Source organism: Cynocephalus volans, chromosome 8, assembly GCF_027409185.1.
Source record: "Cynocephalus volans isolate mCynVol1 chromosome 8, mCynVol1.pri, whole genome shotgun sequence".
NCBI lineage: Eukaryota > Metazoa > Chordata > Mammalia > Dermoptera > Cynocephalidae > Cynocephalus > Cynocephalus volans.
Genome location: NC_084467.1, coordinates 20,858,515 through 20,929,509, shown reverse-complemented (window position 1 = coordinate 20,929,509; position 70,995 = coordinate 20,858,515). Strand labels below are relative to the sequence as shown.

Genomic DNA, 70,995 nt, shown 5'->3' with positions numbered 1-70,995 from the left:
GGACTTCATAGGAGTATGATTTGGGAGGGACCCCACCATCCCATTCAGAGTTGTTTCCTCCAGGCTTGCCAACCCCAAAATATTGTCAACTTAATTTTTTAAGTCGAGACCATATGTCTCCAGGAGTCCTAGATCAGAGTAACTATACAACATATTGAATGCAGTTCAGCCACTGACTCTTCTATCATTTGATATCCTTTGTCTAGTTAGTGGAAGTACATAGTTGTGTAGTATACGTACATTTATAAAGCAAGTATGTTTCACAGAGTCTAGTTCTCTGTAGCCTAACTTCTTAAAAGTACATATAGAATGTTAACCTTGCAAAAGACAGGAAACTTTCCCCAGGCTAAAAGTCTCTGTTGTAGGATAAAGAATTGTAACACAGGGAAGTTGCTGGCTCAAGGACAGACAAGTTACTGACTGATATGTAAAGATACTGGAAAATTGCTGTAGGGAAAAACAGTGTTTGCTAAGATCAAGCTTTTGTTGGTGGATCGACTTAACCTTTTGCAAATTGCATTGTGGAATGTCACTTTGCTTGTTACCAGCTTCTATTGTTAAACTATTACCCCACCTATGTTCTTTTTCTGTAACTTCCTGGTCTGGAAAATAAATGTGGGAAGAGAACCCCAATTCATGGTTAATTTCCCAAGGAAGGAAAGCCTTGCTCTTGAGGGTTCTGGGAGATTAACCCCTTTGGGGTCTCTCACTGCTCAGAAGAAATGGGCTTTGAGTAATCCTTTGCAACTCCATCACTCAGGGGAAGAGAGGTGATAAATCTATGTGAGGCAAAGCAACACATAGTAAGAAGAGATCTGGAGCAAGGGGACCCTGGCTGGGCCCTCTGTGTGGACTTCTCAGGTCCACAAAAACAGGTCCTGGGAGGCTGGGAGGCTGGGAGGCTGTGGATTGCTAAAAATGAGAACAGAGCCTTCATTTATCTCTTAGGATAGTACTTGCTGCTATAACAAACCCACAAAACAATTTTATTTCTTGCTAATTGTAGTCCAGAACAGGTGTCCCTGATTGACAAGTGGCCTTCTTCTAAGTAGTGATTTAATAACCCAGAGTCCTTCGACTTCATGGCTCTGCCTACATGACCTCCAAAGTGGCCATACTTGTCAAAAGAGAAAGGAGAAAGAGCATGAGCAAGTCTGCTTGGGAGGATTTTGTGGACAAATCATGTCTGCTCATATGCTGTTGGCTAGTGCTTACTCATATGGCCACACTTAACAGCAAGGGAAGATGGGAATGTAATCCAGCTGTGTGCCCAGGAAGACGAGGAGACAGACTCAGAGGAGACACAGGCAGAAGGGATCTTGCTCATAGCACTTGATAAAATAATTACCACTGATCGAACACCTGCTTTGTGCCAAAAATGGTGCTAGGCACTTTATTGACTCAATTTTCCACAACATCTCTTTATTTTATTTTTTGGTTTTATTTTTGGCGGCTGACTGGTATGGGGATTCGACCCTGCGACCTTGGCGTTACAACACAACACCTCTTTAAAATCGGTATATTAGGGCCGGCCTGTGGTCACTTGGGAGAGTGTGGTGCTGATAACACCAAGGCCACAGGTTCGGATCCTATATAGGGATGGCCGGTTAGCTCACTTGGGAGAGCGTGGTGCTGACAACACCAAGTCAAGGGCTAAGATCTTCTTACTGGTTATCATTTAAAAAAATAAATAAAGTAGGTATATTATATGGAGATTGAAAGAGAGAAAAACACTAAAGTTCAGAAAGTAATTTCTCAAAGTCACACAGCTAGTCGATGATGGAGCCAAGGTTTCAAACCTGGATCTGTCTGATTCCAGAGCCCTATCTAGTTGTGAGAATTGGATTCTTTCTTACTTGTGGTCCTTATTTATATTTGTATCTAAATGTGTCTCTATAAGCCACTTAAGAACAGCAAATTATTCTTTTATGCACCCTCCCAGTACCTAGTATATACTTTGTGTGTGATTGGTGATCAACAATGTTTGTTTGATTGAATAATACATGTGCCTAGTGCTTTAAAGGCATATAAATTCCTTTCATGCCTTTAAAACAATCTTTTGAGATGATAATTGTCCCCATTTTACTCATTAAAAAACTTAAAGCTAAATAACAAACAAAACTAAAGGTCAGAGCTGTTCAGTAGATTGCCCAAGATCACATTGTAAAAACAAGATCTGAACACAGGTTTTAAATGCCAAGTTCAGTGCTGGTATCAACTCTATTGCTTTCTAACTGGGTGACCTTGGGTAGGTAATTTAACCTCATACTCATAAGTAAAATGAGTATAACCAAACCTTCACTCCACAGGTGAGTAAGTAAAGGCGGTAATACTTATAAAGCATGTATTACAGTGCTTGGCACCTGATAAGCACTCGATAAATATAAACTATTAAGGGATTTAAGTTCTTTGGTATTCCATCTGATTTAAGTCGTTTGATATTACATTTCTTCATGTGTAGATGGTAATAATAATATCTAATAGCTGGATTGTTTTGATAATTAAATGAGCTAAAGCATTTAAAGCCCCTGGTAAAGTGCTGAGCCTGTGGTGAACGGGAGAAAGGAACATACGTTGGCTTTTGACAAACACCAAACAACAGTGATAACTTTTTTCTCCAAAAAATTACATGCTGGATGAGAGCCCAGGAAATGTTTGTTGACTGACAACTGAGCAGCTGCTCACATCACCGCAATATATAGTGTAATAAATAAATTTCATCTTTCTAAAACACGTTGCTTTTCAGGCAAACAGAACACTTAGCTGTTCCTACTCAGGCTTCCTAGCTTCCTGGATTGAGGATCAGTAAATCATTTCCTTTCTGCCATAGTGTCCCTGCAAAAGGCCCTGGAGATTAGTTAAGGCTCTCTCTTGAGACCCTGAGGGCAGGAAGGCTATTGTCAAGGGTACAGCTAGCTACTTCTGAATTGCTAGGACACGTGCTTGGGGCAGGTCTGTGCCCTGAAAACACATACACAGGCACACATGTTTTTAATGTATGGGTTTGTTGCTTTTTTCACCTGAATTTATAGCTTCATTTTAGAAAATTTGTCAAATATAAAAAAAGCACAAAGAAGAATCATTGTTAATATTTTGTTGTCTATCATCTTGGGGTTTTTTCTATACATATAAAAATTAAAAAATAAATTGATCTTATACTATACTTGTGCTTATTTTTTAAAAAGCATTATATCATGAATATTTCCCCATATTCTCAGTAATTTTTCAAAACAAGATTTTATTCGTGTCTATATATCATCATATGGCTATTCCACAATGTATTTGTTACATCATTGGTGTATATTTAAAGTTTGGCCAGTTTCCCACCATAACATAACACTGTGGGGGACACTCGTACATAATTTTTTATATTCATTCCTAATTCTCTCTTTAACATAAATACAGTGGTATGCTGGATCCTGTTTGTCCTGGCTTATAACAGCTAATTGTGTGCATCCCTTCCCAACCACAAGCTCTTGCTGGTAGCTTGAAATTGGCTGTTGTGGGAGCATTTACATCACAAAATCAGCAAAGCCTACAAATCGGGGTCTCTTTCCCCTGCCCTGCCAATTGTTAAACATTAAACAGCATACATACCACTGCACGAATTCCTCAAAGTGGTATTTCAGAATTAAAGAGTATGTGCATTTTATAAACATTTTAAAGATTTTGAAACAAAAAAAAAATTAAAAAAAATAAATAAATAAAGATTTTGTTATCGCCACATTGCCTTCCAGAAAGGTCAGGCATTTCTACCAGTAACTTGTGAGAATGAGGCATGGCAGAATTAATATTTAATCAGCTTCCAATGGAGGAGTCAGGATAAACCCTGTAGATTTTAAGAGCAGAAATCAGGGGCCGGCCCGTGGCTCACTTGGGAGAGTGTGGTGCTGATAACACCAAGGCCACGGGTTCAGATCCCTATACAGGAATGGCCGGTTAGCTCACTTGGGAGAGCGTGGTGCTGACAACACCAAGTCAAGGGTTAAGATCCCCTTACTGGTCATCTTTAAACAAACAAACAAAAAAGAGCAGAAATCAATGAAATAGACAACAGAAAAATAATACATTTATTAAACCAAAAGCTGGTTCTTTGAGAAGATCAACAGAATTGATAAACCTCTAGTCAGACTGATCAGGAAAAAAAAAAAAAAAAGGTACAAATTACCAATATCTGAAATGAGAGAGGAGACATTACTACAGATTAATTAACAGAGACATTAACAAGAATAACAAGGAAATGTTATGAACAATTTTATGCCAGTAAATTAGAAGCCAACATCTTAGATGAAATGAAAAAATTGCTTGAAAGACACAGGCTACCAAAGTTCATTCAAGAAAAAATAAGCAACCTTAACAGCTGTATATCTTACAAATGAAACATTGGTTTAACACCTAAAGTCTGTCTATGTAATTCACCACAAAAACCAAAAAGCAAAACAAAACAAAAACTTGATCTGGCTGGTTAGCTCAGTTGATTATAGATAGAGTGTGGTACTGATAACAACAAAGTCCAGGATTCAATCCCTGCACTGGCCAGCCATGAAAACAGAAAACAAACAAATAAACAAAAACTTATGGCTATCTTAACAGGTACAGAAAAAGTATTTGACAAAATCCAACATCCATTCATTATAAAAATTTTCAGCAAACTAGGAAGACAAGGGAATTTCTTCAGCCTGATAGAAAAAACCCACAGATAACATACTTAATGATAAATGACTAGATATTTCCCTCCTGTAGTGGATTGAATTATGTCCCTCCAAAACTCACTGAAGCTTGAATTGTGTCCCCCAAATTTTATGTATTAGAAACTTGGCTCCTACTGTGACTGTTAAGAGAGTGGGAGATCCTGTTATGGTTATCCTGAAAGGTGGAGCCTTGAAGAGGTGATTGGATTGTAGGACCATGCAGTAGTGAATGGATTAAAAATGGTGGTCAGGGGCGTGGTTCTGAGGGCTTTAAAAGGAGAGGAGAATCTGTCTGTCTCTCTCTTGCTTTCTCTGCTCTGCTCTCTCTACTTCCACCATCTTGCAATGTGAGACCCCTAGGTCACTGTGGCCACCACTGAAGCTCTCACCAGCTGTGTTCCCTGGACTTTGGACTTCCCAGCCTCAGAAACTGTAAGCAATAAATTTCATTTTCTTATAAATCACTCATTTCCACATATTTTGTTATAAGCAACAGAAATAGACTAATAAACTTCCTAAGATCAAGAAGAAAGCAAGGATGTTTTTTATTTAATATTGTACTGGAGATTTTAGGCAATGCAATAAGGTAAGAAAAAGGTGAGAAAAAGAAACAAAAGGCATATAGATTTGAAAGGAGTAGGCAAAACTATATTTGCAGAGGACAGATCATGTAGAAAATTCTAAGGAATCTCTAAAAATAGCTAAACTAATAAGTTTAGGGCTGGCCAGTTAGCTCAGTTGGTTAGAGCATGGTGCTCATAACACCAAAGTCCAGGGGTTGATCCCTGTACTGACCAGCACCAAAACAAACAAACAAAAAACCCCGAAACTAGTAAGTTTAGCAAAATACAAGAGTACAATATACAAAAATAAAGTATATTCCTATATATTAGCAATACACAATTGGACACTGAAATTTAAAAAACAATGCCACTGGCAATATTACATAAAAAATCAAATACTTCAGGATAAATTCAACAAAATATATATAAGACCTGAACACTGAAGTCTACAAAACATTGCTGAGAGAAATTTTAAACAACCTAAATAGATGAAGTTATACCGCCTCATGAATTGGACGACTCTGATATTGTTAAGGTGTTAATTTCCCTTATATTAAACTATAGATTCAGTGCAATCCCAATTTAAAAACCTTGCATATTTAAAAAATTCCTGGGCATCACCTGGGTTTAAAATTATAGCGGCAGTAAATCAGTAAAGGTTAGGAGCAGAGACTTCCAGGTGAGACAGACCTGGATTTAATCCCAGCTCTGTCTCTTACTGTGTGACCTTAATAAGTTATTTAACTATCACTGTTTAGGTTTCTCATCTTTTAAGTGGAAATGATAATAATGTGCCTCATGAGTCACTCTGATAATTAAGTTAATGTAACACAAGGCTCGGTGGTTGTTAGTATAATTTTATTATGATTATTATGGGTTTTACTCAGAAAAAAATCTTTGGGACTGTTCAATGGGCAAAGAACTTTTTAGATAGAAAAATAAAAAATGAAACAAAATTAAAATTTGATAAATAAATTGTACTTCATCAAAATTAAAAGCTTGGACTCTTCAAATGAAGTGGCAAGTCACAGATTGGGAGAAAATATATATTTTAAAAATATTTTTAAAAATTGAAACGTAATTGATTATACATATCTGTGGAGTACCACATTGAATAGGGAGAAAATATTTACAATACATATATATGTGACAAAGGTATTGCATCCAAAACACACAGAATTCTTTAAAATCTACACCACAATTTTTTTTTTTTTCAGGTCAATTTTTTAAAAGGGTCAGTAGGTTTAAACAGATGAAAGACTATATGGGAACAGTCAATAAGTACATGAAAAGATGCTCAATGTCATTAGTCATTAGAGAAATGCAAATTAAACCCACAAAGAGAAACCACTTTATACCCACTAGAATGACTAAAGTTAAAACGACTAATAATATCAAAGGTTGGCAGGGGTATGAAGCAACTGAAATTTTCATACGTTCCTGGTGGGAGTGTAAAATGGTACGACCACTTTGGAAAACAGTTTAGTAATTTTTTCTGTAATTAAACATACATATATCATGTGACACAGCAATGCCACTTCTAAATATTTACCCAAGAGAAATATAAACATATGTCCATACAAAGACTCCTACATGGATATTCATATTAGCCAAAAACTGTGGAAAAAAGAATGTCCATTAACAGACGGATGGATTAAACGAATTGTGGTATGTTCACTCTGTGGACTACTACTCAGCAACAAAAGGAGATGAGGTCATGATAATGATACACACAACAAAATGGATGGCTCTTCACAGATATTATGTCAAATGAAAGACATCAGACACAAAAGAGTACACCCTGGATGATTCCATTTATATCAAGTTGTAGAACAGGCAAAACAAATCTATGGTGACAAAAATCAGAATAGTGGCTGCATCTGACATTGGAGGAGATCGAGAAGCAACACAAGACTTCTCTGGGTAACGAAAATGTTCTCTATCTTGAGAGTGGTATGGGTTTCACAGGTATACACATTTGTCAAAACCCATCCAACTGCACATTTAAAAATCTGTACATTTTAGATATGATATGGGGATGTGGGGTGGAGAGGAACAGGTAAAGGGGCATGAAAATCAAGTACATTGTATTTTGAGAAGTAAAATAAAAAAAATAAATAAATAAATCTGTGCATTTTATTGTACGTAAATTAAACTTTACTATAGTTGATATAAATATACATGTGGAATCCCCTCATGGTCTGCAGCCCATATTGGAGTTTAGGAAGGGAACTCGCTCTCCCTGAGTCAGCTCAGGACAGTAGTCACAGTTAACCTGCAGGCAGCTCCTCAGCCTCCCCAGAAGATGAGCTAAGAGCTCAGACCTGTCTCTCTGGCAGAGGCCCTTGCTCTGGTCCCAGCCAGTGACCAGTCCAGGGCCTTCTTATGAATGCTGATCCTGCTGGTCTTATCAACCAGAGGAAACTTGGGAAAGCCACAGACCTGGGAGGGCCCCTCTATTGAGACACAAAGTGGCCAGCTTTGTCATCAAAGATTTGTAATCCTCAGCAGGATTCCTTCAGAACTGTGTGACCTTGACTAAATCACTTAAATCTCTGAGGTTCAGTTATCCAGAAAGGCAATGATATGGCTTGTGTCCCCCAAGTTTTATGTATTAGTAGCTTGATCCTCACTGTGACTGTTAAGAGGGTGGGAAATCCTATTATGGAAATTGCATGGTGGGGCCTTGAAGAGATGGTTAGATTGTAAGACTGCACCCTAGGGAATGGATTAAAAATGGTGGTCATGGGCATGGATCTGAGGGCTTTAAAAGAAGAGTGCATGAGGGACTCTCTCTCTGCTCTGTCATTTTTTGCCATGTGAGACCCCTTGTCACAGTTGCCACCATCAAGACCCTCACCAGATGTGTTCTCTGGACTTTGGACTTCCCATCCTCCCAAACTGTCAACAATAAATTTCATTTTCTTACAAAGTACACAGTTCCAGGTATTTTATTTTAAGCAACAGAAATGGACTAATACAGAAAATTGGGACCGAGAGTGGGGTGTTACTTATAACAAATACTTGAAAATGTGGAAGTGACTTTGGAACTGGGTGTTAGGCAAAGGTTGGAGGAGTTTGGGGAACTCAGAAGAAGACAAAAAGATGAGGGAAAGTTTGGAATGTCCTAGAGACTGGTTATGTTGTGGGGAGCAGAATGCTGATAGACATATGGACAATAAAGGCCTTTTTTTTTTTTTTTTTTTTGTCTTTTTCGTGACCGACACTCAGCCAGTGAGTGCACTGGCCATTCCTATATAGGATCCAAACCCGCGGCGGGAGCGTCATCGCGCTCCCAGCGCCGCACTCTCCCGAGTGCGCCACGGGCCTCGGCCCATTTTTTTTTTTCTTTTTTTTAAGATGACCGGAAAGGGGATCTTAACCCTTGGTTTGGTGTTGTCAGCACCATGCTCTCCCACTGAGCTAACTGGCCATCCCTATATATAGGGATCCAAACCTGTGGCCTTGGTGTTATCAGCACCACACTCTCCCAAGTGAGCCTCAGGCCGGCCCCAGTAAAGGCCATTCTGAGATGATCTCACATGTAAATGAGAAGGGACTTATTGGAAACTGGGACAAAGATCACCCTTGCTATGAATTGGCAAGGAACTTGGCTGCATTCTGTTCATGCCCAAAAGTTCTTTGGAATGTGGAACTTATAGGTGTTGACCCAGGATATTCGGCAGAAGAAATTTCTAAGCAACAAAGCATTAAGGAAGCTGCATGGCTACTTGCAACGGCCTATGCTTAATCATGGCAGAAAAGGCATGAGGTAAAGTCAGAATTTATAATTCAAAAGAAAGCAGAGGGCAAAAAATTGGAAAAATTTCAGCCTGACCACAAAAGCAAGGGTACAGCCCAGAGGCCCTTTGATAAGGAGATGAGTACAGAAGAAAGGGATTATCAAGAGAAGGGAAAAAAGACTGTTTAGGCATTTCAGGGATCTTGGAGGCTGCATCTTACATTACAGGCCCAGAGGCCTAGGGAGACAGAATGGTCTCAGGGAACGGGCCTGAGGCACCCTCCATGGGCTTGCTGTCAAGGGATACCTTGGGATGCTTGCTCCCCACACCAGCATCCTGGCTGCTTTAGCTGCTCCTGCTTTGGCTAAATTGGCCCCAGGTGTGGCTGGACCAGCAGCTTTTGGAAAATGCAAGCTGGAAGCATCCATGTTGTGTTAAGTTTGCAGGCACAGAATGCCAGAGCTGTGGAGGTTTGGGAGCCTCCACCCTGATTTCAAAGGATGTATGGAAAAGCCTGGGGGCCCAGGAAGAGATCTGTTGCAGGGGCAGAGTCACCACAGACAGCCTTCTCTAGAGCAATGCCAAGTGAAAATGTGGGGTCAGAGTTGCAGGAGAAAAACCCCAACAGTGCCATGTCTAGTGGAGCCATGCAATCAGGACCGCCACAGAGACCCCAGACCTGTGGAGCTAGCAGAGTGGCACACCAGCCTGGGAGAGGTGAAATATGGCCTAAGACTAGGAAAGCCGTAGGAGAGGAGCTGCCTGAGGACTTGGGGACCCAATCCCTGCACCAGTGTGCAGAGGACATCGAACATGGAGTCAAAATACATGATTCGCCAGCTTTGAGATTTAATGCCTGCTGTGCTGGATTTTGGACTTGCTTACGACCTATTACCCCTTTCTTTTGGCCCATTTTTCCATTTTTGAAAGGAAATATGTACCCTTTGCTTGTCACACCATTGTACCTTGGAAGTAGGTAACTTGTTTTGATTTCATAGATGGGACTTTGAGACTTTGGACTTTTGAGTTGAAACAAGGTAAGACTTTGGGGATGAAGTGAATGTATTCACCTGTGAGAAGGATATAAAATTTGGGGGCTGGGGTGAAATGATATGATGTGTCCCCCAAGTTTTATGTATTAGTAGCTTGATCCCCACTGTGACTATTAAGAGGGTGGAAAATCCTATTATGATAATTGCAAGGTGGGGCCTTGAAGACATGATTAGATTGTAGGATCCTGCCTAGTGAATGGATTAAAAATGGTGGTCATGGGCGTGGTTCTGAGGGCTTTAAAAGGAGAGTGCATGAGGAACTCTCTCTGCTCTGCCATTTTCTGCCATGTGAGACACCTGGGTCATGGTTGCCACCACCAAGACCCTCACCAGATATGTTCCCTAGACTTTGGACTTCCCAGTCTTGGAAACTGTAAATTTTGTTTTTGTATAAATTACCCAGTTCCAAGTATTTTGTTATAAGCAACAGAAATGGATTAATACAGGCAAGGAGCCAGTCAATTTCATCTTTGTATCTCCAGGGCCTGGAACATATATCTATTGAATGAATTATTGCAGAGTGCTGGGACTGGACAGCTATTCTATATGCTTGTAAAGTAAAAGTGTTAGTTATTTGCTCCCTTGGAGACAATGTTTCTTAATATTTTAGGGGATCGCAAACCCCTTTGAGAATCTGATGAAAACCCTGTATACTCTCCTCCCAGAAAAATACACATATACAGGCCATTTTATATATCAATTCCACATGCTTGGGAAGCTCATGGCTCTGAGTTAAGAACCCCTGGTTCTGGAGGGTCTCACCTTGCTCTGAAGGTTCCATCAAGCATCCTTGCAACTCAGCTACCATTTGTTCTGCACCTGATCTCTGCCAGAACCTTTACTCTCATTTTTTCTTTTTATCCCCTCCACAACCCTCTGAGGATATTTTGCAGATGAGGGAAATGAGGCTTAAAGAGGCCAAGTGACTTGCCGAAGACCATACAGCTTCTGATGGCTGGTGTTGAGATTTTACTTTATTCATGCCTTCTGATTCCAGCCACCTATTCATTCCTGGAGGTGACACTCTAGCCCCTTTAGAAGCTCTCTGAAACCCATGCAAAGAACCCAGTAACTGTAAAGCTCCATAATGACAGTAGGAATGACATTGCCCAAATCCAGCCCTGGTAAGAAGATTCCGCAATGGATGAGTGACCCCAGGCCCATCCTAGGTACGTGCCTCATACTCAGCTCAGACATGTGTCATCCACCCCTCAATTAGTTTCTAGACTCAGCCCACAGCCGGGGGGTGGGTGTGGAGCAGAAGAAGGGAAGAGAAACAGAGGAAATTACTTATAAAAAGAAGTCTCAGACTGAGTCACAAAGATGAGTTATAACTCAGAGAGAGGTTCTGGGGCAGGAGGGGAAAAGAGAGAAGTCTTTATGAGAGGGCTCCCTCTTCTCCTCATGGAGCAAGGATGCTCAGATGAGCCAATTTCTCTCCAGGCTCTGATGTGGTTCCTTCTACTTAAAACAGGGTGGGGCAGAGAGAGAGTGAGAAAGAGAGAACGGGGAAGTCGGAGTCTGCTCTGGGAGGCAGGGGGGTAGAGCCAAAACGTGTTAAGCATGTATGTCAGCCCCCGTGCTGTGCTTCTCAGGCATCACCTTGCTTCACCTCCAACAAAAAGTAGACACTACTAGGGCTGGCCTGGGCTCACTCGGGAGAGTGTGGTGCTGATAACACCAAGACCATGGGTTCGGATCCTATATAGGGATGGCCGGTTCACTCACTGGCTGAGCGCGGTGCTGACAACACCAAGTCAAGGGTTAAGATCCCCTCACCAGTCATCTTTAAAAAAAAAAAAAAAAAGTAGAGAGTACTATTAACTCTTTAAAGATGGGGAAATCGAGACAGAGAGGTTAAACAGCTTGCCCAAGGTCCACAGGAAACTGGCCAAAGTTGAATTGTAAGCCAGGACTGCTTATACTTCAAGAAAAAAGTCAAACTACAAAACCAGGACAGCCTACCCCCAAGTCTGCAGCTAACCACTACTCTAACCTGCTTCCTTTGTCCTAGTTGCTGTTTGTTTATAACTGAGCAGCTCTGTACATGCTTCACACACCCTCTCCTTTAATGTTCACTGTAGCTTTGACAGGTGAGGAAACACCAGAGCAGTGAAGCGACTTGCCCAAGGTCACACGGCAGGTCAGCGTTGGGGCTGGGGTGTGATCGCAGGCCCGTCTGATCCCATGTCCAACACTGTTACTGCTACCCACTTCTGCCTTCACAGGAGAGCTGGGCAGGAATCGAGGCAGGAGGGGACAGGTGGGGGCCACTGCAAAGGCCCTGGGGGATGATGGCCCACAAGGCCCTCCCACTCATCTCGGGGTCTTTCTCTCTTCTCGGAACAGCCTTACCACCACCCCTTTGCCTGCCACCTGCAGCTACCTTCACTGGGGGTGGGGTGCTCATTTCGATTTCCCTCCTACTGTTGAGTCATTTCTCCCTCGAGTCCCCTGGAGTTAATGGGAACCCCCGCACCCCCCCAAAAAAAGAAAGGAAGCTACACAGAAGACCTCAGTTCAAAGTGGAGGAACTTTCCAGCAGTGTGGGGGACTGCCTTGTGATGTGGTGGATTCTCCGTTGCTGGTGGTATTTGAGAAAAAACTGGATAAGCATCTATGGGGGATTCCTGTAGTGGGTGGAGGTTGGGTCTAGGCCTTTAGAGCCCTTCTGACTGTGAGATTTTATGAGTCATTGTGGGATGACATTTAGCCTGTGCATCAGGACACTTATGAGCTTTGGAGCCAGATAGACCTGAGTTTGAAACCTGGCCCAGCCACTTCTTTGGGGACTGTGGGCAAGTTTCCTCCCTTAGCCTCAGTTTCCTTCTTTAAAAATGTAAATTGTAATACCTACCTCATGAGATGGCTTTGAGTAGGAGGGATGATGTATATACTATGCCGGGTATAAAGCAGGAACTCAATAAATCGTGCCTACTACAGCCATTAAATAAATGACCAAATGAGGGATTGGCAGGTTCTTTGTTAGCTTTTCATTACAGAGTTGAGTGAGAGAATTGAATCCATGTGTCAACCAGGGTACTAAATGCTTGGATACCTAATATATATAGAAAACCAACTTTTTCTGTGAGGGTGCCTGTCTTTGAAATAACCGTGGAAAACATGATACATGAGTGGGTAAAATGCAAGTAATGCACAGATCTGTGCCAACAATTGAGATTCTGTCTCTGGCCCAAAGAGGACGTGTGAGATCATCTAAGAAGTCCCTTATGGGAACAGGAATCTCCTCGAAGACCTTGATAAGTTGTCATTAGTCTCTGCATGTGCAGCCCAGGTGATGGGCAGCTCACTACTTTCTGAGACCATCTGTAGGAAATTCCCCAAATTTCCCAGCTTGTTTTCTACTGTTTGCCAGAGAGATAGAACTTTCTAACAGCTATGTCCTCTAATTGAGAACAGACCCCAATATTATAGGAATTTTATGACCACATGGCTGGCTGAGGGGAAGGGTGATAACCAGAGAGATCTGTGCAATGGGTAAGAAGGTCTTGGGCATTCTCGGAAGCAGAGGTAGGACGGCACACCCACGAGTGATGAGTGAGTTTCAGAATCACAGAGACCTCAATTTGAATACTACTTACTCTGCCACTTAGCTGTCAAGTCAATTAACCTCTGAACCTCATTTCCTTGTGTTTGAAATGGGATTGATCATATCTCCCTCACATGAGGATCAAATAGAATAAAGCTTGGGACCCAGCACCCCACATAGTGAGCACTTGCTCACTAGATGGGAGCCACTATTTCATGGGAGGGGACTGTATTCAAGGCAGGAGCAGGGATGGTTATTTGGGCATTAAAGGGAAGAGTGACTCTGGATCTTGAGGATATCTGGATTGACGATTTGTTTCCCCAAGCTGTGTAATTGCTATTAGTGAGTTTTGCCCAGGGAGTTAGTACTCAGAGAGGGAAGTTCCTGCTGGAGATGCTGGTGGCTACGAGCTGTGTCTCAGGAGTCATGAGATCTTGGATGGCTGTGCTGACCCTGTGAGAGCTAGAACAAGCTTAATTGTTCAAGCTTTTTCCCTTCCTACACATATTCATATTCACTCACTCATTTGATCTTCAGGTGATGCCATGAAAAGGGCAGGAATTAGCCCCATTTAGCAAGTGAGGAAACTGCAGCTCAGGTGAAGCATAGGGGTTTTGTGGTTTAGCCACTGTGAAAAGCACTAACCCATCCACCACCATTTCCTTGTTCTCGAATCTTTCCTCTGGTGCTGGGGGCAAGACACTAACCACTCTGTGCCTCAGAGCAGCAGCTCTTCCCTTCCTCTTCCCCAGATGCCTTTCCAGGCTCCAGCTTTATGTTTCCCTTAGCTCCATCAAGTCTGCTGTCTCTGCATTCTCTAATACTAACTGAGGCAAAAATACTCTATGCCAAGTTCATGGGATACAGAAATGAACGAAGCACAGCCCACACCCTCGGGTTCACAGACTGGCAGGGAGAAAACCCATCATCAGCTGTTTCCAAAAGTGTGGTATGTAAAGAGATGGAACATGGGAGTGTCTGGGATCCCAAAGGAGGGTCACCAAACAGAGTCTGGGGTGCCTAGTTGGCTTCCTGGAGGTGTTGCTTGAATTTTCCTAAAGGATGAGTACAGTTAGCCAGGCACATGTGGCAGCAGAATCCAGCAGAGGCAGGAGCATGGCAAGTTCAGGACTTGTGAGCAGTTTGGGGACAAGTAACCAGGGCTGATGCTGGGGGCTCAGCAGGGGTCAGATCACACAGGACACTGACTGCAGGCTAGGATGCCTTGGCTCTGTCTTATGGAAAGTCAACCGAGGGCAGATGCTGGTCAGGTTTGTGATTCTAAATGGAGGATGATGGGGACACAAAGGACTGGAGAGAATCAGTAGACTATAGGAAAGAACAAACATATGAAGAGGGCAGGGAGGAAGGAGAGGAGGGGATGAATCCCCCACATAATCAGGAAACAGGATTGACAGGGCTGGGATGCAGACTGGAAATGGGAAATGAGGGGGATGAGTCAGAATAATGCTCAGGATACCAGCTAGGGTGATGGGATCCAGGTTGGACAACCCCGAGTGGTGGCTGGGACAGGAAATGCTGTTTTCACTGCACAGATGGGGAAACCAAGTCTTAGAGAAGTGAAACAACATGACACGGGTCAGGGGCTCAGTACCATGTGTCACTGGGTCCTCAGCCCGTGGGGCTCCAACGCAGCCCTCTCTGCTCCTGTGGAGAGGCTGCTGGGCTTAAGCCCTGCAGGTGCAGGCCAGCCCTGAAGCTGAGCTGGTTATCAGCGTCTCCTTCCATCGTAACAGGACTAATTCACCTCTGAGGCCCTTGCTCTCTCATCTGTAAAGTGGGGAGGTGGAAAAGTAAATGAAGCAAAGGCCCTGGCTCATAAGGCTTCAAATTGTGCCAGACTGGCAGGTCTTCCCTCATGGGCAGTCACTTCTGTCTCCCTCACTCGCTATCATGTGTCTCCCTTGCTGGTGCTCTCTGCTCCACTCCATCTTTAAATGCTGTGTGCCCCAGGACGCAGCACAGGCACCCCTTTCTTATCTGCTCAGACCCTAGAACAGCACTTCGCAAACTTTAATGTGCGCACAAATCATGTGCAGATCTTGTTAAAATGTTGATTCCCATTCATCAGATCTGGGGATGGGCCTGAGACTCTGCATTTCTGTCGAGCTCCCAGATGATGCTGACACTGCTGGTCCAAGGACCACACTTTGAAAATCCCAGTCTCTTCACTTTACAAACTTTCTCCAAGGTAATGACTCCCAAATCCAGTCCAGTCCTCTCCCCAGAACTTCAACTTCTAATTACAACTCTTATTTGAAATATCCATTTGGACATTTGAAAGGTTATCTCCCACAGAGTTCTAAAAATTTCCCTCAAACCTGCTCCTTCCCACCTCTTCCCCCCAAAATCTAGAAAACATCCTTAAATCTTTTTTCTCTTATCCTCTACATCCAAACTGCCAGCAAGAGTTGTCTACTTCACCTCCAAAGCACATCCTGTCCCTGTCTGCTCCTTCTCCATCTCCACTCCACCACCTTAGTCCTGATCTCGCCTCTCACCTGGGGTACTTTGGTAGTCACCAACCTGGTCACCCTGCTAACCTCCTGCCTCATCTCCCTACCATCAAGTCTCTACATAGCAGTCACAGTGATCTTTTAAAAATGTAAATCAAATCATCTCACTCTCCTGCTTAATTCAATTCTTAAGCTTGCATCTCACTTAGAATTAAACCCTAACACTTGACCCTGGCCTATAAAGCCTAGTACGACTGGTCCCTGCCTCCTTTCCAGCCTCATCTTGCACAAACCCCTGGCTCTGAGGTCACAGCTACATCAGCCTCCTCTTTGGTCCCTGAGCACGCCTAGCCTGTCCCTCCCTTGGGGCCCTTGTCCTGACTCTGCCTCCCAGTCTTAGCTGGCCCCTTCCTACCATTCAGATCTCAGCTTCTGGGTCACCTCCCCAGAGTGGCCTTCCCTGTCCGCCCAATCTCTCACCCCAATTCATTTCTCTGCATCTGTCTTATCAGTAGCTAACCTTGGTTTGTTAATGGTTCATTTCCCCTACTAGGAGGTAAGACCCATGAAAACAATGACCTTGTTCTCCACCTGGTTCACCAGCTTCTGGAGCAGGTCCAGAATAGGTGCTAAGAAAATATTTATTACATGAGAAAATGTCATTCCCCTCTCTAAGCCTCAGTTTCCCCATCTATAAAACAGGGATAATAACATAATAGCATCTACCTCACAGGGTTGTTAAGATTAAATGAGATACACATGTGAGGCCCAGGCATCATATCTGGCACTGGGTCACTAGTGGTAAATAATACCATTACTGTTATCAATTCTATAATGCAATCCCCTGGCAGTAATGGGTGGGCAAAGCCAGCAGAATTCCACATGCTCCCCAAATGACCTGAGCTCCCAGCAACTGGCCTAATTGGCCCTGGCCCATTTCTTGTTGCCGCCAAAGTCCTCAACAGCTGATAGCAGAGATGGCAAATTCAGGGATGAAAAGTGGAGCAGAGCGTGCTTCAACTCAATTGTAAGTTTATTAGAAAGGCCATGGACAGATGAACCCTGAGTTACCAGCTGAGAAAGAAATGAAAAAGCCCCTGCTCCTCATGGCCTGCCCCCTGGTCTCCTGTGAACTCTGTCCTGTGGCAGACCCCAACAGAAGGCGGCCAAAAAGTGCTCTCCATAGCCTCTCCCTGGGGCTGCCCAGCCTGACTGCAGAGGACCCACTGGCGGGGCCGATGAGGATGCTGGTGCCTGGAGCTGGGAGCCGGCAGGGCGTTGGTCCTCTCCTCTAGCAGGAAGTGGTTCTAGACACCCCCAGCAGAACAGAACGGAAAAGGAGCTGGCTGGGGATAGAGTGAGTTCTGCTGAATGGCCAATGGCTCTGAGAGGTGACACTGGACTGCTTTAGAGGCGTGTGCAGATGGCTACAGATGGCCAACCATGGAGGTTCCCAGGGTAAGACCCCAAAGCTGCTCTAAGGAGTCCCAGCCTCAGAGAGCCTGTGTGACTCAGTGTCCCTGCTGGGGCAGCACAGGCTATGTCTGCTCCCAGAAAGGCAAATGGATCTTGTAAAAATCCATGGTGGTTGATGCCATTTTCTTCTTTACAAAAAGTTAAGAGTTTGTACAGTGAATTGAATTCAACCAGCAGAGCCTGAGCCGAGAAGAGTCCATCGTGGGGAAGGAGAAGGCACTTCTCACACCCTCACTGGGGGTGGTCAGGGCTGGCTGCTTCCCAGGCCCCTCAGGGCTCCAGCTCTCCCTGGCCCTGTGACTCAGGCCTGCTCCCTCTGGGAAGACTGCTGTCTCTATCCAGCTAGCACCGCCCTGCGGCCTGGATGCCCTGCCTCTCACAGGGTGGTGGACGGCAGCTTCCTCACCCGCCGCTGGGCCAGGATAGATGACTCGATGGGCTTCAGCTGGGGGGCGGGCTTGGAGCTGTTGAGTGCAGAGTACGTGGCTGCCATGGCTCCCTGAGAGAGAAGGGAGGAGGTCAGTTCACGACGGTGGGGAGGAGACATGTGCCCCAAGCCAGGCTAGCCGCTCCCAGTATTCCACAGCCCACTGAGCCCACTGTTAATCCAGTCTTGGTGATCCTTCATGGTCACTGGTCCTGCCTCTCCCAACAGACTGGAGGCTTCAGAAGTCAGCAGCTGTGTACCCCATCAGACTGGGGGCTGTGAGTGCACTGTGACATAGCTATATTTAGACTGGGGCTCTCTGAGGGCATGGCTGTCTTTCTCCTTTATCCCACCTCATGGTGCCTGGGACAGACATAGCATCTTCTGGCTCTGCCACCCCAAATCCCTGCCCATGTCACCTTGATCTGTCCCCCCTCAGATGCCCAGAAGCCTGGTGGCTGTACCTTCACAAGCTGCAGGTCCTGGTGGGAAAGCTGGCTCTGGGGCAGCTTGTCTTTCTGGGTGATCCATGGGTGCTGCAGGACCTGCTTAGCTGTGAGGCGCTGGTGGGGGTCCACATGCAGCATCTTGGACACCAGGTCCTGGGGGCACAGGGGGTAAGAGGGTGGTGGGAGGGGCAGCAGGGGAGCAAGCAGCTGTGTCCCGTTGATGGGGAGTGGGAAGGCAACCATCTTTGGCCTGAACCCTTACAACGACCCCTGCGATCCATTCTCTGAGGCATTCCCTTCCTCGTTCCAGACCTCCCCAAGCACAGCCAAGGCTGCTCTAGGTACTTCTTCCTGGAATGCCCCTCCCTTTCTCCTTCACCTTCGAAAAGCCATGTGGGGCCGGCCCGTGGCTCACTCGGGAGAGTGTGGTACTGATAACACCAAGGCCACGGGTTCAGATCCCTACATAGGGATAGCCGGTTGGCTCACTGGCTGAGTGTGGTGCTGACATCACCAAGCCAAGGGTTGAAATCCCCTTACCGGTCATCTTAAAAAAAAAAAACAAAAAAAAACCTATGTGGCAAGGTGGGAAGAGCCTAAGGTTTGGGATCAAACAGACTCAGGTTCAAAACTTGACTCTTGGCTGGCTGGTTAGCTCAGTTGATTACAGTGTGGTGCTGATAACACCAAGACTCAGGATTTGATCCCTGTACTGGCCAGCTGCCTCTCCAATTCCCACAACAAAAACAAACAAAAAAAACCCCACAAAAAAACAAAAAATGGACCCTTCTGCTCATCAGCTGAGTGCCCTGGGCAAGTTGCTTCAACTCTCTGAGCCTCAGTTTCCCCTCTGAGAAACAGGGATAACAACACCTGCCTCATAGGCTGGTGTGAGGTGGTAGTGTTCATAAAGGGCTCAACCCTGTGTCAGGCATAGAGGTTCCCAATAACTGGAAACTTCTGTTAATTTTTTTTGAAGGAGCGGCTGTGCTACTAATATTGAAAGCTCAAAAGCTGCCTCCTTTGAGAAGGCCCTGCCTGGCACAGCCAGCTGCTCTGCTCGGCGCCTCCACGCTCATACCCCTGGACAAGAGGACCTGCATCTCTCTGCTGCCTGGCATCTCTGTTCCTTGTGTGCAAGCCTGCATCTCCCACCACACTAAGTTTCCACAAGGCACAGACTGTGATTATGCATCTCTCTGTCCCCTACTGGGCCCAGAACACGAGAAGGGCCAGTGAATGATCACCAAGTTACCCAAACAAGGTGGTGTGTGTGTGTCTACCTGGGAACTTCCACTTGGAGAAACATAGAAACAGAGATTTATGGAACATTCCATTTGGAGAAAAGAGGCGGCAGAAAACCTGTTTATGAAGTGCTGAGAAGCCCTGGGATGGGACCTTGCCTCCCTCCTCCAAATGAGCCCAGCACAAGCCTCACAGACTCACCTTGGCTGTCTCTGAAACTGTGTTCCAATTTCCCCCACTGAGAGTAAACTTCCCACTGCCGATCCGGGTCAGGATTTCCTCTGGTGTATCACTGGGCCCATTGGCAAATGGAGTGTATCTGGAGAAAAGCCCACACAATCCGGGTACAGCCTCTGGCCTCCATCCTGGGGCTAGGGGTGAGTGAGGGCTCCATGTCTCCCTCAGACGGGTGCTCCCCAGGTGGAGCTGCCAAAGGCCGGGCCATGTCTCTACCTCCCATCAGACAAGCACCACCCTGGCCTCGACACTAGGGCTGGAGGAGTGGGGAGGGGTCGAGGCCAGGGGGCACTCACCCCGCCAGCATGGTGTACAGCAGAACGCCCAGGCTCCAGACATCACAGCCTTCATCGTAGCCCTGGCGCTTCAGCACCTGGTAGGAAGGCAGGGGAGGGTGGTCAGTCTGAGGGGCAGGAGAAAGTAGCCACAAATGCTTGCCTGCTACTCCTCGAAAGGGTAGGGTAAGGGTCCTAGCCTTGGGCTAGATCTTCCCTTGGTACCTGGGCCAAGATCACAGAGACTGGAGTCCTGGGGTCCTGGACAGTGTGGAGCCTCTTGGAGGGGGCGCAAGGCCTCCTGTCCCCCCTCACTCTTGCATCGAGGAGACTGGCCACTCACCTCAGGTGCCACGAAGTTGGCTGTGTAGCAAGGTGTCATGAGGAGCCCATTCTCAGCCCGCAGCTGCTTGGCAAAACCAAAGTCGCAGATGCGCAGGCACTCCGGGTTCCCAGACTCGTCCACATAGAGGATGTTGCTGGGCTTGAGGTCCCTGTGTACAACCTAGGGACAGGGGTGGGAGTCAGTTCTCAATGTGAGAAGGCTGCTAGTGGCTCAAGTCAACTGCCAGGGATGAGAAAGCTACAAAGACAGGGTACAGAGAGAGGAACAGAAGGACCCGGCATCCAAAAGGAGGGGAAGGGGCTGAAATGGAGGTGTTACCGCTGTTGCTACCTACTTGAAATCTCTGTGTAGATGTCTGCAAGGTAGGCCTAACCTAACCTGTTCAAAACTGAACTCCTAATATCTCCCCTATAGTCTGTTCATCACTCAATCTAATTAGTGGGAACTCCATCCTTCCTGTTGCTTAGGACAAAATCTTAAGTCATTCTCAGTTCCTCTTTATTTTTTCTCATATTCCTCAGTCAATGCATCAGTAAACTCTGCTGGCTCTACCATTAAGATATATACAGAGCCAACCATTTCTCTGCCCCTCTACTGACAGCACTTTGATCCCAGCCATGATCATTGTGTGTCCCCGCCTCCCACACCAGTTATTACAACCTCCTCCTTCCACTTTCACCTCCTACAGTCTGTCTCAACATAGGAGCCAGAGTGATCCTGTTAAACCTAAGTCAGATTACGTCCTTCCAGCTTGAAACTCTCCAAGCCTTCCCCTCCTAATAGGGAAAGCCCTTACGATGGCCTACAGGGCCCCACCTGGTCTCTCCCCTGCCCCTCACCCACATCTCTTGCATTCTGGTCTTCTAGTGCTCTCCCGCTTGCTGACTCTGCTTCAGCCACACCAGCCTCTTTGCTCTTCCTTCCATATGCCAAGCACACTCTTGCCTCAGGACCTTTGCACTTGTGGTTCCCTCTTCCTGGAACTCTTCCCTCACACACTTGCCTGGCACATTCTCTTTCTTTCAGGTCTCAGCTCAAATGTCACCCATCAGTGAGGCCTTTCTTGATAATCCCATATAAATAGCAACCACTCCCCATTATGCCTTAGTCTCTTTACCCTGCTTTGTTTTTATCTATAGCATTTACCACTACTTGACATAATATTTAATTTGTTTTCTGAATCTGCCCTCTGGAATGCATACTCCATGAGTGTTTTGCTCACTGCTGTATCCCAGCACTTAGAGTAGTTCCTAGTATAAATGCAACACAAAAGAATAAAACAAAACTAAACTAAAATAAACTAAAAAACTAAAAGAAAAGAACAAAGGGCTGGCCAGTAAGCTCAGATGGTTAATATGCAGTGTTATAACACCAAGGTGAAGGGCTTGGATCCCTGTTCCAGCCAGCCACAAAACACACACACACACATACATACACAGACAGAGAACAGTTCCTAGCACACAGTAGGTACTCAGTGCTCAATAAATTCTTTGGAATGAATGGGTGAATGCCACTTGCTATTGAGGCCATAGTAAATGACTTTCCTCTGGCCCCCATTTGTTCATCTGTAACCTGAGGGGGCTGAACTACCCCACTCTTCATTCCTCCCCTCTCCCTCTGTACAGTTCTGTTCACAGTCAATCCTCTATCACCTAATTACCAACAACTCTCAAATCTCTAACCCTAGCCCAGAACATTCCTGAGCCCGGGCTCATATACCCAGCTACCTACCAAATGGCAACCACTGGATGTTCTGCAGAGCCCCAGACTCAACACACCTCTCACTAAACTCATCATATTCTCACCCTCCTGTTCCTCCTCCCATGAACAAATGGAACCTCCCTGGGCATTTTCACAAGCCTTCAATGGCTCCTCACTACCTGTAAGATAAAGTCCAAAGCTCTAGCCTGCTGTAGGAGGCTTAGCCATCTGTTCCAGCCTCACTGTCCACTGCATCCTCTCAGGCGCCCTGAGCTTAGGCCCCTGGGGGCTCCTTCAGTAATAACCATAACCATATCTGTCCGTGGAGTGCCTGGTCACCTCCAGCACAGAGCAAGTGCTAAGTGAATTTTGTGCAATGTATGAACAAATCACACCTCTGAAACACATAGACACCTTGCAGGTTAGAATACTTGGCTTAACCAAGACGGTCCTTTCTTAGTCCAACTGAGCCCCGAGCCCTCTAGCAGGTGCCCGTGGAGTGGGCAGATTGGAGGGTAGACATGGCCTAGCACAGTCCACTTCCAAAGAAGGAAGAGTGACAGGCAGATGAGGAAAAATGAGCCACCGCAACAACACGCTGTGAATTGTATCCAGGCCCTTGGGCTCTCTCCTTCCAACACCATCATATGGCCCAGAGTACAAGCCCCAGGCCCTGAGAATGTAGACTCTTTTCCCCACAGAGTGTCCAGCCAAACTTCCTAGATGCCAGGGATGCTCAGCTTAGCTGAGGACACCAACTACGCTGTACAAGTGATATTCCCCATTTAAAGTACCTCGGTAAGTGGGCAGGCAGGGATTATTGGCTCCATTTTACAGAGGAGGAAACTGAGGCTCTAAGAGGACAATTGACTTGCTCGTGTAAGTTAGAGGCAGAGGCAAGACTTGAACCCAGTTCTGACCTTAATTCCATGGTCTTTCCAGCTTCGTGTGGCACAGAAGACACTTTTGGGAAACAGGGATATGGAAGTGTTTGGTCTTTATCCTGCCCTAACACAACATAAAGAAACAACAAACTTAGAGGGAACTGTGTCCTACCATGGCTGGTAGCAATAGGGATGGTGGGGGAGGGTGGGCTGGGGGTGAGGGGCACAGCTTGTGAAAGCCGCACAGGTGATTCTGATACCTGATCCTCAGGTGTGTCTGTGAGGGGACGTGGAATACATTCTCACATGTTACTGCACTGAAAATCACAACAGGCTGGGCAAGTGATGAGTGAGGCCAGGCAGAGTGGGAACTGCCCCAACCAGTGTAAAGGGGGCAGCTGCTACTTGGCTCCAGCTGACTGTCACCACGTAGCAACTCAGTTTTCCAAAAGCAGCCCAATTACCAAACCTTACCAAACCAAATCCAAAACAAAAAAAACATCCAACATCTTGCAGGTCAAATGCAGCCACTGAATCAATAGGCTATGACCTCTAGCAGAGCTGTGATTTCAGTCACAGGAAGGAGTCAGGAAGGCCAGAGTATGCATTCTGGCTGTACCATTCATAGCTGTGTGGTCTTGGGCTTGTCGCTTAACCTCTCTAGCCCTCGGTTTTCTCACCAGTAAAATGAGGCTGATAACAGTGTTCAACCCCAATATTGTAAAGAAAAGCAGGAATATTTAGCACAGGGTTTTGGAAATGGCAACTGTTGTCACAGTAACTCCAGAACTACCCAAGGCTGAACTCCACTATCATGCTGGATGTTAAGATACAGTGGCTGCTTGTGAAGCAGCACTTAAAAACTGTCAGACGACAAAAAGCACAAAAAAATTAGGGGACAGATGCTATTCTTGCACAACCATTGGAGACAGATTAGCTCTGAAACTGGGCAAGTTACTTATCTTCCGAAAGCCTCGATTCTCTCACTTTTCCCATTTTTTTTTTTTTGTTTGTTTTTTTAAAAGATAACCGGTAAGGGGATCTTAACCCTTGACTTGGTGTTGTCAGCACCACGCTCATCCAGTGAGCAAACCAGCCATCCCTACATGGGATCCGAACCCGTGGCCTTGGTGTTATCAGCACCGCACTCTTCCGGGTGAGCCACCGGCCGGCCCTCCCCTCACTTTTAAAAGGGACATAATGGGGCCGAGCCCGTGGCACACTCGGGAGAGTGCGGCGCTGGGAGTGCAACGACGCTCCTGCCGCGGGTTTGGATCCTATATAGGGATGGCCTGTGCACTCACTGGCTGAGTGCCGGTGATGAAAAAGACAAAAAAAAAAATTAATAAATAAAAATAAAATAAAAAAATAAAAGGTACATAATGATGGACACAAAACAGCTAGGTAGGAAAAATAAGTTCTATTGGTGGATAGTCGAGCTAGGCATCTATAATTAATAATAATTTACTGCATGTTATCAAATGGCTTGAAGAGTGGAGATCAAACGTCTTCATCACAAAGAAATTATTAAGTTTTGTAAAGATGAATATGCTAATTACCTGTATTTGATCAACACATTGTATACATTTATTGATATTAAACTCTGTACCCTACAAATACGTATAATCAATATATTTCAATTAAAAAAAAAAAAACAACATAGGGCCAGCCCGTGGCTCACTCGGGAGAGTGTGGTGCTGTAACACCAAGGCCACGGGTTCGGATCCCATATAGGGATGGCTGGTTCACTCACTGGGTGAGTGTGGTGCTGACAACACCAAGTCAAGGGTTAAGATCCCCTTACCGGTCATTTTTTTTTTTTTTTTTAAAAGATGACCAGTAAGGGGATCTTAACCCTTGACTTGATGTTGTCAGCACCACACTCTCCGAAGTGAGTGGACCAGCCATCCCTGTATGGGATCCGAACCCGTGGCCTTGGTGTTATCAGTATCACACTCTCTCGAGTGAGCCACGGGCTGGCCCCCTGGTCATCTTTAAAAAAAAAAAAAACGGAGATAATGATAATACCTTCTTCATAGGTTTGCTGGTACAATTGAGTTAACATGTAAAGTGCTCAGAACCCTGCCTGGCCTATGGAAAGTGGCATGTAATGTCAGCTGCCATTAGCAGCAGATCTTTATCATCAGCAGCATCATCAGAGAATATGCATTTAGGCACCTATGACCAGCCAAAAAAGGTGAAGTTGTTCTGTGTGAATCATCTGTTAAAGAGAGAAGCCAAAGCACGAGGCTGACTCTACTGAGTCCACGACTCAAAGGCTGTTTTCAAGCAGGCTCTTCCCAGCATGATGGGGACATTGTAGAAACAACCAAGAGGCAGGCTGAGGACTTAAAAAAGACGTCTTATATTAAATAAAGAAGTTATACGAAATAAAATAAAAGGGCAGACAACCCAATTTTTAAAAATGGACAAAAGACTTAACAGGAACTTCATAAAAGAGGCTGTCTAATGGCAATAAACATATGAAGAGGTGCTCAATTTCATTAGTCATCAGGAAAATGCAAGTTAAAATCACGAGATACCACTCCACATCTACCAGAATGGCTATGATTAAAAAGATGAAAAATACCAAGAACTGGCAAGCACAGAGCTCTCATATACTTCTGTTAGGAGTGTAAATTGGTAAAGCCACTTTGGAAAACTGTTTGGCAATATTTACTAAAGATGAACATATGCATACACTGTGATCCAGCAATTTTACTTCTACGTACACAACCAACATTAAAATGTACATATGTTCACCAAAAGACAAGTACTAGAATGTCACGGCAGCATTATTTGTAACAGTCAAAAACTGGTAACAACCCAATGTCTATTAACAGTGGAATGGACAATTAAATCATAGTCTGCTCATACAGTAGAATTCTACACAGCAATGAGAATGAATGAACTGCAGATTAGTTGACCAAATGAATGAATCTCAAAGACAATGTTGAGTGGCAGAAGTCAGATACAAAAGAGAAGGTTTATATACAATTCAAAATCAGGCAAAATAATCTATTAGAAATTAGCTTAGAATGGTTATCCTTATGGAAGGGGAAGGCTATGGGGGAACTGAAAATGGTTTATTTATCTGGGTGTTGGTTACAAGGGTGTATTCACTTCTGAAAATCTAATGACTTGTACATTATGATTTATGCAATTCTCTGTGTTTATGCGATACTTCAATAAAAAGATAACATTAAAACAAATAGGGGTCCCAGTGGACCTTGTTCCCTGGTCACCCCTGTGGGATTCCCAGCTTATAGACCATAGCTTCTGCTGATGCCAAATCAACCCAGAGAATCCCCCCAAATACCTCAATAAGAAGAGCTTTCCATTTACTCATCAACTGCCTGTGGTATTTGGAAAAGGCCAGAAACCATAGAGATTACTGGCTTTGGGAAGGAGACAATTTCCTCCAATAACATGCCCGCCAAGTGGTTGTCTGTGCTTGGAGCCTGCACACCCCTAGTGGAGGGGGCTCAGTTCCTTTGAAGGCAGCTCCCCACTCTAGAAAGTTCTTCCTTGCTCTTGGCTTCATGTGACCAATAATAGAACTTGCTTGGCTCTACTAAACCTTCTTGGGGGTAACATTAACTAGTACTCACTAGTGAACACAGCAGGAAAGTAAACACATTTACTCTCTGACATGTTTATCGTTTTTTCGTGACCGGCACTCAGCCAGTGAGTGCACCGGTCAGTCCTATATAGGATCCGAACCCGCGGCGGGAGCGTCGCCGCGCTGCCAGCGCAGCACTCTACCAAGTGCGCCACGGGCTCGGCATGACATGTTTAAATATTAATGTTTGCACTGGCCATTTCAAAAACCAAAGCCACTTCAAATATGACCATTAAAAGCACATGTGGTAACCAAATTGAAGCTTTGATTATGAAGTAAAGTTTTTTTTTTGTTGTTTGTTTTTTAAAAAAAGATGACCGGTAAGGGGATCTTAACCCTTGACTTGGTGTTGTCAGCACCACGCTCACCCAGTCAGCTAACCGGCCATGCCTATATGGGATCCGAACCCGTGGCCTTGGTGTTAACAGCACCACACTCTCCCGAGTGAGCCACAGGCCAGCCCCTAAAGTTCTTTTTTACAAAAGAATTCTCCCTAATAAACCAGACATTGCAATTTTTGCAAACCCTAACAAAATCATTGATTCAGTGAAAGAATCAATCAAAGATCCTGAAAGGATAAAACCATTAGATGACGATCTTCACAATGAAGAGATCAGACTGTTGCTACCTGACGTGACTAACGAGGGGGCAATGTAACGCTGTGTGTGCCCCCAGATCAGATGCAATATGCAGCACAGTACACCTCCCACAGAGTCGACGACCTTGGCCTTCTGAACCTTACTCCCATACCCCCAAAAGGCGAAGTTGAATCTAATAAAGACTTTAGAGCAACTTGCAGTTTACAGGAAATCAAGACAATGGACAAAAAATGTAAATGATGCCAGGAGGAAGCAAACAGACAATTCAGAATGTGGGACATTCCACAGAACTGAGCTCTTCAACAAGTCAGTGGCATAAAAAAGGGTCTTATTATGGAGGTAACAGGGATATGTTACCACGTTTAACAAAACTCATCAAATTGTGCACTTAGATCTACTGTAGGCAAATTTTACTTCAATAGGGAAAAAAAGAGAGAGAGACTTAAGAAATATAACAACTAAATGAAATGTGTGTACTTTGCAGGGATCGTGATTATAATACACCAATCACAAAAAGACATTTTTGAAAGGACAATAAAGAAAATGGGTCTATGGATAATGGGGTACTATGTGAAAACAAGTAATTGTTAGTTTTGTTAGTTGTTATAAAAGCAAATGTTCACCCTTTCTTAGAGTCACAGATAAATGCCTATGACGATGTGAGGTCTGGGACATGTTTTAAAATACTTTAGTTATAGGTGTTTATGGATCAAGTGTCATAATGTCTGCAACTTCCTTTTAAATGCATCTGCAAATACATATATATTTACATAGAGAGACAGAGACAGAGACAAAAAAGGAGAGGTTAAGCAAGTGTGGTAGGTTGTTAAGTTTGGTTAATCTGGAGGAAAATGGTTTTTTCATTGTTCTATTCTTTTAACTTTTCTGTAGATTTGAATTTCCCTCATAAAAAGTTGAGAAAAATACTTCAACAACAACAAAAAAAGGAAGAGCGGGAAGGGGGGAAGAAAAGAAATAGCTAGTGTGATAAAAATTTTGGCAATTCTTGAATGTGGGTGATGAGGATGTGGGGGTCCATTACACTATTCTTGACAGTTTTGTATGTGTTCAGTCTGGTCCTATTTCCCCTGAATGTTTACATGGTGGTTACTGCATGAACGCTGCCTGTGCCGGATCACGGTGCCTTCCCAGGAAGTACCTTGCTTCATCCCAGACCACCCTGTGAGGTGTCAACTCTTGTTATCATGAGTTTGCAGAGAGATGAAGCGGCTTTCCAAGCCTCGCACACGGGTGAGTTAAGAAGCCAAGACCCGGACACAGCCCATTGGATTCCAGAGCCTGCACCCCTCATCTGCAGGCTGTCTATTAGAAGCACCCTAAAATGTCACCTCATCCAGAGAAACTCATGCTAACTCTACTGGTCTGGCTTTAATATACCATAAGGAACTTTTCTATCTCCTTTTCGTTCTGCAGCCTTGGCCCAATGTCATCTCGTGCTTACCTGCCTTGTGCAATAATAAAGGCTAAGTTCTGCTGTTTGGCCCTGTACCTCTTCTTCTTCTTCTTTTTTTTTTTTTAAAAAAAGATGACTGGTAAGGGGATCTTAACCCTTGACTTGGTGTTGTCAGCACCACGCTCTCCCAGTGAGCTAACCGGCCATCCCTATATAGGATCTGAACCCATGGCCTTGGTGTTATCAGTACCACACTCCCCCGAGGGAGCCACGGGCCGGCCCTGGCCCTGTACCTCTTCTGCAGCACCTGCTGTGTTTCCAGCAGCATTTCCTCCTGCATCCATGTCCTCTGTCTTAGCAACTGAACTCAGCCAGATTCACCTCCCTGAAGCCTTACGGCTCCCCACAATGACCCTGCCGCTCTATAACTCAAAACCACTCCCACCCAAACTCCTCAGTCTGACATTCTGACCCCTTTCTTCCCTGGCTGTGTGATCTTTAGCAAATAACCTTACATCTTTGAGCCTCAATCTTCTTATCTGTAAAGGGGGGCCAATAACAGCATCTACCTCAGAGTCGTGATAATCAACTGAGACAATGTAAAGAAACCTCATCTTCCATAAAACCTTAGCATGGTGCTTGGCACATAACACATACTGAATAAATGTTTCTTTTCACAGTTTAGCCTCCTCTCTCCCTCCCTCCTCCTTCCTTATATCCATCTACTAAATGACCCACCCATCAGTTTTTCTCCCATAGTTGGAGACTACTACTCCTGGGCCAGCCTAATAGTTCATGTACTCTGCTGATGGTATGACTCTTGGCATCCCCGGCCCCCTCCCCTAATCCAGACTTACCCCCTGTGAGTGCAGATATTCCACAGTCTTGCTGATGGTGTACAGGACGAAGCTGGCCTCACGCTCTGAGAAGAACTTCTGCCGCAGGATCTTGTCCAGCAGCTCCCCACCCCGCATCAGCTCTGTCACCAGGTACACGTGTTTGCCATCATCATATACCTGCCGAGGACCTCACCATCAGGCCCCTCTCCCCAGTGCCAGGCCTGGGCCCCTTGGTTACCAGCTTCCCAGTTCAGGGAAGAATGACATGAGCCTTAGGCATGTATTGTGCTCTGAGCTTCAGTGGCTCTGGTCCCCTGAAGGGCAGGAAAACTCTCAGAGAATGCTCAAGTATGAAGTAGAGGACCCTTGGGGTGTGGTCAGACTGGAGGGACCAAGGGTCCTCCTCCCCCTCCCCATGAGCACTGGGAGGAGGATCAGAAGTTAAAGGAATGGTAACCCCGAGACAAATCCTAGGGAGTCAAGTGCCCCAGTCCCTACCCTAGTCTCAAGGACCCCCGCTCACATCTTTCAGGGTGATGATGTTGGGGTGCTGTCCGTACCGCAGAAGAATTTCTATCTCTTCAGAGGGATCCCGCTTGCTCTTGTCGATGACCTGAAGAAAAAGGGGTGAATGTGAGTGTCAGGGGAGACTCCAGGGTCCCTCCCTGCCATGGAGCCCACACTGCAGGGCCTGGGTGTCTCAGCCGCACACATTTCACTCATCCACAGACCTTCAGGCACCAACCCTCCCAACCAAAGGGCCATGGATACATTGGGCTCAGCCCCAGCCCAGCAGCCTTGTCCAAGACACGGTCGGGAGGCCCACCTTAACAGCATACTCCGTGTTGGTGGCCTTGTGGACACAACGCTTGCACACAGAGTAGGAGCCCACGCCAATTGTCTCCTTTACCACGTAGCCGTCACTAAAAACCAGGTTCTTCCCATGGAGTTGCTGTAGCAGGACACAAAGAGATGGGGATGACCTCTGGCTCTAGAGTGCCAGGGCCGTCCCCCAGCACCCAAGGCCTTGGCTCAATGGAGATGGCACCAGGGAAGAGCTAGGAGGCCTGGGATAGAGTGCTGGCCATGTGACTTCAGGCAGGAAACTGCCCCTGTCTGGGCCTCAGTTTTCTGCTCTATACGATGGGCACACTCGCTGGCTCCCAGCCTGCCTGGGCTGCAGTCTGCGCTCAGCGGGTGGTAGAGGGGGTGGACAAAAGAGTCACAACACACACATTGAGAGGTGTGTGCAAGAAACCTGGGCAAGCCCGAGAGGGACACAGGAGCCCTGAGCTGGGGCCCAGCTCTGTCACTTACTATGGCTTTGGGTGAGTTGCCTCCCATTTCTGGGGTATCGCAGCCCACCTCATGGGGTGTCTCATGGTTCTGAGACATTAACAGTAGCCAGTGTTCATATGATGCTCAGTGTGTGCTGTGTTCCGGGCACTCTGCTAAGTGCTTTCATCAGGTCCCTTACCCTACCCTATAAGCTCTGAACCCAGCAATGAGCTCCAGAGTCTATATCCTTGCCTCTCAACGCTAAACTTTCCATGAAGCAGTAAAAGCATACAAATGGGGGACAAGGGTGAGGAGACACAAATCCCCTGCCATCCACTCTTGTCAGGGACTGACAGCCACTCCCCCACTCCACCAGCCCGGGCACCCCCTTGTATTTACCCAGACCCTGGCTGTGTGCTGGGAAATTGATATCCACGTTGTCGTCTATTTATCAGGGCCACCGTATGAGGCAGGCATTATCATTCCCATTTTACAAATGGAGAAAGTGAGGTCCAAGGCGGGTGGAGGCCCTGCGGGCTCCACGGTGGCATTACGGTTTGAACCCAGGCCTGTCCAACTCTGGAGCCTGTATTCTCAAGCTTGTGGCTTCCCCATCTCCCTCACCTGTACCACTGAGTGCAGTGGTGCCTGCATGGCCCGAGGCTTGCCATCGTCCTCCATCAGCCCAGTGGCCACAAAGCTGAAGCCTCGGAATAGCTGGTGGGCACCAGCACTGGGGGGGACGCCTGGGGAATCTGTAAGGGCAGGAAGGGAATGTGAGCTTGAGGTACCCTTGACCCCGAGGCAGCCTAGCAAAGGGGGACCACGGGCTTCCAGGCCTGCCTCAGTACCTGGCTGCGGTGGGAGCTCGCGCAGGGCCCATCCCTCCCAGGCCTTAGCCTATCTGATCATGTGCGCTTAGACCAGCCCAGTCCTGACACATCTGGCCTCCAGCTCATGCCAAGACAGTTTACCCCTTCCTAAATGCCCCTTCCCGGCCTCCACACCTCAGGATGCCCCTTCAGGTCCGTCTTCTGCACAGAAGCCAGAGGGATGGTTCCCCCACAAATCTGCCACCCTATCTGCGCCCTTCAAATGGTTCCCTCAGGAGAAAGCCCAACTCAGTCTGGCAACGGAGGTCCTTGTGATCTTAGCCTCGTCCTTCCCCACTCCACAGCTGAGCCATGCTGGACTGCTCAGATCCTTACAGGGGTCTCTGAGCCGCTGCATGTGCTCTTCCCTCTAAGTAGACAATCCACTCTTTGACTGTCCTTCAAGGCTCAGCTCACATGCCCTCTCCTCTGGGAGACGTGCCTAACGCAGCTCCTTGCCCCTGTGAAGCTGCGGATGTCACACTGCCCAGCAGCTGTTTTCATGTCTCTCTCCCAACAAGAGCCTGAGCTACATGAGGGTAGGGCGTGGGTCTGTCTCGTGCACCATTGATCCCCCTATGGCTGGTACACGGTGGGCAGCTGGTACATATGTTGCATAAATGAATAAAGAGGAGACAGACTATTTAGAGAGGTGCTGAGCTGTCTGTCATCAGAGGTGCAAGGTGCAGTGAGAAAAGCACCCCCTCTGCTAAAACATGCCCCTCTAGGAGGCCTCCCAGAACCAACATGCCACCCTCACCCAATGCCAGTATCTGGCCAAAATGTTAGGATTTACCAAGCTCCCTCCCAGAAGCCCACTAATGGTTTCTTGCAGCAGCCCCAGGGTATGAATGGGTCTGTGGCTGTGCCCATGTTCCAGAAGAGTACACTGAGCCCAGCAGTCAGAATAGTCAAGGCCGATTCCCACGCCTGTCCCTGACCTGTGGGTGCTGTCACCTCTGCTCTGCCAGACTGTCTCCACCACGCAGTTCTGCGGAGTTAGATTCTTTATCCCTGACGTGACTGTAAGCCTGATGGGTTTGGTCTTCCCAGTGGGTTAGAAGATGCCTGAGGCAGGGGTCCTGACTTCTCTATTGTGGCCTTAATGGCCCACACACCCCCACTCCCTCTTCCAGAACAAAGAGGCCCACAGAGCCCTAGAGTAGGAGAGGCAGGCAGAGCTTGACAGGGACACAGAGTCAGAGACCCATGGGGCTAGAAACTCGCTGGCCTGACTACCCACACACCTGGGCCTGCCAGAGCCCCTGACCATCCCTGTGTCCCAAGGTGCCCCCGACTCCCTTCTTCCTTCCCATACCAGCCCAAGACAGACAAACCAGATGAAAGACGCACCCTTGGGTGTGCGAGATGTGAACTCAGTATCAAAGTAGAAGGTGTCATCAGGCTGAGCCACCGCTGGCTTGAAGGGTGGCTTAATCTCTCGACGGTACAGCTTCTGCAAGGTGAGGTGGGAGCTCTGGTCACCACAGTACCCCCCACAGCCTGCCAGGTGCCCCAAGCAGGAGGGGGTCCTGGGCCTGGGGCATAGGTCATGCTGCTCAGTGGACAGGGCATAACTGCTTGCCCTCAGGAGGCCAGCCCTTGCTTCCAAGAGCATCTGTCACACTCCATTCCCGCATCTGAGGCCCTAGTTTGCAGAGGCCCCCCTTCCACCACCCTTCCTGTGGTCAACACAGTAGGAGCCCTGGCCAGAGCCCTGGCACCGATGGACACACTCACATTCCAGTCGATGGTGGAGTAGAAGACATGTCGCTTGATTTCCTCTGCCCCATCAGGGCCGGAGCCTGAAAGATACCAAATGAAGAGCCTGTCCCTGGATGATCCAATCTCCAGACATCCACCCTGCCCTCTAAGGGGCTTACAGTGCTCTGGGACCAGCTGCTGGAGTAGCGGGGAGGATGGGCTCACCCTGTCCTGAATCCACCCAGCCACCACCCTAAGGCCTGTCTCCTACTCTGCATTTTCCACTTTCTGGAGCCTCTGATGATCAAGCTCCAACGTACTGATGAAAAAAGGAAGGCCCCAAAAGGTTAGGCAACTTGTCCAAGGCCACACAGTCAGGAAAAAGGCTGGACTCATTCTAAGATCTACAGAGGGTCCCACCCCTCCCAACGCAGGCCTCGTCTCTGTTTCTATCATCCAATTGCCCTTTTCAACCATGAGACAGGCTCTCATTCCATTCGACCCCAGGAACCTGGACCGGACCTTACAAACCCAGGAGCCAAGGAAGCCAACACACACTGAAAACCTGCTACGTGCCGGGTACGTTCACACGACCTCATTCAATCAAAAGAGCCCTGTGGCTAGCTTACGATCATCCTTTCCCACTGAGACGAGGAACCTAGGGCTCAGAGAGGGGAAGTCATGTGCCTTGGGTCACTTAGCTCATAAATGGCACTCATTCGTTCAACAAATATTTGTGGAGGGACTGCTGTGTGCCAGGCAGTGGGGACTTGACTCAGAGTAGGGACTGGGACCTGAGCCTTCTGACTCTTGAGCTCATGCTCTTTCTCTTGTGCCAGCAGCCTTGGCGGAGAAGCTGTGTGAGGGCCTCTGTCCTTGTCCCCAGAGGGAGTGGGGATGACTCAGTTCCTGCCTTCCCCCTACACACAGGTCAAACCCCCCTCTAACACCACACATGGAGCCAGAAAGCAGGGTGGCCGGCGGCATTGTCTTCCCACACAAAGGACAACGGCCCCTTTCAGCCCCAGATGTGGCCCTGTGGCCTAGGCTGCAGCTGTACCCTACTCCCCACTGCCACATCCCCTCCCCTGAGCCAGGGCTGCTTACCGAGCCGGTTGGCAGGATTCCGCTTGAACAGGGCCCGCAGGAGGCTCTGGGCTTCCGTGCTCAGAAACTGGGGCATGCCCAGCTTTGCCCTGAAACAGCCCCCGGGTCTCATCAGAGCTGGGCTCCGCCCCAGAGGCCTCATCTCCCCTCTCCCTCTCTGCCTCAGTCTAGTTCCCAGCTCAGGCCAGACAAGCTGTTTACTAACTCATCTCCCAAAGACTTCAGGGGTCCTTCCCACAGGCCCCAGTGGATGAAAAGGGGGCTTTAGAAAGTGTAATGTTTAACCCAGAGGAGTGTCTCATTAATGGGGGAATCTGAGGAAGGTACGGGGTAATACTCTGGCCCCCAAACTGGGGCCAGGGTTTGGGGGAGACCTTGACTTATCAGGGCAGAGCTGGTGCTTACTTCAGGATCAGTGTCATGGTCTCCTTCCGGTCCTTCCCCTGGAAGGGCAGGGAGCCCGTCAGCATCTCAAACTGCAGAGGACAAGGCTCTATTCAGGCTCTGATCCCTGTCCCACGCCCCCCTGCCTCCTCTCACCCAGGCCACTCTGCTCCAGTCCCAGGATTCTTGCTGGCCTGTTGGACGTCCAAGTCCACCTAGAGCAAGAATTGCGTCTTTCCCTCACCCCTTTGCCAACCCAGAACACCAGGAGTGGCACTAGGGGCCTGAGGCTGGGGAGAGTCCCTGAGCTGGGTTAGGGGCACCCTGGGTGGGGTCAAGCCTGGAATGCTTCCAAGGAAGGAAGGTACAGCTACAGGCAGGGTGAGACCAGCTTGGGTATGAGAGGAGAGGGGGAGAGAGCCTTAGAGACCATCAACCCCCTCACTGTATAGATGGGGAAGCTGAGGCCAGAGACTTGGGCTGGATCCTTTACACCTGCCTGGGTACTCACCATCAACACCCCATAGGACCACCAATCTGCACTGTGGGTGTGGCCCTGGCGGTTGACGACCTCGGGCGCCATGTATTCCACCGTTCCGCAGAAGGAGTAGGCCTTCTTCTCATGGTCAATGGCTTCCTTGCTCAAGCCAAAGTCTGTAGCAAGGAGGGCATGAGGACACATCTTCAGGACCCCTGTCTTCCTCGCTGCCACCCTTTGCACACTCAACCCCCTTGCCCAGAGGACTGAGGGCATTGTCCCCATGAGGCTCAGGAGGAAGCTAAGGTCCAGAGAGGTTAGGTAACTTGCCCAAGGTTACACAGTAGGGAGCTGGGATTCAAACCCAGGATGTTTCAAATCCAGGTTTTTGATCATTTCCGAGTAACCGGCACAGCCTCTCAGAAAGAATGAGCCCCCAACACTCAGCCAAGATCAACCAGGAGCCTGTTTTGCCCTTTCCCGGGGCCCAAGAGGGCAGTGCCTCTACTCACCAGTGAGTTTGATGTGGCCCTCCTCATCCAGAAGGATGCTGTAACAGAGACAGGAGTCAAAACCCCTCAGCTGTGGCCACTGTGTAGGCCCCGGTAGCACCACAGGGCAGTAAGAGTTGGGCCTGGCCCAGAGAGGGTGCTCCACCCAGACCTATCTGATGAATGGGTGGGTTGAGTGGGGTTGTGGCAGTGCCATGCAGGTGTGTTGCCCACCCTTTTTGCTAGTCTGTAAAACAACTGTGTGAGGTAGGTACTGTTACGGTTCCATTTTACTAATGGGGAATCTAAGGCTTGGGGAAGTTAAGTAACTCCCCACAGTCATAGAGCTAGTAGGTGGTAGAGACAGGATTTGGATTCAGGTCTGCCTAACTCTAAAGCCAGATCTCATTCCACCGCACCATCAGCCCCTGGCTCCCAAGTTATCATTTACGCATATTTAGATATTAAGGAAAATTCTAGAGAGGGCCATATCAAGGAATGACCTTTAATGGTAGCATCTCAGATGTCACACTGTATTAGCAAAGAAGGTGGGCAACACACCTGTATGGAAGGTGCTTAGCCTTGGTAATGGCAGCCCGCTTGACTAGGCAGCCCTCCAAGGTGAGCCTGCTGCCACAGCCATCCCACCCCACCCACCCATTCTTCAGAGAGCCCAAGAGAGGGGGCCGGTCCTGGGGAGAGCCACACCCACCTTTGTCAGGGTGACCCTGTTCTAGAAGAGGCCTCAGGGTCTGTCTCTGCACCCCTTAGGGAGGCCAGGGCAGGGCTGGGGCTTCACTCACTTCTCAGGCTTGAGGTCTCTGTAAATGATGCCCAGGCTGTGCAGGTGGTCCAGGCCCAAAGCCAGCTCGGCCAGGTAAAATTTCACATCTTCCTCCGTGAACATAACCTGCAACCAGCAGGAGGGGGTTTCAGCTGGGACCACCTCTTTCTCAGGAGCTGGGGCACAGGGCAGTCAACAGCTTCCTGGTCTCAAGGGTCTACCCTGGAGAAGACCCTTGGAGACCCCAGTGCCATATACTCTTCTTGTCATAAAAGGGTTTGAAGAATTAAATGACTAATATACAAGTCACTCATTGTGGCATTGTTTGGAAATAGCAAAAGGCTGGAAACAGCACAAAAGACCGGGAGTAGAAGACTGGAATAAACTGTCTCTCCCCTGCATAATGGAGTGCTAGGCGGCCACAAAGTAGAACAAGGAGTTTTTCCATGTTCTGATACGTAATGATCTCCAAGATATACTGCCTTGAAAAAAAGTAAGGTACAGAACAGTGTATAAGGAATGGTACTTCTTACTTAAGAAAGTGGAGGTAGGGATTCAGAACATATATTGGACTTGTTTGCAAAAGAAACGTGAAGGTTAAGCAAGAAACCAATAAAAATATTTAACTATTGGGGGTAGAGGGTGCTGGGGTGGGAAGACTTCTTGATGAATACTTTTCTTCTGAATCATCTAACTATATTACCTATTCAAACATTGAAATAACATTTAAAAAAATTTTTAAAAGTGCAGTTCTCTTTAAAGTTTGAATTGTATTAATGGTCCCATTTTTATATCTGGCTCAAATATTTTTGTAGCAGTTCACAATCCTTTTGGTTAATATGTGGGACAAGAATGCTAAAGTCTGTAGCCTTCCGGGTGGATTTGGGTTTCTGCCTGTTCTCACAAACCTTCCCAGGGCAGCCCTGGAAGGATGGAGGTGGAGAGGTGAGAGGCATCTTTAGACCCCAGAATCAAAAAGGCATCGGATCCAGAGCCAAGTCCTCCTCAGCCCATCTAGGGAGGAATTCTCTGAGGCTTTGCAGGGTGTGTTCTCTGTCCCAGGGCAAGTGATGTTTCCTAGGTCAGGGGCTGCTAGGCAGGCCTGGGTGGCTCCAGGTCCAGGCAATGCTGGACGTGTTCTTTACAGGGCCCTGGAATGGGAGGCCTCAGCATCCCCCTAGCTCCATCCTGGGGCCCTCTGGCAGGGGGATGTCAGCTCACCTCTTTTGAGAGCCGTGTGAAGAGGTCCCCGCCACGCAGGAAATCCAGAATGAGATAGAGCTTGCCCTCAGTCTGGAAAGCTGGGAGAGGGGAAAAGCAATGGTACAGTCAGCCGGGCCTTGTTACCTGCCCCTCCGGCCCCGGCTGCCTGACCTGCTAGGTGGGAGGTGGGACAATGAACAAGGAAGGCAGCGGGCCACGGCAAGGGCAAGGCTGAATGGGCCAGGTGCTCACGTAGGATCGGCGGCCTCACCGTAGTGCAGCTTCACCACAAATGGGTGGTTTACATCAGCCAGGATGTCTCTCTCCATCTTGGTCCGAACACGGTCACGCACTGGCCAGAGGAGAAAGGAAGTCACCAAGAGTCTAGACACCCAACCCAGCCACTGCTCAAGCCCCAACTAAGGGTCCTCTTTTCCACTTGTTCCTCTAGCCTCAGTTCCCAAGGCTCCCTCACCCAGGGACTTAGGGATACTCAGCCTTCAGATTTCTTCCTTACTTCCCAGTCTGTTTCTGAATCCTGATGTGCTCTCTGCTCGCAACCCTCATGGAAGTGCCCAGGGCTGGGGCTTTGGCTCCCTGCCTACCTTTCCAATGCTGTCTCCCACCATGCCCCTCCAAGGGCCCTTCAATCCAGCTGGTCTGAGCAACCTGCTCCCCTGTGTGCTCCATTTTCTCAAATTCCCTAGACTTCACCTCCACACCTCCCCTTGGGATGTCTTTACCAGCCCTCTCTCCCTCTGGCATAAAAATTTGCAAATTCTAGTTCGGGAGCTGTCGAGCATGGTTACTTGGGAAGCTAGCTAGAGAGGCAGATTCCCTGGGCCTAAAGTTCTGATTCATGGGTCTGGGTAGGCAACCCCCACATACTTTATATTTTAAAGAATAAAAGTTGTGGGCTCTCTGGTTAAAGTATAGCTTTGTAATACCAAGGTCACAGATTCAGATCCTCGTACCAGCTAGCCACAAAAAAAAAAAAACCCAAAACAAAAGGAATAGAAGTCACCATGCAATTCTGACCATTAGTAGGTTCTTCTTTGACTCAGTTCAGGCCTCACCTCCTCCACAAAGCATTCCTTAACCTCCCAAACTGGGTTAGGGCTTTCTGGGCTCCTAAAGTGCTTGCACTTCCCTTCAGAACACTTTTTATCCTCTTTATTTTATTTTATTTTTGGTGGCTGACTGGTATGGCGTATCCTCTATTTTATTTTATTTATTTATTTTGGTGGGTGGCCAATATGGGGTCCTCTATTTTTATTTCTGTATTTCCCTCACTAGATATAGCAGGGACCGTACTGGAGTAGACTATTCAAGTCCATGTTTCTCAAATGCATCTTACATTTTTAAACCACCTCTACACTTTTGCTCAGGCAAACAGTTCCTCCTTCCTGGAGTGCCCTTCCTCTCCCATTTTTGGTGTGGAGAACTCCTAACTCATTCTTTGAGGCATAGTTCACATGGCTGCTCCTTAGGGTCTCTCTGACCTCTGAGCCTACCTTATATGTGGCTGCACCCCACGCTGCTTCAGGACATCTGTGCACAATGGTCACACCACCACTGCACTGCACTGCCAGGGCATGTTTAGACTCTCCCACCCAGCCCGTGAGCCCGTCACAGCCGGGATCGAGTTTTTTCACTTTTCATCTCCCCCTGTGGCTCCCACCATCCCTCTTGGGGGATGACTCCCACCCCCATCATCCTGACCTTGGGGCACCAAAGCTACCATCACCCCACAAACTGCCCTTCATGGGCCACATGACCCATATTGCCCTAGGGCCGACATCTCCTATCCCCCACATACACCCCAGCCAGGACTTGGCTCTGACTCCATCTTGGCTCCCAAGCCAGTCAAAGTCCAACCCAAAGCCCACCAACCATCCTTATGCCTTTTATAAGTCCCTGGAATTCTAGCCCTTGACTCAGGCTCCCTTCTGACCCTCTCTGCCATCCACCTCCATGGCCCTGCCTCAACTTACCCTCTCTTACCTGGCCCAGCTGCCTCCCTGGGCTCCCTGCCTCTTCTCTCACACCATTCTCCACCTTAAGCTAGGGGGCCAGAGAGGTCTCCCTCAGACTCTTCTAGCATCATGAAGCAACTTTGACATTTAGAATGCCTCTCCCTGATCACCATGCACACACTGCACTCACCCCACTACCTCCTTCCAGACATTCACCTTTATCCACAGTCACTGGCACTTGGCTTGGGGATGGTGTGGAGATGACATAAAGGGTGGCTGAGAATAGGCCTGTTTCTCCACCTTCAGACTAGGTGCTCCTGGTGAAAGAGCGACCTCCCCCATCAGACCCGGGCCCTTGAAGTCTGGGCATCTCCCTCAATCTTATGTCCAGCCTGGGCTCCTCACAGGGAGGTGCCCCCCACTCACCTTTCAGTGTGGCCTTCTTCAGCACCTTCATGGCATACAGGTGCCCACTGTCAGGCCGGGTGACCTTCCGCACAAGGAAGACCTAAGAAGGCAGAGGTAGAAAAGCAGAGGACAAGCTGGGAAGGGGTCTGGGCCCATTTGGCTACCATCCTCTCAGTACCAGGCTGACATCTAACTTCCCTAAGTCCCCCAAGGGGACCTTTTGCTCTCCCTGGGTACCAAGGTGACCTCTAACCCTTGCCCTCTGATCCTGTGGGCCCCAAGGTGACCTGACCCCCACCTCTGACATGACCAGTGCTGCCCTCCCAGCCATGGGCTCATGACTTACTTTGCCAAAGGATCCCTGGCCCAGAACCTTGAGGAGCTCAAAATGGGATGGATCAGCCTTCTCTGAGCCAGCCTTGACATGGTGCGTGATGGCGATCTCCTTGAGGACACCCTCATCCTGACAGAGGGATAGAGCTGGTGGGAATGGTTGGCCACATCCAGGGCAGCATGGGGCATATGCCCCCATCCAAGGCCATTCCCACCAGATCTCAGCAGACAGGGCCTGCAGGCCCAACAGACAATGACCCTGACAGGGTCAGCCTCCAGATTTGTCAATATTAAGAAGGCCTCAAAGGCCAGGAAGGTCAAACCACCAAGGTATGGGGTCAAGTGAAGCATCTATTGCTTCTGCTGCTCTGGCCTGGTCAGGCCCAAACGGATGCCCAGGCATGGCCAGGCTCAGCCAACCCCAGGCTGAGGCCCAGCAACTTGCCAAGGTCCGCCCTGCGGGGCTCTCCTCCCCCTGTCGTTTTGGTTTTGCCACAGTAGGAAGTAGAGTTTGTTCTCATAATGGGAGGGAGAGCTGAGCCTTTGTTTCTGGTCTAGAGGGGATGAGGTGATCCCTGGTCAGTAGGACAGGGCAGAAGTGCCTGAGACCCAAGAGTCACCTGGACACCCCCATCAACCCAGCAAGCACCAGTATGAGGTGGGTGGGAGTTAAGGCCAGAGACTCCATGTGCCACCTTCCCAAACTTCTCTCATACAAGCCTACTGGAAGCCCCTTGCCAGGTCCTGGCTGTTCTAGGACCTCTCTGCCCTTCCTCCAATCTGCCGATATTGCCCTGAGGGACTAGAGTGCCACCTCACTTCCCCAGGAATCAAGTCTGGGCAGGGTCCAGTCACCCCACATGGCCAGGCCTGGGCCAGGGGAGCCCAAAGCCAGCTTAGGGCAAACTGGCTGCCCAGGTACCTGCTCCAAGGGCCACAGCCAGGCCAGGACCAGATATCCAGGCAACTCACCAAGTCCTGCTGGGGGCCAGAGCCAGGGCCAGGAGCAGGCAGAGAGGTCTGGCTGATTCTGGGCCGCTGCTTCCTGGGCAGCCAGGGGAGCAGGGCCCAGAGCCGCAGACGGGGCGGCTTGGGATCCTGCTCCATCCGCCCAGCAGGGCCACGGCACCATGGCAGGAGCAGGCAGCGTCCGGGGCTGCTGCGGAGGTGGCCAGGCCCAAGGCGGATGTTCAGGGTGAGGGCGGGGGCTAGGCCCGGCCCAGGGCAGCCAATCACTCAGGGCCTGTGGTTTCTCAGCCCTAGGCCTACACCCTCACCACATTCCCTTCCTCTCTTTTACCCCCTCCCCAATGCCTGAGGGCTGCCCTCTGGCCCTCCCCCCCATCCTCCCTAGGGCCTCCAAAGGGAAAGCCCCATGCCAACCTAGCTGCTGAGTAGATAGGTACTCAACAGGCAGAGACAGGCACCCAACAGGTGCAGACTGATAAAGACAGGCATCTAACAGGCAGGGATGGATGGGGACATGCACCCAATAGACAGAGACAGAAGAGAACACATACCCAACAGGCAGAGACAGAAGGAAACTCACATCTAACAGACAGAGGTGGACAGAAATTTGTATCCAACATGCAGAGGGGGACACCAACTAACAGGCAGAGACGGATGGGGACATGAACCCAACAGGCAGAGACGGATGGGGACATGAACCCAACAGGCAGAAACAGATGGAGTCATGAACCCAACAGGGAGAGATGGGGACTCACATCTAACAGACAAGGTGGACAGAGACTCATACAAACATGCAGAGGGAGATGGGGACATGGACCCAATAGTCAGGGACAGATGAGAATACCAACCAATAGGCAGAGACATAAGGGTACATGAACCCACTAGGCACCTAACATGACCTGTACCCAACAGGCGAAGAAAGGCACACATCACGTGGAGACAGACAGGAACCCAACAACTGAGACAGATGGAGAGTCAGTGAGGTCCAAGTAGACTGGCAGATACCTAGGGCAAACAGAATCTGACACCCAGCAGATGCATAGGCAGGCAGCAAGACAGGGATCCCCAGGAAGGGTTAATGGCAGAGCTGTGTGTTCTTACTGGTGTACCCGGGGGTGGGGAAACAGATGAGGGGACACAACCTGAAACCACCAGCACTCTGGAAAGCAGTCCAGTAATTGTGGCAGACCCATCTCTGAGGGCTTCTGTTTCCCTAGTATTTTTTTCTCATACCAGGTTCTGATGGTGGCCCAGATGGTGGCTGAGAGGGCCATCTCCTGTGTGCAATCTGCTGGCTTTGACTCTGATTTAAATATCCCAAAAGCTGTTATCCTCATTTCAGGAATAGGAAACTGAGGCCCAGAAGACAGTGACTCATCCAGGCTCAAAGCAAACCAGTGGCAGAGGCGGCTTGAACCCAAGTTTCTCCCCTGGTTACTGGCTGGCCTGGGGTCGGCAGACCTTGCATGCCAGGAAAGGGTGGGCAGGTAAGTCAGCCAGAGCCACTTCCTGCCCACCCAAGCCTGCCCTCTCCCTCAGTACTAGGGTCAGTCTGGGACTTCCAACTCCAGGTTTTGACCCTCAGAAATGCAACCATATCTTCAGGGGACCTTCCCTGACAGATGAGGGAGGGGGTAGAACAGCCCCACAAAAAAACCAAAGAGCTGCAGGCTAATTGGGCCCCTGAGGGTACCTGCTAGTGGGACAGGTAGAAAGCCTGGCTCTGAGAGGAGCTGAGGTAGGCCCACACCCCACGGCAATCCCTGCCCACCCAACCCTGAGATCTGAGCCTCCACCTCGTCTGTCTGCCTTTGACTGAGAACACTCCCTGGGGACAGAGGCAGCCACCCGGAAACCCCAGGGGACAGAGCCACCCCCAAACCCATTCCTTGCCCAGAGTCATGGTGACAGACACTGCTGGAGGCAGGCCACCCTTCTGCTCACCTTTCTGAGACAGGGAATCGAGTCTCTCTCAACCCTGGGGAAATCTGCCGGGGTCTGCATGGTAGGGCTCAAGCCAGTGGCCAGAGGTCCCCGTTACTCCTCTTACTTCTGCTTTTTTTAGCCTTCCTGGCCCAGAAGGCAGGGTCCCTGGCCCCCTCCTTCTCACTTCCCCCTCTGCAGGGAGGAGGGACAGAAGAAGGGTCAGGCTCCCCCCTGCTGAGGAGGGGATGCTGCAGACCCCAAGCCCATGACCCAGGGAAGGGCTTAGGGATATGCCCTTCCCTGTCCCCTCTGCCCCTAGGAGGGAAGACAGGAACAGAGACAGAAGTCACAAGGTGATAAGGTGGTGACACAGTGGGCATCCCAGCACCTGTAACATCCTCCTGGGGGGCCCAAGAGAATGTGGGACAGAAGTCAGCGAGGCCACCATCTGACTGCTCCACCCAGAGCTCAAACACTTCCCCTATGGTGACTCTGCCAGGGCTGGGCCCACTCAGAATGGCAGCCCACAGAGCAAGTACCACCAGACCCGGTCCTGCCCCTGCACAGATGCCCCAAAGAAGCCTGCCCATCCAGGGCCCTGGGATGGACAAGGGGCAGAAGGCCCTAGCAAAGGCCCCACAGAGGTTTGAGAGGAGGAGCAGGCAGCCGTAGGCAGGGGTTGACCAGCCCAGCCCCTTCCCACATGGCCTCATCTCATCACTCACACAGTCTTCTGCAGGAACTGAAACACACACACACACACACTCAGGCCACTGATCGGAAACCCTTTCCACAGACATCCCCCATGTAGAAATACACACCCCTGCGGACACAAGGACTTCCCCTTTCCTATCCTTGCAGGGCCTCTGATAATAGTCTCTGGGGGTGGATGGCCTGGCTGGGGGTTGTGAAAGACGCCTCCCTTAGACTGAGGCCTCTGACTGCTCCCCAGCTTCCTCAGGCAGGGGGTTGGAGGCTAGGGCAGCCCTGGGAGCCCCAAAACTCTCTAGTCCAGTGCTGGTGCCCATTTGCCACTCCTCCCCGCAACCCCTAGTCCCTCAGAAGCAGAGAAAAAACCTCTGTGGCTAGCAGGGTACCAGAAGGGGCAACAGGAAGGAAACAGTCTCAGAAGGGCCTTTGCTGAAGGGTGTGTAGGGCCTGAAGCCTCTGAAGGCAGGAGGGGGGAGGACAGCCACCAGCCCACATCCCTTGGTCCTTAACCCATTCCCCCCCACAGACACTTCCTCTTTATTTACTTCCTGCCACAGGGTAGCTGGGAGAGGAGCCCAGAGCCCCCCAGGCTGATCCCCGGCCTCTAGAGTCTCTAGCCTGGGCCTCCCTCTGCCAGCTGTAGCCAAGCCCATGTGCCAATCCCTGACCCTAAAGGATACCAGCAGTCCCTTCCCCAGCTGGTGGCATCTGCAGGGCCTCCCAGGTACTACCCACTGTGGTGGGACAGATGTCTCCCAGCATGCCTTTGGGCAGGTAAAGAGCAGTCCAAAGTTCCCAAGCATCCTTCAGGAGGGCGCTGGCCTCAGACTCTAGGTCAGGACTGGCATGGAGTGATAATGAGAATCATGCCTCCTACTATCGAACATTTATTGCACATGGCTGTTCTCTCCTTCAGCCTTTGCTCATGTGGGTTCTCCAGGCCCTGTGCTTGACACTGAAGCTAAGGTTGTGTGTCTTAGCTCCAAGGGAGGTATCATCATCCCCATTACAGAAATGAGAAAACTAGACTCAGAGAGAAACTAACTTGCCCAAGGCCACATGTCTAGAAAGGGGGAGAGCTAAGAGCAAACCAAAGTCTGTTGCTTCCAAAGCCTACCCTCAAGTATTCATCGCTCTCCTTGCAAGGCTGGCCAGGCTGCCTCCCCTCCGGATGTCACACACAGCTCCTGGCCCCCTGTTCTGTCCCAGGCCCAGAGCCAGACACTAGGAGGCGCAGACGTTAAGGCAGACCCTGGCTTTGTCCTCAAACAGCTTTGAAAAGAAATACATGATAAGAAAACACAACTGTCCTGCAACAGAGCTGCAATCAAGTTGCTGTGGGCACCCAGGGCTGGTGACTATCTGCCAGGAAGACCTTCCAGAGAGGGGCAGTCCAGCTGGGTCCTGAGAATGAATGGGTGTCATCCAGACAGAAAGGAGGAAGAAAAGACACTGCGGGTAGGGAAAGACCAGCATGAGCAAGGGGCGTGAGGCCAGGATTGCAGGTGGGAAGTCAAGAAGAACTGGCTACTCACTAGCTGAGTGCTCCCAGGCAAATCTCCTTCCCTGTCTGAGCCTCAGTTTCCTCCTCTGTAAAATGAAGGTTAAAACTACACGCCTCTACCTTTAGAATGTTGTTTCTAGAAGGAAAATGGGCCACAGAGACAAAGGGACATTGTAAACAGAACTACTCCCTGATCTAGTCAGTCTTACTGCCATGGGATCTCCCCTGGGCAGGCTGAAGGGACAGAGCCCAGCCATGGGGCCCCAGGTGCTAGGAGGGTGGGCTGGCCTGCTCTAGCCAGTCCAGGGGAAGTTCCTCCCAACACCTGAGGCTGCCCGAGGCTCCCCTAAGTCTACAGTCACATCCTGCCTAAGCTCCAGCCAGGGGCGCACGATGGATCCGGGAGGGATCAGGATTTCATAAACAGGAAGAGAGGAGAGGAGGGGGGGAAATGCTCAGCTCTCAAAATAGACCTGCAGGCACTTCAAAGGGGTCCAGCTCCAGAGATAGCCAGGGGGAGGGGGTGCCCAGTCCATTCCCAGGAAGGGAGGATGGATGGAGCCCCAGTGTGCCTGAGGATACCAGGTGTGCCCAGGTGCTGAAGGGATCCAGTGAGCTCTCACCCTGCACTGGCTGTCCACATTATCACTGCTAAAACCCAAATCCCCCTTTCTACCTGAAATGAATAAAATAAATAAGCATTAAGCACCAACACTGTGCCACAAACCTTGTTGGATGCTTTAATTTATATGCATCACATTCTGTCTTCCGGCTTAGCCTGAGAGGTGAGCTCTATATTCTCCTTTTATAAGAAAAGATTCTGAGCCTGAGAGGGGCAAGTTACTTGTCCAAGATTACAAGGCAAACAAGAAACAGGGGCAAGATTTTGAACTCAGATTGCCTGACTCCCAAGTCCCCTTCCCTGCCTCTTCTCCACCTGGAATGCCCACCTCTTTCTCTGCCTGCCCAAATCGTGCCTTTTGAGACCCAACCAAATGCCAGCTCTTCAGGAACGGTGGCCTGGTGCCCCAGGGCCCACCCCAACTCTTTTTCCTCTGCCACAAACAGCAGTGACCATTTCTCTGGTCCATGCTTGGCCCTGAGCTCTGATGCCACTAGCTGGGTTCCCTGGGATGTGTTCATCTTATCGTGTCACTGAGAGAAATGAGGGCACCTGGAAGGCATTATGTGTCTCTGCCCCTGGCAAGGAATGGAGGTTCCATGGGCTACAGCTGTGCTCTTCCCCATAATGGCACCTACTACACAGTTTTCCTTTCTCCACTCTACCCCCAAGACTGGGAACTCCCTGAGGGTGGGGGGTAGTGACTTCACTTTGGGGTCTCCCAGTGCCACCACAGCATGCACCGAATATCTGATGAAGGATCTGCCGGCCCACTGCCAGCTCATCCCACTGCATAAAATGACGAGGTCCGGACCACGGGTTGAGAGCCCCCTGGTGTTTTAAGCCCAGAAGTGGGCAGTGGGGATACTGGAGGCTGGGGCGTTGAGATGGATGAGCAGGAGTCCAGGACTGGTGGCACGTGGGGTCACAGAACCCAGTGCTCCTCCTCTTCAGCACTCAGTGTTCCTTGGACTGGGAGGAATGTGGGTTCTATAGTCAAACAAGACTTGACTCCATGACCCACAAGCTATGTGATGCTGGGCATCAATTTTCTCATCTGTAAAATGGGGATAGTAACAATTTCTACCCGAGTGAATAGTAAGAACTAAACGCAAAGTTCTTGGCATGGTGCCGAGCATGGGTTGAGCTCTTTCTCTTCTTTAATGTGGCATTCAAGACTCTCCCTGCTCCATTCATCTTCAGCCTTGTCTCCCTTCCCCACTGCAGGACCTTCTCCTCTAGGGCAGGAGTCATAGGCTTGGGAGCAAATGGAGCTTCCTGGGCAAGCTCCTTTTCTCTCCCAATCAGCCCCTCTAACTCTTGAGATGAGAAGCTGCCCTCACCACCAGCTCCCCGAAAGCTGCAAGCTCCTCTGCAACTCCCAGAACCTCAGCCCCAAGATCTGAACCTCCTGGTTCTTCACTGGGGACCTACAGCCCCTTCACGTTGTACTAGGCCACTAGAGGCGGCTACTTTGTTGGAGGAGATTCTCCAGACAAGGGCTGAGATACACCAAGGGGCCCAGTCCACAGTACGTACTGGCTTCTGATGGCCCAAAGTTGCCACAGTAATCAACGGAGGAGGGGGTGGGAGCCTACTTCTTTCACCTTGCCTTACCCCACCCAGCGCAGTCACCTTATCTTAGGAGCTGAGTCAAGGTAAACATCAGGACCAACCCTGAATCGATCTCAAAGGTCAAGCTTACTGGCGGGTCTGGTGTTCAGGCTGACCCAGGCCTGGCCTGGGCCACTGGCAGGAGGAGGAGCAGAGCCACACACCAGGGCATGCATACTGCAGGCGTTGAAGCCACCGAGTGCCTGACAGTTACTACCTCGTGTGTCTTTCACATCACTCCTGTGAGATAGGCACTGTTTCCCCAACATACAGTTGAGGAAACTGAGACAGAAGGGAGAAGAGCTTCTGGTCAGTTGGTGGGGATGGAGACAGCACTTGAACCCAGGTTTGCTCTGACACCAGAGGCCAAGCTCTGCCCCTTCCAAAGCCCCTCCTGTGACCTCACAGCTATCCTGTGAATTGGGTGTGGTCTTTCTCACTACAGAGATGAGAAACCAAAGGCACAGATAGGACAAAGCACCTGAGGTCACACAACTGTCACCCAGCCCCTGGTGCTTTGGGCAACACACAAAGGCAGCAACAGGGACTGAGAGGCAACAGTAAGAAGCCCAGAAGAAGCAGAGATAGCTGGATATGCCTGAGAAGTAACATATGTGCCACATGCCAGGCACTGGGCCTGGGACTTGAAAGGCACCGGGTTCCCTCCACCACCACCGTTCCAGCTCACATGCCTGGATACTCCCAGGCCATCGTTAGGCCCAGTCCTACCAAGCAGAGCAGCACAGCCAACCTGAGCCTCCCTGTCACTCCTTCGGCCCTCTCCTTAGAATAGCCCAAACTCTATGAGTAAAACCAAAGAAGTGTCCTGGCCTGGGTGAAAGGTAGCCAGAGTTCTAGTCTGGAGTCTGCTCCTGGCTGTTTCTAGGACACAGTCCCCTCACCTATGAAACAGTAAGGTTGGAGCACGTAATTTCTAATGCACAGGGCTGCCACAAGGATTAGGTGGGATCAGAGAGGGAAGACTGAGCTGGGCAAAGGGGCAAGAGGCCGGGGCCCTCACCACTGGGTAGGATGACAGCAGGCCTCTCTCCTCCTCCAAGGCTATGCTAACAGTAAACCCCCCCCCCCAATCAAGTCCCTAGCCCAGGGTACTGGCCCTGGTTCTTACCTTAGATGGCTGAAGTCCAGCTTCTTCCCCTGAGGCCTGTCCATTCTGGAAAAGAAAAGGGAGATTAAGGGAACCCTGTTAGAATTTACCTACCAGCTTGGGAGAAAGATAGACTACATGGGGCATGCCCACCCTTGCTGCTTCCAATAGCCAGGGCAGCCATAGAGGCAGGGGCAGGAGTTTTGGGTGGGTCCCCTCCACTTCTCCTTTCACGGTGAGGGCACAATTATCAAGTCCTCTGGCAGTACTTCTCACAACTCAGGCAGAACATTCCCAGGGGCCAACATTCCCTCTCAAATGCTCTCTGCCTAGCAAACACCTTATCTTTGAAGACTCAGCTCAAATATCACCTACTTCCAGAGAGAAGGAAGGGGCACGTGTAGCTTCCAGCTCTGCCAGAGACAAACTGTGTGATGTGTGACCTTGTGCAAACTAATCAACTGCAAGAGGCCTCAGTTTCCCAATCTATAGTTTCACTGACCTGTCAGAGTTGCTGCAAGGGTGGAGGGAGACAAAGTCTGGGAAGGCATCCAGCCCACAGATAGTGGCTGCCCTTGGCTTGTCCCACTCTGGGACCCCTCCCAACCTCTGCCAGGCAGAATGACTACTACCTTCACTGTGCTCCTGCATTCCTTCATTGTACCACTCGTCACACTGTAGGGACTATTTACACTCACGCCTGCCCTTCCTCAACGGGGAGTCTTGGGAAGGCAGGAATGAGGGCTTGGTGCTAACAGCTGCTCTCTTCTGAGCCCCTGCCACAGGCCAGGCACTGGGCTCAGTGCCTCACACCTGTGGCACTATTTAATCCTCATTACAGCTCTAGGAGGTAGTCCTGGCCTCATTTGGCAGTGGTGGAAACTGAGGCTCAGAGGGGCATAATGATGGTGCCTAAGGTTACAGTCTGGTAAAGGGAGACTGGCCACTTAGCTCAGTTGGTTAGAGCGCAGCCTTGTAACACCAAGGTCATGAGTTTGGATCCCGTGTACTGGCCAGCTGCCAAAAAAAAAAAAGAACTAGTAAGTAAGGATTCGAAATCTGGTCCAAAATTCAGGAGGTGCTCAAAAGAGGTATGCTGAAGAGCAGCCCACATCCCAGTCACGGGAATGGTCTGCAGGGAGAGGCAGGCACTGGAGCCCACCTCTGGATAGTTCAGCTTTTTCCAGCCCCCACACATTACCCTCAGGTGGACATTATCCACCCTGGGGTGTATCAAACCCAGCCAATCTATTTCCTGTGTGATGTGAGGTGAGTAGTCTACCCTATTTGGGCCTTGGGAAGCTAAAAGGAGCTGTCCTCACCCCTACTGGCATGGTGAGAGCATGCTGAGGCAGACAGGAGGTTCCCAATGGCTAGAAAGACCCAGGCTAGGGCAGGCAGGTCAGGACTTTGGAGCCAGGAGCTTGGTCCACAGGGCAGCTGTGGCTTTGGTTGGCAGCAGCAGGCACAGCTGTGCTCTGCCCATTACATAATCTCCCTGTCCCTGCCGATCCCAGGACATCCTGCCCCCTGAGCCCCTTTAATGTCCCTAATCTTCCCCAGGCAGCCAAGTGTTCTGCAGGCCACCCCCCACACATATACACACCCTCAGGAGCCTGGGGAGAAGGGTCAGTTGATCACGGCCCAGGAGGTGCAATGGGGTAGGGATACATTTGTAGACTGAGTTTTCACTTCACCCAGCATTCTAGACCCTTGACATAATTCCCACAGATGATCACAGTAGCTACCCACCAGCCCCTTGCCCCAGCCTTCCCCACTCCAAACATGCACCCTTCCTAAAATCAAGTGTGACTGCTACACTCACTCACTCACTCAATATTTATTGAGAACTTTCTATGCACCAGGCCCCAAACCTTCTGTGGCTCCCCACTGTCTGTAGAATAAAGTCCCAGCTCCTCAGCATAGAATTAAAGGCCATGATCTCCAACTGCCCAGCACAGTGATGAAGAATGTGGGTTCTGGAACCTGACCTTGTGGGTTCACATCTGACTTCTACCACCTGTGTGACCCTGAGAAGGTTACTTCATTTCTCAGGGCTTCAGTTTCCTCATCCAAGAAATAAGGATGATGATGATGATGATGATGATAATAATAATAATAATAATAATAATAATAATAATAATAATAATGATGATGTACCTCATTGGGCAGCTGCAAGAAGCAAATGAAACAACGCCTATAAATATACACACCTGGTATGGAATTGGTCTACAAACAATAGCCATTGTTATTATTGGGCCCTATTTTTTATCTGAACTGAATGACCTGAGACCCTTTACAGATCAGTTTGTTTCCTATCCCCAAACATTTGTGAGGTGGCTCCCTCTACTAAGAAAACCCGTCCTGCCTTGTCACTTTGGCAAACTCCTGGTCTTCTTTCAGGATTGAATTCAAATGTCACCTCCTCTGTCCACACAGCGCCTCATGTTCTTTACTCCCTCCTCTGCATCCCCCACAACACTGAGCACACTGCAAGTTAACTTAGGAAGGAGACATGGTTTGTCTATGATCATCTCCTTGGCACTCAGCCAGGGTCCAGCACATAGTTTGTCAAATGAAAGTTAACCCAGCAAAGACAGCAAGGAGGCCAGTGCAGGTTCTATTACTCCTGTTTTTCAGATTAGGCTCAAAGAGTTAAGAGACTCACCCATAGTCCCTCAGCCAGCAGATGGGAGACATGGAAGCATAACCCATGTGGCTACCAGCCTAGATTCCCAATGAACGAGGGGGGGAGGAGGTGTGTGTGCCCAGAGGTGTGAATTTCTTGAGCCTAGATGATTTAGTGGACCCCATGGGCCCTGCTTGGCTGCCTCCACTTGCTGGGTCTCTGGCTTGGGTGCTATCCTCATGGAACCCCATACCTGTAAGAGTTGATGCACAAGGTCTCTAGAGGGAAATGGACAGCCCTGGAGAAAGGACTGGGGAGCACAAAGAGGACCACAGGTGAGATTCCCCCGCAGAGCCTGGGTCCTGGGAAGGCAGGCGTCATCTGCCCCTCTGGCCTTGGGTCTGTCACATCACTTTTTGTTATAAGGCTGTGCTTTAATCAACTGAGCTTACCCGCCAGCCTGTCACATCACTTTTTGGAGCCTCCGTTTTCTCATCTGTACCATGGAGGGCAGGTCTGTCTTGCTGACAGGTGCACCCTGCTGCTTGAAATTGTACTTGTCACATAGGTGCTGAATGAATGAATGAATGAAGGGGGACAGTGATGCTGACCTTGCAGAATACTGAATAAAAGGACCTTGCCTGAAAAGCCCTTTGGCCTCTTACAGGATGCAAACCAACTCTCCTCCCTCTTCCTCAGTACCTAGGGCCCCCAGACCACTGCGCCCCTCTCCCAGAGGTCAGAGAGGGCTCCAGCAGGCATCCTTCCTTCCTACCTGAGAAGCTCTGTCTTGGGAAGAAGGGCCCAGGGCAGCATCTAAGAAGCTGGACAACAGATGGAGAAAGACAGCACGTGCCCCGCAGGCAGGAAGCAGCCCCAGGAGCTGGGTTCTGAGCCCAGCATTGGCAGCCTTGTGCACTGCCGGAGGCTGGGGCCAGGTGCCAGGGCCGGCTGGCACTGCCAACCCTCAGCAAAGACTGGACAAGGGCCCTGCGGGATGAGGAGAGTCTGCCAACATCCGGAGCCTCTCTTGGAGTACCTTCCACCTGGGCCAGTATGACCCCAACCCTTCGCCATCCTTGAGCCTCCCCCACTTGGGGCAAGACAAAGAGAGATCTGGTTTCCAGTCCTGGCTCTGACATAATTTACATGCCAGTTCTCCTCTCTGAGTTCAGTTGGCCCATCTGAAAATGGGGGTGATGATCCCTTCCTTGAGAAGGTATTGTGAGAATTAAAGTGACATAGGTGAAGCAGAGTGGGTGGCACACAGTAAAGTGCCCTATGTGGCAGGGCAGGCCTGGGGACAAGGCTACTGTTTTCAAGCAGGGCCAGGGGAGGCCCAGACAGAATTGTCACCCACACTTTCAATGGGTTACTCCACCTGGGCTGCACCCTGGGCCAGGCCCTGCCTCCCAGCGGCCCATTTTCGGCAGCATCACGGAGAGGGCAGGGCAGTCCAGATCCTAGGCCTACGCCAAATGCCCCTGCCAGCCCCTTGTCTGCCTTCTTTCTGGCCAGGAGCCACTCGCGGCAGCGCCTGTACCTGCAGGTTAGGCTGCTGTATCGTTTACATGTCACCTGGGCTAAGAACAGCGAGGCCCTGTTCTCCAGTGAGAACAGCCCAACCCCGCACCCTGGCTGCCCCATGGCTCCTGTTACCCAAACAATAACACCCAGTCGCCTGGCACCTCCACGGAAGCAGGGAGGGGGAGAAGAGGCAGCAGTACCCAGGGCTTGGCACTCTCAGGCCCAGGAAGTGGAGGCTAGAACCCAGCCCCTGCCACTGGAGAAATAGAGGCCCAGATAGGCTGAGGACTGACTGAGGGTCACACGGCGTTTCTGGAGTGAAGTTCCTGGAGAAATCATGCCCCCTCCCCCAGTCCTGGGAAATACACGTCTTGTCACAGAGTTCAGGTGCAGTAGTACTCAAAACTAAGATGCATTTTTCAGTTAAACCTGGCCCCCTGATGAGGCTGCCCCCTGCCTCAAGATTCCCCAAAGGAAGCAGCAAGTGGTGCCCCAGACTGGGAATGGAGCTCTGGGTGTGTGCCCTCTCTACTGTAGAACCCAAGGGAAGTCCTTGGATTAAGGCCCTTCCCAGCTCTACCTTTCTCTTGAGAGGCCCAGGCTGCAGGGGCGTGCCTGGGCAAAGGAATCCACCTCTGAGCACCCCGCCAGGCCCTGTGCCCAGTCCTAGTTGGGGGGTGGGTGGGTATAGGGGCTGCAGAGGGCAGTGTTCCTCACCTCAGAGGGTGAGTCAGCGAGAGAACCTCTGAGCAGCCTAGCAGGGCCTGTAAAAACCCCATGGCAGGGATCCCAGAGCAATTTACTCCAAATTGCGCCTTCAGGTTGGTTACCTAATCCTGCCTCGCCCACCCTCCAATAGCCAGTGTGGGCCATCCCTTTAAAGGGGCAGCACACCCTGGGTGCTGGGGACCCAGGGGTCCTCACCCTGATCTCAATCTGTGGTCCTGAGAGGTAGGGCACATGATGGCTGCCATAGGTAAGAGAGGACAGAGGGAGGGGACCGAGGCAGGGGCTAGAGGCCCAAGCTGGGAAAGAATCACCTTGGCTCCTGGGCTCAAATGAGTTCTCCACCCCCTCCCTGCACACCCCAATAGCCCCCCTTGGAAGGGGAGTATCATCTGCCTCCTTCCCAGTATGAGGCTAAGGGGAAAGTTTTCAACCTGCCGGTAACAGAGGCTTCACCTTGACCTTGGGGTCAAAGGGCACAGGAAGAGCTGGCCTTCTGTATGCTTAGGGCCTGGCACCACAGAGCCCTCAAAGGGCAGGAGCTGCTTCTGGGAGAGGCTGGGCTGGCAGAGGCCAAACTCCTCGTGGTCGGTCACCAGCCCTTCCTATGGGAAGATGCACAAGAAGGGAGGTAGGCACCAAGCTTTTCCCACCCCAGGAACAATGTTAGCAAGGTCTAAGGACTTTTCCTCACTCTTCTCTACGGCCTGGGGCAGGGGACACAGGTGTCCTCTGGCCATAGCCTCGGGGCAAAGAAAACCAGAGTTCCAGCCCCAGACGGGTGGTGTCATCCCACACTCCACAACCGCCAGGGGTCAAGAGGGACAATCCTTCTAGGCTCAGCAACAGAAAAGAGGGGAGCCTTGGGGTAGGGTACTGGGAGAAGTGGGGGTCCCATAACCCTTGTCTCTGGTAGAATTCCAGACATCTGACACCCGAGCCCTGCCCGTCTGCACTAATTGGGGAAGCTCCGATAGCTCCCGACGGATGCCTGGACGGGTTCTAGGTGTGTGGGGCGACGGCAGCCAGATCTCAGCGCCCCACGGGGTCCCCTCTCCTGGCTATGGCGGGGAGGTGCCCGACGCTTGGTGGAACTGTCCCTAGCACACGCACACCGGAGCACAGGGGGGTGGTGTAGGGCAGTGGGCAAGAGATCGGAGGGTACTCGCGTCCTCGCGGGCGTCCTCCGGGCTACAGCAGCGCGGCGGGCCGCCCCGCCCCTGTGGGGATCCGGGCTCGCCGGCCGCAGGCGCCCGTCCCCCGCCCAGCTCACTCACCTCCGGGTCCAGCGGCACCAGCTCCATGAGCGGCCAGGGCTCCTTGAGCTGGGCGAGCGGCATCGCGCCGCCGCCGGGCCGCCCGCGCTCCTCCGGCGGCCCCGGCTGTGCCGCCTCCCGGGTCCCGGGGTCCCTGGCTCTGCGCCCTCGAGCCCCCGCCTTGCCCCCGAGCCCCTCACGCTCCGGCTGGGCCGTCCGCCGCCGCAGCCGCGGCACTCGCACTTCGGCTCCCTCCGTCACCCGGCGCCGCCGCGCCCATTGGCTACCTGCGCGGGGGCGGGGCCGCCGAAGCCCCGCCCCAGCCCCCGCGGCGCGGCATTCCCGAGGCGGACCCCCGCCCCCGCCACGCCGGGAGCTTCGGCCCCGCCTCCGCCGCGAGCCCCGGGCCCGTGCTCTGCTCCGCCTAGAGGAGGCCCCGCTGGCTCCTCCCTCCCCAGCCGGGTCCCCCCCCCCCCCGCGCCGACCACGCCAGAGCCGCCGCTTCGCCCCTCAGCTCATTCGGAATCCCGACTGAGATGTTCCTTCTCCCCCCAGCAGGAGCGAAGCCCCTGTCCCCATGCTCTATACACACGCGTTCACATGGGGTGTCCTGGGCCTGATCCAGGCGGAGGCTTGAGAGAAACCTGGGTCCCACTCCTCTCGGGCCCTCACCTCGCCAGGCCCTGGGGATCCCCCTGCCCTCTATAAGTTCTGCTCAGCACACAAGCCAACGCTAGGATCTCCACGTGATCTCAGTGCCCCAGCCCCAGGTAGGCTCCAGCTCTTCTGTCACCACCATCAGGACCCACAGCGCCCCCAGAATGGTTTCTTAATACGCGTTTTTCTCAGTCCGTATCACTTGATGGGGACCCTTTCAAGCCAGGTCTTCTTGGCGTCTCTTCAGCTGCAGGCCCAGATCTGGGCTGGTTTGGGCTTGCGCCCCTCTGAGGAGGGCGGGGACTGGGCTCCCAGGATCGATAGAGGCTAGGGGGCACTTGGAATAAAAGGCCGGGGAGAAGGGTTCCTCCTAGAGAGATTCAGCCTCTACCTAAAGAGGTCTTAGGGGTCAAGGTGTGGCGAGATTTATTTATGCATGAGGGAGTGCTGGAGGGATGAGCTTGCTGGTTTCCAGGCAGGAAGACTGGTCAGTTATTTGCAAAGCTGTTCTAAGCCAGGGGGATAGGAAGGAATGTTTATCAAAAGTCTCCTGCAAACCAGGCTCCACCAACCTGTGATTTCCTCAAATCCTCACCACTGCCTAGATTACAAACCATGAAACAGGCTCAGAAAGATGAAGTAACTTACCCAAGGTCGCACAGCAGGTTGAAAACAGACTAGGGCTTAAAAAACCAAAATGGATGAGGATTTCTCCCGAATCCACATGTTCTCCTTACTCCATGACTTTCCTAGGGTAGGACCTCAGCTGTTGACCTAAGTTTTGAGTGGAAAGGACTTTGGGACCCAACAAATCTGGATTTGAATCCCAGCCCTGCGGGAAGCTCATTTTAGATCTCTAAATCTCAGTTCCCTCATCTGTAAAATGGGAATTATAATCTCAGTCTGTCAGGTATATTGTGAAGACTAAATTCATTTAATTCAATAAATTATTTATGGCTATATATTACATACTAGGCCATGTTCCTGGCCATGTATTGTAAGCCAGGCCTTCTTGTAGATACTGAGAATATAGCAATGAATAAAACAAAATCCTTGCTCTCATGTTTACATTCATTCTGGTGTGATTAAATAAATAATTAGTTAACACTAACATAGCACTTACTGTGGACCAGGCGCTGTTCTAAGCACTTCATCTGTATAAACTAATGAAATGCTCATCACAACCTTAGTGCTATTAATATCTCCAGTGTACAGATGAGGAAACCAAGGACAGAGAAATTAAGCATCTCGGGCCGGCCCGTGGCTCACTTGGTAGAGTACGGTGCTGATAACACCAAGGCCATGGGTTCGGATCCTATATAGGGATGGCCGGTTTGCTCACTGGCTGAGCGTGGTGCTGACAACACCAAGCCAAGGGTTGAGATCCCCTTACCGGTCATCTTTTGGAAAAAAAAAAAAAAAAGAGAGAGAAATTAAGCATCTCGTTCTCTGGGTCCCTCCAAGGTCACGCAGCTGGAAAATGGCAGAGCTGAGAGACAACCTGAAAATCTTGCTCCAGAGTTTGTTCTGTTTTTCACTCACTGTCCACCTCCCTGATGAGAAAAGGTGAGGACTAAACCAAAGGCAACCTGGACCAGAGCTGGCAGCCATTATCAACATCACTGTCAGTATCACTCGGTTCAGCAGTTTGTGATGCCCAACCCCAGCTGCTCAGGGCTTAAGTTGTCATATTTGGAAATACTTTGACTAAAAAATTATTTATTTACCTGAAATTCAAATGTAGCTGGTTGTCATTTATTTTGATTTGCTAAATCTAGTAATCCTACTCAGGGTTCGGAACAGATCGTACACGGGTGCCAAATTATCCCACTTGTAGCCAGCCACATTTAAGCTACACTAGGAAGAGACACTGAGTCCCACAGAATGTGGGTGAAGGGCTAAGTAGAGGAGGGGGATGAAGGGTGGGAGTGGAGGAGTTTAGGGGAAAGCAGCAGTGGTTCTGCCTTCAGGCTTGCCCCTTCCTGGGGCCCTGACCCTCTTCCTTCCCCCTCTCACAGGACTCTCCCTATCAAGCATCGTTTCATTCAAAGACTCAGTAGCTGATTGTGCTTTCAACTTTTTATGAGTAGATTTCATTTCCTGTGTCCCCTCTCCCAAGAGTGTTGGAGAGGTGGTGGGTCATGCTGGGAAGAGGGGGACCCAGAGGATACTTGGGGCTCACCAAACCATCGCCCATAAGTGCTGACGCTGCTGCAGTCTCAGCTCTCACTTTGCTCCACCTCTCTCTAGACAAAAGGCACACTGACCTTTCTAAAGTTCTCCTGCCACAGGGCTTTTGCACATGCTGCTCCTTATACTTGAAACGGTCCTCTATGCCTCAAGCCAGCTCAGCTCCACAGTCACCTCCTCCCAGATACCTTCCCTTACCTTCCTGTTATACACACCCATAGCAAGATACTTCTCCATAGTGCTTCTCAAAGTTGTACTTTTACATGTTATGTGATTATTTGATTAACATCAGGCTCTTCAATTAGACTGTAAGCTCTGAGAGGGCAGCAATTGGTCTTCTTGGTTCTTGATTGCCTCCCTGGTACCTGACACACTGCCTGGCACATAGGTACTCAAAGAGGCCAAGTGATGCCCAACACCACCCAACTGCAAAGTGGTAAATCTGTGTCTCAGACCCAGGTGTCCTAACCCTGTGTTCTGAAATGTTACACTCTGAGTGGTGGATAAATGCTGGCTATTAATAATAGTAATAATCGTGGGGCTAGAACAAGCTGTTCTGGGCGGTTACTTGAGGTGTTTGTTAAATGAGTGACTCATGAGTGTGAAAGGGCTTTGCTGGACACAAGTGAGGTTATTATTCTGTACCCTACTGAAGAGGTTATTCTGGCAGGGAGCAAGAGGCTAAACTGACAGGGGCCGACAGCCTGGTTTTGGGTCCCTCTGCTGCAGCCTGGGATTTGCCATAATGTTCAAGAGCATATGTTCTGGATGGACCCTGCTCTGGGGAGAGAGTCTTTCTTTATAATTCTGTCTTGGCCTCTCAGTAGAGGAAGGTCGTGGCACATATGTCTCCTGGCAGTAGATAGAACAGGGTGAGGGGAATAATCATAATGGTAGTTACCTTTAACAAGTGATTACAAAGTGCCAGAATTGAGCTGAGCATTTAAATAATAATAATCACCAACTAAGAGGGCTTGTTGAGAAAGAACCATGTGGTCTGTTGGACCTGAGTATTTTACAGGCAAGAGCTCATCAAATCACCCCAACAGTGCCATGAGACAGCAATTACTGTCCCCATTTTCTAGATGAGAAAACTGAGGCTCAGAGAACGACAGGGTTGCCTGTGGTCATACAGCTATTAAGTATCACAGCTGGGGTGGGAACCCACTTCTTTCCGACCTAAGAGCCAGTGCTCTTAATTGCTTCACTACACTAAGCCCAGAAGTGGGTAGCAGTGATGGGTGAGGGTAGAATCTCTTGTCTATCTCATCCAGGTCTGAGGGATGGGGTGGTGTCACTCCCCTGGTTGAAACCCGACTGTGGCTCTCCGATCACACCTCAAACAAAATCTAAAGTCTTTGCCAAGCCTATGAAGCCCCACAGGGTCCGGCCTTCCTCTGGCACCTCCTCTCCTACCTCTCTCCCTCCTTCACTGCCCTCCTGCCACCAGGTACCCTTGCTGCTCAGGGGACATGCCGGGTATGCTCCTACCTCAGGCTTTGTTCCTGCTGTGCCCTGTACCTGGAATGTTCTTTCTCTACCTCTCCCCCACTTCGTTCACACCTCTGCTCAAATGTCACCTCCTCAGACGGGACTTATCAGACTATCTAAAATAGTTCCCCATCAAAAGTGTCACCTATGTTATCTTTTTTTCATGGCATGCCTCTCCACTAGCAATTATATTGTATATTTACCTGTTTGTTTCTCCCACTGGAACAAAGCTCCATGAGGCAGGACTTTGTTTACCTCTATACCACTGCATACATCTAACATACTGCAGGCCCCCAAAATATACTGGTGAATGAAGCTGCACCAACTTGGGGTCTACCTCCTAGCTATGTGACTCTGAGTATTTCAGTTAACCCCTCTGAGCCTCAGTTTCTGCATTTGTACACTATTGGTGGTTATGGGTATTAAGACTAGGCAATAAAATACCTGTGCAGTGTCTGGCACATGATAGCCCCTCAATAGAAATAGTGGGTAACAATCACAGACTCTCTTCCTTCCTTCTAAATTCTTCCCCCTGCAAAGGATAGGGGAGGGCAGGAGACTGGGGCTTGGGGTTGCTATGGTCTCAATGTTTGTCCCCTCCAAAACTCATGCAGAAGCTTGCTCCCCAATGTGGCAGTGTTGAAAGGTAGGGCCTTTAAGAGGTAATTGGATCACGAGGGCCCTGCCCTCATGAATGGATTAATCCATTAATGGGTTAATGGGTTATCATGGGTGTGGACTAGTAGCTTTATAAGGAGAGGAAGAACACATTAGCTCGCTCTTGTTCAGCCGCCTCTGAAGACAGTCCCCACCAAGAAAAAGGCCCTCACCAGATGCACGCCCTCGACCTCGGACTTCCCAGCCTACCAAACTGTAAGAAATAAATTGTTTCTTTATAAATTAGTCAGTTTCAGGTATTCTAAGTGACAAAAAATGGACTAATAAAGGGTTCACTGGGCGGGCTCTCCACTGGTGTGAGATGAAGACATAAGAAGAGGCCTCATCCATGACCGTGATTGTAGGGTTGGGAAAGAATGAGGCTGAAGAGGGAGTGGTCAGAGAGGAAGAGGAACTGAAGGCATGCAGGTGGGACAGTCCCAGGACTGCGGAGGGTAAAGGAGAACGAGGCAGGAGAATTGGCCAGTGGGTTCCTCCATGGGGACGTGCCACTGACCTGGAGACTGGGGTTGAGGCAGAACCTTATTTAATTAATTAATTTATTTATTTTGCATCTAGTCAGTACAGGGATTGAACCCTGGACCTTGGTGTTATCAGCACCAAGCTCTAACCAACTGAGCTAACTGGGCAGCTGAGGCAGAATCCTGTTGCTATCATTTTCAGATGAGAGGAGGTGACAGTAGAAGTGACACAGTAGCAGGAAGAGATGGGAATGGAATTGGAGTTAAAGGAGACAGAAGAGGAGCAGTTGATCATCAACAAATACTTACTGGGCACCAGCTATGTGGCAGGCACCGTGTTAGACACTGGGGATGCAGCGGAGGAGTAGACAGGGAAGGGTCTCTGCCCTCTAGGATAGGGGTGGGCAACTGGACTGCTCTTTTTGTATGCTGGCAAGCTAAGAATGGTTTTTACATTTTAAAATAATTTAAAAAATCAAACAAAAAATATTTCATGACATGTGAAAATTATATGAAATCCAAATTTCAGAATCCATAAGTAAAGTTTTATTGGAACACAGCCATGCTCCGTTTACATATCGTCTATGGCTGCTTTCTCACTACAACAGCAGAGTTGAGTAGTTGCAACAGAGACCATATGGCCTGGAAAGCCTGAAATATTTACTAGCTGGCTCTTTAGAAAGAAAAGCTTGTCGACCTCTGCTCTAGGAACTTACATTCTCTTTAGGAGAGACAGTGAAACAAGCAGGTAAGCTCACTCAGGTGCTTCTGAGGACAAGAGCCAGCTGGTGTCAGTGTTTCCTCCCACCCTGCTTCTCCTCGGCCACCTTCACCTGGAAGGGAAATTCTCCATCCAGCTGGGCTGCAATACAGCAGCAGAGCAGCCCCGGTCAGTGTGATCAGCCCTCTGCCTCCAGGCCAAGAAGATCTAGCCCTTTCCTGAAAGGAAAAAAGTTACACGTAGTGATTTGCAAAGTCTAGCACCCACCAGATCCCTTCCTATCTCCCAGATTCTGGGTGCAGGAACAACTTCTGCATTACTTCAGAGGAACATCATCCTCTGTGTCATCAAGGCCATCTGTGTACCTGCTACCTGGGCAGTGCCTCCCTGTTTGCAAAGTCTTCGCCCACACTGCCTCATGAAGCTCTCACAGGCGTAGGAGTTATTTGTTCCATTTCCAGATGAGGAAACTGAGACTTAACTGACCTGACTCATCCAGGGCCACACAGCTTGAAATGGCTTGTGGAGCCAGAGTTAGAAAGTAGTGGAATGTCAGCTTTGGAAGGGGCTTTTGGGACTGTCTTAGCCAGAGATGGGAAACTGGTGGCCTGAGGCAGAGGTGAATCAAGAAAGGGTGGTGGCAAGTCTGCAGTGTGCAATAACTGAGGCATTCATTGTCTGTAGAGAATTTTAAAACATTAATGAAACTGGGTAGGTCTACTTTTCATTGTCACCGTGACTTGGCAATTATAAACAATATCAGTGATAAAATTGTCCTTTCCAAAGAGATCTTTCTGTTGGTCAAAGTTCTTTGCTGTGATTACTGTGAGTTTTAAGAATATATATGTAAGCTTCAAATCAGTACATTTTGATTACCTAATCTTTAATAAATAATACATTCTACATGGAAGCTAATTTGGAGAACTCTCAGCTGTCATACAATTGGCCCCCAGCACATGTGGACTCAGCTACACACCTTCAGTTTGAGAGTTTCTAGTGGGTCAGAATCACTGGAGATCACTTCGGGAGCAGTTCATGTACCCATAGCCCTGCATTTAAATGGGCAAAGTTGAAATCAACAATGACAGCACAGTGCTCGCTTCAGCAGCACATATAATAACATTGGAACGACACAGAGAAGATTAGCAACGCCCCTGTGCAAGGATGACATGCAAATTCATGAAGTGTTCCATATTGTTTCATTGTCTTTACATAAGTTTTTCCCTCATGTTTCTGGATCATTTCTTCAATCTGCTATTACATGAATTTTCATTTACACATTTGAAATGAGAATTTCAGCAAAGTAGACAAAACATGCACGTTCAGCTGCTTCATTTCAATAAATTAAACTTAATTCTGAACTAGAAAAAAAAAGACGATAGCACAATGATTGTAAAAACAAAGGAACAAAACTTTAGTTACTTCAACTCTGTCAGTCTGCAAATTGTTTTCTTTTTTTTTTAAAAGATGACCGGTAAGGGGATCTTAACCCTTGACTTGGTGTTGTCAGCACCACACTCAGCCAGTGAGCGAACCGGCCATCCGTATATGGGATCCGAACCCGAGGCCTTGGTGTTATCAGCACCGCACTCTCCCGAGTGAGCCACGGGCCGGCCCTGCAAATTGTTTTCTGAACCCTGCCCAGTTCACTCTTGTGTGTGTGTGTGTGTGTGTGTGTGTGTGTGTACGTATTTCTTTTTGTAAAAGATACATAAATGTAACTAAAAACTATTAGTCCTTTTGAACTGTGATTTTTATTTTATAAGACATTTTTATTAGTCTGAGTATATATATGACATTCAATAAAAGAAAATTTTTACTGTCTTTACTTTCCGTCCTTTATTATTATTTATTTCATGATTTTTATAGAAGATAATTCTGCCATATGGTGTTAAAATACGATCTGCTTTGTACGTCGTATACACTAGGTACACCATTGGCCTTAAGAGAGAGTAGGACCCACAAACACTGACATCATTATCTTCTCCATCATAATCATCACTGTCATTTTATTGAGCACGTGCATGGTGCCAGGCTGACTGATCATCTCATTTTAAATTTTAAATGCAAAGAGGTTCAACAGGGCTGGCATTAAGGTACGGCGAGTGAGGCCAAGTCATGCAACTGCAAGGTCAGATTCTATCTTTATTATTTATTTTTTTTACTTCTTTTTGGGCAGCTGACCAGTACAGGGATCCAAACCCATGACCTTGGTGTTATAACGCAGCACTCTAACCAACTGAGCTAACCAGCATTCTGTTTTTTCTGTCCTTATTTAAAAGATATTCTGTTCATCATGGATTTGTTTTTTTTTTTGCATTACTTTTGACCTTTTTTATGTATTACATTAAAAATATTGTCTTTTTTTTTTTTTTTTTTTTAAAGATGACCGGTAAGGGGATCTTAACCCTTGACTTGGTGTTGTCAGCACCACGCTCTCCAAAGTGAGCTAACAAGCCACTATATAGGGATCTGAACCCATGGCCTTGGTGTTATCAGCACCACACTCTCCCAAGTGAGCCACAGGCTGGCCCTTAATTGTCTTGATTATTGGGGCCCCCTTAAATTTTACACCCAAGACAGGTACCTTATTAACCTCACCCTAGTCCTGGCATTGCTCATTGTAATCCTCACAACAATCCTGTAAAGTAGGTGCTATGATTACCCCCATTTTACAGATAAGAAAAGTGAGGCACAGAGAGGCTAAGTGATTTGTTCAGGGACATACAGTTATTAAGGGTAGAGTTGGCACACAAACTTCTCTTAATTTAGAGCCCATGCTCTTAACCCTAATTTATGCTTGTTTTGTTTGGTCCACACAGGTTGTTAACTATCTCAACTTACTTGCCATCCCTTTAAATTAAAATTAAAAATACAGGGCTAGCCTGTTAGCTAACTTGGTTAGAGCATGGTGCTAATAACACCAAGGTCAAGGATTTCAATCCCTGAATGGGCCAGCTGCCAAAAGAAGAAGTTAAAATGAAAAATACAACTTTCTAGCATCTTCTTCAAAAATATGACACCTGGGCCCACATTCCTGTTTGTAACCATTAGCAGAAGTGGAGTGACCACCTCTTTTAGAATAAGCTAGCTCATAAGATCACCATAGTCCCCACTATCCCTTATTGCCCCCATTTCACTTTATTTATGTTTGGGAGTAGCCTGTATGGGGATGCAAACCTGTGACCTTGAGGCTATAAGGCTGCACTCTTAACCAATTGAACTAACCAGCCAGCCGCCTTCATTTATTTTATGTTACATGCCTGCTCCTGTGGGTATTTGTATTTGGACTTCTAATCTGGCCATTTCACAAATGAAGGAATCCAAGCCCCAGAGAGGAAGAGGCTTGCCAGTTCACACGGCAGCTTTGTCACAAAGCTGGGCTTCAAGCCAGGCCTCACACAGACCCTCAGTGACTGGAGACAAATGTGAGTGACCTTGAATGTGATGGGAGCTCATAAAGGGAATTCCTTGACCCAGATCCCAACTAACCCCTATTTCCTGAGTACCCCCCAGTGGATAGCATTGTGATGGGCATACCATGTCCACATCTCATGTGGTCCTCCCAACAGCCCTGACAAGTCAGCATTGACAACCTCTAGATTACAGATAAGTAATTCTGGTTTGGGGAGGTTATGTGATTTTCTTAGAATCTGATAGCATTTGCGGCAGGTCTAACTTTTTTTTTTTTTTGGCTGTTGGCTGGTATAGGGGTCGAACCCTGGACTACCGTGCTCTAACCAAGTGGGCTAACCAGCCAGCCTCCAGGCCTGTCTAATCTGAATTCACTAGCTCTTGACATAAGACCAGAGGAATACACTTCCTGCTCCATCCCCCAGCACACCCTCTCTCACTCCTGCTATGATTTTCTTGGGCAGAGGCTGGAGTCATCCCTGGCTAAATTTCTATTCTTCCAGGAGGATGCTGAATAGGGCAGCCTGAGAGCTAAGTGGGGATTGCCAAAAATACCTACTATGTGCCATGCATATGCTAGATGCTCTTCACAAGGCATATTCTCTTCCTTGTGTGTTTATCTGTGTTCTTTAAATTTTCCACAATTAATACATTTTTACTTCCTGTACAAGGAATTGCTTGATCCAGGCCTAGATAGATTCTATAGAAGGTCTGGAGAAGTTGGGATTCAGTAATTTCATTTTTCAGTTAAGGAAATGAGGCTCAGAGAAATTGCCCATGGTCACACATCTAATAAGTGATGGAGTCAGGGTTCTGTCTGACTCCAGGGACTGTGTTCTTTCTTTTGGCGGTTGGCCCATAAGGGGATCTGAACCCTTGACCTTGATGTTTTCAGCACCCTGCTGTAACTGTTCTCTCCATTCCAGTTTCCTGCCTTTTTTTTTTTTTTTTTTAAATTTTTAAATTTATCAATATAGGGCTTCTGGTCAAGATGGCAGAACAGATGGTCCCCAGCACCACTCTCTCCCACAAAACAACCAATTTACAACTATTAAAAAGCAACAACAGCCAAGTGGGGGTCACTAGAGCTCAGGGGAAAAGAAGGAGGGACTTACAGAGTGCATAAAGGTGGGAGAAGCCACGATGAGAGAAAGAAAGGATCGCTCCCACCATTTCGAACCCCCGCTCCTTCCAGGCTGGAGCTGCTGAGCGCAGGAAGCAGGAGCTGGCAAAACCCGCAGCTGTGCGCATCAGATGAAGTTGCTTGGAGGTGGCAGGGGAGAGGAGGGCCTCAGTGCTTGGCTCTTTAGAAAGAAAGAAGCAGGAGCTGGCAAAACCCGCAGCTGTGCCCATCAGATGAAGTTGCTTGGAGGTGGCAGGGGAGAGGAGGGCCCAGGCCAGCAAGACCACTAACAGGGTTCCTGTGGATTCACAGAGGAGGAGCCAGAACAACTGAAAAAAAGGAGCCACTCAGAGGCCGGTGAGTCATTGCAAGGGACCGGAGCATGGCCTGTCCCATGGGAAGTGCTTGGAGTGTGGGCGGTGGGGGAGACGGGCCCACCAGGGGAACACCAGGGCACAGCAAGGACAGCTGATCTGTCCCCCAATCAGCACAGGCCCACTCACTGGAGACTAGTCAGTTATATAGAACTGCAGGGGGTGCAGTTTGCTGAAAAAACTCAGGCCCAGACCAGAGTTTCCACACAACCCAGGTGCACTAGAACTCACAAGACCTGGAAGTACATAGAAAGTCAACCATTAAAACCTGAGCTGCACGGGGCCAGCCCGTGGCTCACTCGGGAGAGTGTGGTGTTGAGAACACCAAGGCCCCAGGTTTGGATCCCATATAGGTATGGCCGGTTAGCTCGCTGGCTGAGCATGCTGCTGACAACACCAAGTCAAGGGTTAGGATCCCCTTACCGGTCATCTTTAAAAATAAATAAATAAATAAATAAAACCTGAGCTGCACAAAAAGCCTTCCCTCGGGAAACAGCAGCAAAGCAGCAATGTATCTCAACCACAGGGCTCAAGTGCTGGTCCCCACAGGAAATTACTCCATTTTAGAAGCACACAAAGGACAACAAATTAGTTCCAGTGCAGAGTTTAAGTGGTATGAACAACAAATAGTCCAACACAGAACTGAAAGAAAAAAGAAAATACCCACAGACCAGAGACAAAGTTTGGTATTAACTAGTAAAGGTCTAACACCACCAAAGAACACCTATAAAGCCTAGAAGGACCAGAAGCCCCCTGCACTCCCAAGCCAGGGAGCAGGAAGGGCTGGGGGCCTCAGCCATGCCCCCTGATATCAGCAACCCGCACAGCGATGACCACCAGGGTGCTGCCGGAAGTGCCACGGGCTCCTGAGCCATGGCAGTGGGAGGCTGAGGGCCTTGACCACACCCCTCCAACTCCTGCAACCAGCCCAGTGATGACCAACAAGCTGCAGCAGGAAGTGCCCTGGGCTCGTAGCTGGGGTGGTGGGGAGCCGAGGGCCTCAGCCACACCCTGTCAACACCTGCAACCAGTCCAGCAATGACCACCAAGCCACTGCAGGAAGTGCTCCTGGTTCTCGAGTTGAGGCAGTGGGGAGCTGAGGGCTTCAGCCACTCCCCTGACATCTGCATGCAGCCCAGCAACCAGAGCCATCGCTGGAAGCCCCCTTGTTTCCCCTACAGGAATAGGGGTTGCCACAGGCCTCAACCAAGACCCCCTTTCTTCTATTTCCTTTGCCCTTCCCCTCTCCCCATCCCCTCCAACTGCTCCACAACATTTTAGAATGTAAAAAAATAATAATAAATAAATAAACTTAAAATAATTATCAATATACAATGTAGTTGATTTTCGTGTCCCTTTACCAATTTTTTTTTTTTTTTTTTAAACAACTTGTTCCACAAAGTAGTTCAGGCAAAATGCATAAAGGGAATCAAGCATTTATCCTGTTTGTCTTTATACACTGCATTTCAGGAGCATGAAATGAGTGAGGAAAAGTTCTTCTTTATGGAAGAATTCCAGCTAATGAATGAAAAAGGAATGATAAAATTTCATTAGCAATACCTAATGAAATAATGGATCATTAGTGGATGCTAAGACCAATAGGTGAAAGGTTGATGGAGAATTTTATAATGAATACAGCATTAAACCCACTGATCAATCAGTAAAAATATTTCAACTAGCTATTATGTGCCTCTAGATGTGGTGTAATATTAAGTACACAGCACCATAGCCAATAAGATATTATTGCTGCAAACATTAAATCTGAATCTAGGCTGGCTGGTTAGCTCAGTTGGTTAGAGTGTGGTATTACAACACCAAGGTCAAGGGTTCAGATCCCAGAACCAGCCAGCCACCAAAAAAAAAAAAAAAAAGAGTGAATCTAATCAAGCCTCTAGATCTAACTTTCAGTTTACTACAAATACAAGGGACAGAAGAACAAGTTAAACTACACTACCAGGAAGCAATCAGCCAAATCTGCTGGGATGTGGGAACTCTTACAGCACAAATGTTCTGGTTTCTTTTACAAGTAAAGAGCATGGAAAGAGAAAGGGAAAAAAAGTGGAACTGTTATAGATTAAAAGTTACTTAAGAGACACATCAATCAAATGAAATGTATGGACCTTATTTGAATCCTGATTGGAACAAACCAACTACTGAAGAAATTTTAATAGGGACTAGGTTAAATCATTTTAGGGAATTTGTATTAATTTTATTAGGGGCTAGTCAGTTAGCTCAGTTGGTTAGAGCGCAGTCTTGTACCACCAAGTTCAAGGATTCAGATCCCAATACCAGCCAGCTCCTCCAAAACCAAAACAAAAAATTTTACTAGGTGTGAAAGGAGCATTGGGGTTATGTATGAAAAAGACTTGTCTGTTAGAGAGAGATACTGAAATAATTCAGGTGAAATGATATGATGTCTGGAATTTACTTTATAATACTCCAGAGAAAGGAAAAAGTGGGGAGGTAGATGAAACAAGATTGGCAAAATGTTGATAATTATTGAAGGTGGATGATGGGTAAATGACAATTTATTACACTCACTCTACTTTTATGTATGTTTCAAATTTTTAGTAGATTTAGTAAATTTTAGTAAATTTATGTTTCTAGTAAGCTTTTAAAGGCTAAAAGTAATTAAGAAAATCGGTACAAAGTGAAAATACAGATCAAGAAAAAGTAAAGTTCTGAGCTTAGCAGCCAAGGCTAAGAGGGAAACAAGAATCATGCTAGGCGACTGGCGGGTTAGCTCAGTTGGTTAGAGTGTGGTGCTGATAACACCAAGGTCCAGGGTTCAAACCCTGTCTAGCCAGCCATGAAAAAAAAAAAAAAAAAAAAAAAAAGGATGATGCTAGCCAAGAGATGTATAAAACCAAGAAACTAACAGTTTCTTGTAATCAAAAGGATTCCAGTGGTAGCAAAATTTCCACTTAAGGGCTGGCCCGTGGCTCACTCGGTAGAGTGCAGTGCTGATAACACCAAGGCCCCGGGTTCGGATCCCATATACGGATGGCCGGTTCGCTCACTGGCTGAGCGTGGTGCTGACAACACCAAGTCAAGGGTTAAGATCCCCTTACCGGTCATCTTAAAAAAAAAAAAAAAAAAAAAACATACAAAATTGATATGAACCCAAATAAAGCTGGTCCTTTTCTCCTTCCTTGCCGGGAATAAATCATCCAACTCCAAAAAGCACTGACAGGAGGAAGCAAAAGCCTTTACTGAAGGTCTTTGCAGGACCTTGCAAAGGGGTTACACAGAGCACTTTGACAGCAGGACAATCCTTTCACAATCCTCCTAAGTCTTCCTCAATCTCTAAGCTATCGAAGTAACCCCCAAAACCTCTTCTTTCTTTCTCCCTTTTCCAAATTCCTGACCACCCAGATCCTCCCAACTCCCTTCTCTCAGTAGCAGCTTTTCCTGAGTGGAGCTGGGAAGAAATTCCTCCAGGTCACTCCATGCTTTTCCTTGGGTCTACCTCTTTCCCTCTGCCCTCTTCACAAAGACTCCTTAGAACAAAGTCTGGTAAAGAAAAAAGCCATGAATATTTACACATGAATATGTTTGTCCTGTTGCATACAAAAAAAGATTGGAAGGAAATGTACCACAATGTTAACAGTAAGAAGCCCGCAGAGCTTTGGAATCAGATAAAGTTGGGCCCAGGTCCTGGCTCTGCCACTCCTTCTAGCTGTGTGACCTTGGGCAAGCCTCACTGGAGATACTTCTCTAACCCTCAGGTTTCTGTTCCATGAATTACTTAGCTCGGTTTCTGGAATATAGTAAGCCCTCCATGAAGTGTAGCTTACAAAATAAAGGAGTTAGCTCTAGCTTGTAGGAATATGGTGAACTTTATTTTGTCTTTATCAATATCTTTTTGCCTTTATCAATATCTTACAAATTTATACAATGAATACATATTTGTAATTTAAAATTTAAAAAACATGGGCCGAGCCCGTGGCGCACTCGGGAGAGTGCAGCTCTGGGAGCGCGGCGACACTCCCGCCGCGGGTTCGGATCCTATATGGGAATGGCCGGTGCACTCACTGGCTGAGTGCCGGTCACGAAAAAGATAAAAAAGAAAAAAAAAAAATTAAAAAACGTAAAGATTATTATAAACATAGGCAAAACCAAATGCTTATCAGTAGAGGACTAAATTAATTGGGGGGGGTGGGGTGGCCGGTTAGCTCCGTTGGTTAGAGTATGGTGTAGATAACACCAAGGTCCAGGGTCCGATCCCTGTTAACCCGCCAACCGCAAAAAAAAAAAAAAAAAAAATTATTGGTACCCATATTCTGGAATTACAATGATACGAAGAAACCTCCACAGTATACTGCTGAGTGAAAATAACAAGTTGCAAAACAATACATGTAGTATGATCCCCTTATATATACATATATATATATATGAGTTCTCTTAAGTATGTAAATAAACACAAAAAGGGTTGGAAGGATACCCAACACCGTGGCCATATCAGCAGTGAAGATGAGAGTTTTTCATTTTTTAAATCTATATGCTTGCAAGGTTTAATTTGTTTAAAATAGGACGCATGAATTACTTTTACATAGAAATTTTTTCTTAGGAAAAAACAAGCAGGTAGGGTTTCCAGGTGTATCCAGGCTCGACAGCAGAACAGAGCATAGCAGAAAGAAAAGTACTGCAAGGACTCTGCACCTCCGTCCTTCTGACCCCGCGCAG

At 48.7% G+C, this 70,995-nt stretch overlaps 1 protein-coding gene and 1 non-coding gene across 4 annotated transcripts; one reads left to right on the top strand and one right to left on the bottom strand.

Moving 5' to 3' along the window:
* Positions 1-17,132: 17,132 nt before the first annotated feature.
* Positions 17,133-55,284, bottom strand: RPS6KA1 (ribosomal protein S6 kinase A1). 3 transcript variants are annotated; one of them, XM_063104298.1, is made up of 22 exons: positions 55,222-55,284; positions 49,084-49,128; positions 40,622-40,738; positions 40,294-40,375; positions 38,163-38,243; positions 37,910-37,989; positions 36,708-36,814; positions 35,926-35,963; positions 35,447-35,589; positions 34,957-35,027; positions 34,552-34,640; positions 33,481-33,545; positions 33,094-33,196; positions 31,493-31,623; positions 30,417-30,542; positions 30,114-30,203; positions 29,609-29,767; positions 20,529-20,690; positions 20,207-20,283; positions 19,875-19,992; positions 18,444-18,581; positions 17,133-18,051 (listed from the first exon to the last, which is right to left on the bottom strand). In XM_063104298.1, exons 1-22 carry the CDS (start codon positions 55,282-55,284, stop codon positions 17,929-17,931), a joined length of 2,208 nt encoding a protein of 735 aa, XP_062960368.1. In that variant the 3' UTR covers positions 17,133-17,928. The 3 variants fall into 3 exon arrangements, with proteins under 3 accessions (XP_062960368.1, XP_062960369.1, XP_062960367.1); XM_063104299.1 differs by lacking the exons at positions 49,084-49,128; positions 55,222-55,284 and adding an exon at positions 43,522-43,581; XM_063104297.1 differs by lacking the exons at positions 49,084-49,128; positions 55,222-55,284 and adding an exon at positions 41,581-41,715.
* Positions 55,285-62,490: 7,206 nt separating this feature from the next.
* Positions 62,491-62,597, top strand: LOC134385308 (U6 spliceosomal RNA). Its single transcript, XR_010024300.1, has one exon. It is a non-coding gene; the product is annotated as a U6 spliceosomal RNA (small nuclear RNA).
* The last annotated feature ends 8,398 nt before the right edge of the window (positions 62,598-70,995 follow it).

What these genes read in the sequence shown, in the direction of transcription:
- RPS6KA1 (XM_063104297.1), bottom strand. Translation starts at nt 41,715, where the DNA reads ATGGAGCAGGATCCCAAGCCGCCCCGTCTGCGGCTCTGGGCCCTGCTC. An exon ending in CTGGCCCCCAGCAGGACTTG is followed by an intron (nt 40,739 to 41,580) that starts GTGAGTTGCCTG and finishes TCCCTCTGTCAG; the next exon opens with GATGAGGGTGTCCTCAAGGA. An exon ending in ACCATGACACTGATCCTGAA is followed by an intron (nt 34,641 to 34,956) that starts GTAAGCACCAGC and finishes GGGCTGTTTCAG; the next exon opens with GGCAAAGCTGGGCATGCCCC.